The sequence below is a fragment of the Mustelus asterias genome, unplaced genomic scaffold (assembly GCF_964213995.1).
Source record: "Mustelus asterias unplaced genomic scaffold, sMusAst1.hap1.1 HAP1_SCAFFOLD_145, whole genome shotgun sequence".
Lineage (NCBI taxonomy): Eukaryota > Metazoa > Chordata > Chondrichthyes > Carcharhiniformes > Triakidae > Mustelus > Mustelus asterias.
The window spans coordinates 877,626-949,714 of NW_027590170.1; the positions used below are offsets into that span (position 1 = coordinate 877,626).

At 42.9% G+C, this 72,089-nt stretch overlaps 12 non-coding genes across 12 annotated transcripts; all 12 read left to right on the plus strand.

The window, feature by feature from the left end:
• The first annotated feature begins 13,534 nt into the window (after positions 1 to 13,534).
• trnap-ugg (transfer RNA proline (anticodon UGG)) lies at positions 13,535 to 13,624 on the plus strand. Its single transcript is given in 2 exon segments — positions 13,535 to 13,570; positions 13,589 to 13,624. It is a non-coding gene; the product is annotated as a tRNA-Pro (tRNA).
• Positions 13,625 to 32,423: 18,799 nt separating this feature from the next.
• Positions 32,424 to 32,513, plus strand: trnap-agg (transfer RNA proline (anticodon AGG)). Its single transcript is given in 2 exon segments — positions 32,424 to 32,459; positions 32,478 to 32,513. It is a non-coding gene; the product is annotated as a tRNA-Pro (tRNA).
• A 6,664-nt stretch (positions 32,514 to 39,177) lies between these two features.
• trnar-acg (transfer RNA arginine (anticodon ACG)) lies at positions 39,178 to 39,250 on the plus strand. The gene has a single exon. It is a non-coding gene; the product is annotated as a tRNA-Arg (tRNA).
• Positions 39,251 to 54,164: 14,914 nt separating this feature from the next.
• On the plus strand, positions 54,165 to 54,237 carry trnav-aac (transfer RNA valine (anticodon AAC)). The gene has a single exon. It is a non-coding gene; the product is annotated as a tRNA-Val (tRNA).
• A 6,043-nt stretch (positions 54,238 to 60,280) lies between these two features.
• trnav-aac (transfer RNA valine (anticodon AAC)) lies at positions 60,281 to 60,353 on the plus strand. Its single transcript has one exon. It is a non-coding gene; the product is annotated as a tRNA-Val (tRNA).
• Positions 60,354 to 61,740: 1,387 nt separating this feature from the next.
• On the plus strand, positions 61,741 to 61,813 carry trnav-aac (transfer RNA valine (anticodon AAC)). Its single transcript has one exon. It is a non-coding gene; the product is annotated as a tRNA-Val (tRNA).
• Positions 61,814 to 62,962: 1,149 nt separating this feature from the next.
• trnav-aac (transfer RNA valine (anticodon AAC)) lies at positions 62,963 to 63,035 on the plus strand. The gene has a single exon. It is a non-coding gene; the product is annotated as a tRNA-Val (tRNA).
• A 1,389-nt stretch (positions 63,036 to 64,424) lies between these two features.
• On the plus strand, positions 64,425 to 64,497 carry trnav-aac (transfer RNA valine (anticodon AAC)). Its single transcript has one exon. It is a non-coding gene; the product is annotated as a tRNA-Val (tRNA).
• A 2,611-nt stretch (positions 64,498 to 67,108) lies between these two features.
• trnav-aac (transfer RNA valine (anticodon AAC)) lies at positions 67,109 to 67,181 on the plus strand. Its single transcript has one exon. It is a non-coding gene; the product is annotated as a tRNA-Val (tRNA).
• A 1,389-nt stretch (positions 67,182 to 68,570) lies between these two features.
• On the plus strand, positions 68,571 to 68,643 carry trnav-aac (transfer RNA valine (anticodon AAC)). The gene has a single exon. It is a non-coding gene; the product is annotated as a tRNA-Val (tRNA).
• Positions 68,644 to 70,016: 1,373 nt separating this feature from the next.
• Positions 70,017 to 70,089, plus strand: trnav-aac (transfer RNA valine (anticodon AAC)). The gene has a single exon. It is a non-coding gene; the product is annotated as a tRNA-Val (tRNA).
• Positions 70,090 to 71,237: 1,148 nt separating this feature from the next.
• On the plus strand, positions 71,238 to 71,310 carry trnav-aac (transfer RNA valine (anticodon AAC)). The gene has a single exon. It is a non-coding gene; the product is annotated as a tRNA-Val (tRNA).
• The last annotated feature ends 779 nt before the right edge of the window (positions 71,311 to 72,089 follow it).

Sequence of the window (72,089 nt, forward strand, 5' to 3'; positions counted from 1 at the left end):
GGTGACCAGAATTGCACACCATATTCCAAGTGTGGCCTTACCAATGTCTTGTACAACTTTAACAAGACGTCTCAACTCCTGAATTCAATGTTCTGACCGATGAAACCAAGCATGCCGAATGCCTTCTTCACCACTCTGTCCACCTGTGACTCCACTTTCAAGGAGCTATGAACATGTACCTCAAGATCGCTTTGTTTTGTGACTCTCCCCAACGCCCTACAAGTCACAAACAGGGATGTTCTTGGTTGTTTCTGTCCCATGATATATCACTCCTGAAGCGGACTAAGAAGATTGCAGGTATCGCAGGCACCCAAAACAAGTTTATTTTTAAATGTCTATTCGCAAGATACTAATCCTTCCCGCACAGAGTCATCTATGTAATTTATATAAATGCTGAATAATAGGGGACCCAGCACTAATCCCTGTGGTACACCTCGGGACACGGGCTTCCAGCCAAAATGGCAGCCTTCTGTCATCACCCTCTTTCTCCTATCACCCCTGTTAGTTTCCTGGACCCTATGAGCGCGGTATAATACCATATATTCAATTGGACTCAGCTTTTGGTCAGAATCAGTTAAGTTACAAGGAGCATATTTTGCAGGGTAGTGACGAAACCAATCTCAAAAATAGACCGTTCCTATATCTATTTTGATTCATGATGTGGAGTTGCCGGCGTTGAAATGGGGTAGGCATAGTAAGTAGTCTCACAACACCAGGCTAAAGTCAAACAGGTTTATTTGGTAGCACGAGCTTTCGGAGCACTGCCCCTTCATCAGGTGAATGCAGGATTTGCTTCACAGGCAGAGCATATGTAGACGCAAACTCAATTACACGATAATGGTTGGAATGCGAGTCTTAACAGGTAATCAATTCTTTACAGATGCAAAAAATGTGAGTGGAGAGAGGGCTAAGCACAGCTTAAAGAGGTGTGAATTGTAGCCAGCCAGGACAGTGAGTGAGAATCTATTTTGATTCAAAACGTCTCCCTCATTCTGGAATATATTCGTTCTCAATTAGTTCTTGATTTAATGGTGATCATCGACAAAACTGTCTTTCAGTCTCAATCTCAAACACCTCAATGAATTTCCCCTATCGGAACAACAGATCAGTCCAGTTCTGGGCGTTTCCATTCACTGGCATGCAATTTACTACAGGGAAGACTTGCACCACAGTAGTTCTAAGACCCAGGATTAGATAGATTCAGGTATGATTCTGGTCTGTGTCCGTCTGTCCAATTCGATTCTACAGTTTATTCCATTTTCTATGTCGCTCCAGGAAACAGTTGTGAGTCAGTTTGTTTCGAGGTTAATGTGGCTTAATTGCATTGTGTGTTTGAGCGGCTGAGAACGGTGCTGCTCATTGTGGCTGCATTTGTCCCAGATTCCACACAACCCCCAACAGACAGGAGCTCCCACACGCAGTTTTTGTACAGGGGCGAGACTGCTTTGTAGCATTGTGAGGCTGAGAGCGCAGTAATATGTGGCAGTGTCTGTCAGCTGCAAACTTGAGATAGTCAAACTGGTGAATTTAGTCGAGATCTGGAGCTCCACGGAAAAACGTGTTTCAGCAAAATCTGCGTTCTCTTCATAATTATTCGTGTCCTTCAGCAGTACAAACTCGGGCTGTGTCTCTGGATACTGTCGGTACCAAGATAACGTATAGCCGTTCATTGCAGTCACATAGCTACAGTTTAAAGTCACCACTTCTCCTTCTGTCTTTGCATCTGATGAGAGCGACTGAGTGACAGTGTCTGCATGAGCCCCATCTGAAAGAAGAACAGAAAAGTTACGATCGGCAGCTGATCAAATTCTGATTTATCACATGGCTGGGAAACTAGAGAAAGGACGAAATGTCTTTCCTCCATCGTTACCTGTCAGGAATGCCCCCCACACAACCCAGATGCTGAGTAGTCGCATTCTATCTTCCCGCTCTGTAAAAGGGCTGCTCGATATTTGAAGATACCCTTTGTAAACCTCGCCTTCTATAATCTGCTGTCGTGTTTCAGCATGTTCTCAGCTCACTTCCTGTGTCCCCAGATTGACATATCGTGAGGTCGCAGGCAGTTACTAACAACACCCTGACACTGAATGCAATTACTGTCCTTATAAAAGGGAATGGATCCGGATTTACAGTCCCGGGTTGGGAAAGAAACCGTTCCTGAAACGCTGTGATCCAATAGGATGCTATTAATAAAGAGAAGGAATCGATTTAACTTCGCCATTCTTTTCTGATAATGTACATTTAGCGTTGATACAAAGCAAGGCGAGACACACAGAGGCTGCAAATGGATAGGGGAACATGAGCGTTTTTGCAAAAAAATGATCGACAGGAATATACTGAGGAAAATTAAGAGGTTATTCACATTGGCGAGAAAAATAGAGAAAAGTAAAATAATACACTTAAATGGTGAGAGTCAATTATATGTTGGTGTGCAGACATCTCTCACCGTCCTTGTGTACACATGTAACCTACAGGTGGAGACAGCAATCCAGAAGGCAAATACAATTTTGACCTTCATTCCAAAGTAGTTGAGCGACACGAGAATGGTTGAATTGCTGCAATGGAAGAAGACTTTGGTCGGGCCACGTTTGGAGAAAAGAGTTCAGTTTCCGTCAGTGCTCTTAAGGAAAGGTGCATTTACTCAAGGATGTTCAAGAGGTAATGACAGAGCAGTTCTGAGGCGGCACTTAACCCTTTCCTGCTCCTATTCATCAGAGCCCATGACAGGGCTTGAGAAAAGCAGAAAGGGATCTTGAAAGAGGAAGGGAGAGAGTGAGTCGGAGAGGCAGACGGAATAATGGAGAGAGGGGAATGGGAGAGTCAGAAATGGAATGGAAGTTGCAGTGGGAGAGGGGGCAGTGAATGATTACGGAAATAATTGTTGGTTGCGGGAGATAGGGCATTATTGGGAGACACAGGAAGAGGTCAGGGGACTTCCATAGCTGAGTAGCTCACTAGATGTCCAAGCAGAATTTGGACCCTTGATTCCTGTCTGTAGTCAGTGTCATGGTATGAACCCTCTATCTCTTAATTCACAGATAGCAGTGTGAGCACTATGCAAATGGATCCTTCCTGGCTTTTTACCCCATTCTTTTCAATCGTTTCTTCTTGAATTTGGATGAATAGGTCGTGTGTCTCTCTGAATTCCTGCCTGTCTTCAAACGAGTTTTCAATTCAAGTATCACAGGAAGTGGACAGAGAATGAATCAGAGAGCGTTTGACAAAAAAAAGTAAATGTAAGTCTTAACGGTAAATAAAAGACACCTCAGATAGTTTTGTAATGTATTGAAAAACAGTTCAATTTTACTGCAATTTTTGTGATACTAACTTTGAATTGTCATATAATGTGATTATGCAGATTGTAATCGTGCATTATAAATAAAATATACAAGGGGTAGTGGAGTTTTCCCTGGTGTCCAGGTCAATGTTTATCCCAAAATCAACATCACATAAACAGATTCTGTAATCATTGCCACATTGCTGTTTGTGTTACTTTTCCGTGTGTACTTTCTCTGTTATAATAGCGAGTGCACTTACAATAAATTATTGGCTGTAAAATATTTTGAAATGTCAACCGGTATTGCGAAGAGCCGTATAAATCCACAATTTACCTTTAACGTCGAATTACATAGAAAGATTGCTCTCTCGGAGCGATGCGCATCCTGATTCCCATGAAGCCACTCCCCAATCTAGCATGCAAAATGTGTGATGGACACACTGCTCACTTCCTTGGACGAGCGCATCTCCAACAGCAATCATGAAGCAAGACCCAATCCAGGGTAAAAGAAGCCTTGATGTTTGGCACCCCATCCACAGATTTTGCATTCTCTTTCTCCACATCGCATACAGCGTGTATTATCTACATTGCAGCAACTTGCCATGGGTCCTTTGACAACAGATTACAAACCTGGGAACTAGACCACCTGGAACCTGTAATCACCTGGATGATGTAAAACCGAATTGCGCAAGTTCCCCTCAAATTCACAGGAGATCCTTATCTATGAAGAAATTGCAATTCATCTGTCAGTGCCATCTTATTAAAATAAGTGCAAGGGTAATAAAAAAAAGGAAAAAAGCAGTGGGGATGAAAAATAAAACAATTAAATTTAAGGATCTTCAATAAATATAGAAAGAGCAATAGGACAACGAAGGAAAATGGCAGGTAAGAAGAGGAGGACGCAGGGCATTGGTGAGGCCGCAGCTGGAATACTGTGTGCAGTATTGGTCCCCTTACTTGCAGAAGGATATATTGGCCTTGGAGGGAGTGCAGAGAAGGTTCACCAGCTTGATACCAGAGATGAGGGGTGTTGATCATGAGGAGAGACTGAGCAGATTGGGTTTGTACTCATTGGAATTTAGAAGGCTGAGGGGGGATCTTATAGAAACCTATAAGATAATGAAGGGGTTGGATAGAGTAGAGGTGGAGAGATTCTTTCCACTTAGAAAGGAAGCTAGATCTAGAGGACACAGCCTCAAAATAAAGGGGGGGTCAGTTTAGGACAGAGTTGAGGAGGAACTTCTTCTCTCAGAGGGTGGTGAATCTCTGGAATTCTCTGCCCACTGAAGTGGTGGAGGCTACCTCGTTGAATATATTTAAATCACGGATAGATGGATTCCTGATCGGTAAGGGAATTAGGTGTTATAGGGATCAGGCGGGTAAGTGGAACTGATCAACTTCAGATCAGCCATGATCTTATTGAATGGCGGGGCAGGCTCGAGGGGCTAGATGGCCTACTCCTGCTCCTATTTCTTATGTTCTTATGTTTCTTGATTCCATGATGTAGCTTCGATCTACAAGACTGGTGGAGTAGTGGATGAGGTGGAGGGCTGTTGTAGGCTGCAAAGAGACATAGAAAGAACCATAGAACCATAGAAAATTACAGCTCAGAAACAGGCCTTTTGGCCCTTCTTGTCTGTGCCGAACCATTTTATGCCTAGTCCCACTGACCTGCACTTGGACCATATCCCTCCACACCCCTCTCATCCATGAACCCGTCCAAGTTTTTCTTAAATGTTAAAAGCATTTCCCACTTTATCCGACAGCTCATTCCACACTCCCACCACTCTCTGCGTGAAGAAGCCCCCCCTAATATTCCCTTTAAACTTTTCTCCTTTCACCCTGACCCATGCCCTCTGGTTTTTTTCTCCCCTAGCCTCAGCGGAAAAAGCCTGCTCGCATTCACTCTATCTATACCCATCAAAATCTTATACACCTCTATCAAATCTCTCCTCAATCTTCTACGCTCCAGGGAATAAAGTCCCAACCTATTCAATCTCTCTCTGTAACTCAGCTTCTCAAGTCCCGGCAACATCCTTGTGAACCTTCTCTGCACTCTTTCAATCTTATTTACATCCTTCCTGTAACTAGGTGACCAAAACTGTACACAATACTCCAAATTCGGCCTCACCAATGCCTTATACAATCTTACCATAACACTCCAACTTTTATACTCGATACTCCGATTTATAATTGCCAATGTACCAAAGGCAATCTTTACGACCCTATCCACCTGTGACGTCACTTTTAGGGAGTTCTGTACCTGTATTCCCAGATCCCTCTGTTCAACTGCACTCTTCAGAGTCCTACCATTTACCCTGTACGTTCTTCTTTGGTTTGTCCTTCCAAAGTGCAACATAGATAGGATGCAAAGCTGGGCTGAAAAATGGCAAATGGAGTTTAACCCTCATAAATGTGAGGTGATTCATTTTGGTAGGACTAATTTTAATGTGGATTACAGGGTGAAAGGTAGGGTTCTGAAGACTGTGGAGGAACAGAGAGATCTTGGGGTCCATATCCACAGATCTCTAAAAGTTGCCACTCAAGTGGATAGAGCTGTGAAGAAGGCCTATAGTGTGTTAGCTTTTATCAACAGGGGGTTGGAGTTTAAGAGCCGTGGGGTTATGCTGCAACTGTACAGGACCTTGGTGAGACCACATTTGGAATATTGTGTGCAGTTCTGGTCACCTCACGATAAGAAGGATGTGGAAGCGCTGGAAAGAGTGCAGAGGAGATTTACCAGGATGCTGCCTGGTTTGGAGGGTAGGTCTTATGAGGAAAGGTTGAGGGAGCTAGGGCTGTTCTCTCTGGAGCGGAGGAGGCTGAGGGGAGACTTAATAGAGGTTTATAAAATGATGAAGGGACAGATAGAGTGAACGTTCAAAGACTATTTCCTCGGGTGGATGGAGCTATTACAAGGAGGCATAACTATAGGGTTCATGATATCAGAAGTAGGTTCTTTATACAGAGAGTGGTTGGGGTGTGGAATGGAGTGCCTGTAGAGATATTGGAGTCAGACACTTTAGGAACATTTAAGCGGCTATTGGATAGGCACATGGAGCACACCAGGATGATAGGGAGTGGGATAGCTTGATCTTGGTTTCAGATAAAGCTCGGCACAACATCGTGGGCCGAAAGGCCTGTTCTGTGCTGTACTGTTCTATGTTCTATGTACAATAAGAAGAGAGGGGAGGGAATTGATAAATGAAATACAACAGAAAATGGCAAATCGGCTCGCCATACATTCTTAGATTGATTGGTGGAGAAATTCAATTAATCTCCTTCTCCTCTTCTTTCCCCAGAGCCCTCTAAACAAACACCCCTGCAACCATGTACCAGCTCCTCTTTTGAAAGATACTTTTGTAGCTGCTGCCAGCGCCCTTTCACGCAGCGCGTTCTAATTCACAACTCGCTGTCATGCCATTTTTGATTTTTCCAGTCGCCTCAAATCATTGTTTTCAGTTTAAAGGGCCTCCTGCTATTAGAAACGTTTGTTCCTTATTTACACCATCGAAATACATGATGGATTTGAACACTTTTAGTAAATCTCCCTTCAGCTGAGAAAACTGATGGTGGTTCTCTGTGAATTAAAGTTCACAGATAGTTAGAAATGAGAATGACTACTCCTTCATTCTTGGTAGGACTCTGTCATCAGATGAGACCCTAAATCTCAGTTTTTAGATTGCCATCCAAATACTTCAACATATTTTCACACCTAATTAAAAGTTCATTGCACGGACTGAACTGCTCTGCCTGAGAGGTTTTGTTTCTGATTTGAAAACGTTGTTTTATAGAGTGAACATGGATGTTTTTCACACAGAGGGGTTCTGTGTAAACTTTCCAGCATGATGTCAATAAAAAATCGACTTTCGGAAAACAATTGAAATATCATTATAAAAACTGACCCAACAGAATTCACAATGCCTTTCGCTGCTCTCTGGTGCCAAATGTTGTAACCGAACATAAGGATAAATGTCAGTGCGTCGCCAAAAATCAGGGAATCAATGCTGATTTCAGCAATGATAGATTGTAATCTTGCCGCACCCCATCTCCAACTTTGCAACGTGAATTTGTGTGTGCGTTTGTGCGATGATTTTCAGTATTGTTGCATATGGTTGTGTCTGCTTGCATGTCTTTGTGTGTGTGCACGCGCGTGTGTGTGTGTGGACATTTGTTTGTGTACATTTGTGTGTGTGCTTGTACTTGTGTGTGTTTGTGCATGCGCCTTTGTTTTGTGTGTCTTTATGTGCGTGTATTTGTGCGTGCGTTTGTGTGTATGTGTGCATGATGTGTGTCCGTGTTTGTGTATATGCTTGTGTGTATGTTTTATATTTCAGATGATACACAGTAGCTCTTATTCCATTTCCACATTTTTACATCCAACATGTACCACTGTTGCTTTTTTATTTAGTGTTTCTGCCTGCCATCCTATCCTAACTGCGTGCCATCCTATCATTTTGTTCTGTACCCTTTGCAGTGTTTCTACTCCTTGGTACTTCCTTAAAACTGCTCTATGTTTTTTCAGTTCAGGTGAAAGGTCACGTGAACATATTTTTCCAATTCGACAGATAATGGCAGTCATTCTGATTATTTTCAACATCATCTTGTCTCTGCTTTATACAAGCTAGAATTCAAACTTTATAACCTCTCAAATTTAAGATTTGTTCAGGCAGATCACAGACAGCCGACAAATCATCAATTCCACTCCCACTCTGAGCTATGGGGGTATATTTATATAGTTTCTCATTTCGCAATAAGACCCACACACCGAGCTTTAGATTTGCTTCTGTTATTATTTTAGTGCCCAGCAGGTTATTTAGACTGAAATTGGCATCAACCGTGCATGATCTCAGTCTCTCGCTGTGTTTGGGATTGTGTGTGTGATAGTGTTTGTATTTGAGTGTGTAGGTGCATTTGTGTACGTCTCAGTGTTTTACATTGTCTGCATGTCTGTGATTGCAAGTGTGTTTGTGGATGTCTACGCGTTTGCCTGTGTCTGTCTGAAAGTGTATTTCTTCGAATGTGTGTGTGCAAGTTTGCCTGTATTTGCCTGAGATTGTATATCTGTGAATGTGTTTGCGTGTGTGTGCGAGTTTGCCTGGGTCTGTCTGAGAGTGTATGTCTGTGAATGTGTGTGTGCGTGCGCGAGTTCACTTGCAGCTGTTTCTGAGATTGTTATCAATTCTGTGAATAGTTTCGTCGACATTACAATAAATGTAATAGGAATAAGAAAATACAGCAGCACAATCCTCCAGCTTTTCTATGTTTCAACATGATCCTTCAGTAATCTGAGGATTCAGCGATCTCCCAGACAGAGACCATTTACCTCACATCGCCACAAGAGGGAGCGCCCTCACTGTGTTTGTGCGCTCACTGCAGCAGGAGATGAGTGGAATGAAAGGGGATTGTGTTATTGTCAATCTTTTCATGTTTCATAAATATTTTTCGTTAAAAGATAATTGGCCGTCCAGTGATTCTGTTCATCCACATTACTAACTTTCTTACATGGCATCTCAGTGGAACAGAAGAGAAAATGCTGGCACTTTTTTACAGAGCTGCCGAAGACGATTTAACCCCACATGTCAAGGAGAAAAAGCCAGAGATGACAAGATACATTTCCATTGGCAATTTAAACCAAACCTTTTGGAATTCTACTTTACTATTTTTACAATGAGATTGCCAAGATATTTTGCTGCATTTTAGAACTTCTCTCTGAATTTCCTCTGCGTCACTGCATAAATGCACATGTTAGTGCAACAGCTCAGCAGCTGAAGCATGTTTCCACTTTCCTGGTGAATGAATTTAGGGTCGTTGAAATTGGACCCTGCGAAATAAGATTCATTTATGATTTTCACACAGAGGAAATTCACAACGTATGTCGTCCACAACAGAATAAAGCTTCCCGTGATGGTGAAAAGTAAAACAATAGACTTCTTCCTGTTCTTCATTTCTGGATCATTCTGATTCTCTGCACTGCTGTGAGTCCGGAGTCTCTGGCGGGATCTACTGGCCGCCAGGATGTGTCTCACGGTCAGTGCATTAAACAACAAAATCAGAAGGAAAGGCAGAATAGGATTTAATACAAGTGCAAACCAGTCATAACTGCCCATGAGAAGGAAGTGTAGTAGCTTGATTTTATCTTGCAAAACCAAGGCACATTTTCCACTATATAGACTGGCTCATATATAAAGTTCGAATGAATCCTTTTCAAACAGTTCAACAAACAAACCGTTCCTACCACCACATCCGCTGTTTTTTCAGTGCAATAGTTTGTACGCACTTTCTGGCAGCAAATGGCTACATAACGATCAAAGGTGAAAAATAAGGTTAGCCAAACAGAACACTCCATGTTTGCCTAGATTATCACAGAACTCAGAGTACAGGCTGGAGTCAACGACATAAAACTTACCGGAAAATAAATGCCAATAATCCGATTGAATATTACAGCGATGACAACAACAAGGAGATCCGTCACTGCCATGGCAATCAGATAACGAGTAATGCATTTGGAGAGACCACACCTTCCTCGGGACAGAATCACAATCGCCACCACGTTAGCTGAGAGGAAAAAGAAAATTAAAGTTGTAAAGTTATTCAACAAATTCCAAACAAGGACTGGGTGTGACAGACCTATTTGGACATATTTTCCAGTTCACCTTCGTTAGAAGAGACGGCTATTGATTATTTTTCAATGTCAATTGTGTTTCAGAAAGAGCTACAAGGGCAACCTCCAGTTATGTTGCACCTTGAAGGCAAAAGGTTTCCCAAGTCTCTTAACAGGAAAGTGCTGCAGTACAATTTGACATCTAACAACAGGAGCAGATATTAATTATGCTAAATGCTGAATAACTGGACGACGAAATACGCTTAAGGAAAGCATGTGAGGAACAGAGTGAGGAAGAAAGGCAATGTGATTCTGGACAATAATTGCAAATTTAAGGACTGAAAGGCTGAAGATGCCCAGATCGTATACGACATTTGGCATTCAACCTTTGTATCATGTATCCCATAAACGAAATAGTCTGTAAATACGGTTGATATATCAGTTACAGTTGCATTGTTAAACTGTATAATGTGATAAGGATTCAGTTTGGCTTGTTAGAATTCCACGGGAATCTTCTCAGTAGGTAGGATGTATCAAGTTAATGCAATTTAAGGAGCATCAGATGGTTTGCATCAGAAATCCTGCTGGCTTGGAAACAGCAGTTTCCATTCTGCTGAGCAATGATATGAATTGCTCCATGATGAGAAGCGAAAAATGGTATATATTGACTGGAGTTTGATGCGTGAGTGGCGACCTCGTTGAAAGAGAATTCTCAGCAGCCATACAGGGTATATACTGGGATGTCATGTCCGGTGATTGTGGAATCATGCCCAAAGTTTGTATTGCTGTAAATGTATTCTCACAGCAACTATAGATTTCAAAGACATGAGCAGCCTCGCTTTCATAAACGCATGCTGGCAAGAACAGCCACAGAGTATTGAATGTGTCAGAGACTTAATGAGTAAGACTTGAGTTTAAATAAAACATAATTAAATAATGAAATGATAGGCCACCACTGAGCAAATAAGTTTTTAGAAGATACCTGGAAACAATTATGTCATGTTCTTTATTGCCATGTTCAGCACTAACTTCATAAAACAGCGGCACGTCAAGTTAATGATTTCGTAGAATGACTTACCCGGAACCCCAATGGCAGCAATAATTGGATAGTAAATGCCATAAACTACACCAGTTATTCGACCATGCATTCTGTATGAGAAATAATGACGGTTGATCACAGGGACTCTCTGTGACAAGGTCCAATAAATCCACATTTATACTATTGGAAATCTATAGGGAGGCAATTAAATTCTACAACTATTTACAGTTTGTTGAACAAACTGATTGAGCAGTAACTTCCCATGATCATTCAGGGAGGGGTTTAGAATGCTTCGAGACCACAGGGAGCTGCCGATCCGTGCAGTCTAACATAGTTTAGAATTAATTAGTTAATACTTGCGCAAATGTAAGACATGCTTATCATGTGGAATATTCATTATTTGGTATTGCTTAAGAAATATGATAGCCATGAGGCTAAAACCAGCATGGCTCAGTGACATTAGAACAGAAGAGAATCGGAATGGCAATGTAAGTCATATGCTGTCGAATGTACTCCCATAACTGAAGTAAAAGTCACCTGCAACACATAGTTCCTCACAAAAGGTAAGTTATTTCCACACAGTATAAATGATGCTGGCAGTAGCCAAAGGTCATCCACACCAGAGAACCTGCACTCTCACACCATTTTTACGCATTTACCCAGCACGCGAAACATCATAAAATTGTCCAACGCGCATCACGTGGGAGCGTCAACAAAGTTCAGACTGAAAAACATATGGAAATTATCAGATATGTTTTATACAGTCCTAGGCCTCTTGATTATTACAGTCATTTCTTTCCAAATTTATGTTTCGCTGAACCACATTACTATTGTGCTGGTCAGGCCCTCCTTGGACATTGCATGAGGCACTGTTTCTGATGGTTCGCAAGTGAATAAAGGCATAAGATTCCACAGATCTGAATAAAAACAAACTTTACTATACACGATTAGAAAGGTAAAACAATTTACAATATGTGGAAGGTAAAACATTCAATGGCTTTAGGGAGGAATGGTAGATGAGATGTTAGTTTACAAGGGCATGTGACAAAGACTTGTTTGAGAAGTTGCTGATGACAGTGTATTTGAAGGAGAGAGGGAGCTATTCACACCACACGCAATCTCTCTCTCTCATTCTCACACGTACACAAGGTGATTAGGACGGTAAATACATGGGGTTACGGGGATAGGGCCTGGGTGGGATTATTGTCGGTGCAGGCTTGATGGGCCGAATGGCCTCTCTCTGCACTGTAGGGATTCTATAATCACAGAAACTGCTGATATCTAACTGGAGTGCATGGTGATTTGTAACGACAATGAATCTTTATTTTTTATTAATTATAACTCCGCTTTGGAAAGTAATTAAACAATGCCAGCTATCCAGTAGTTACATTGCCACATCGTTAAGTTTTTCATCTGTTAGCTTCACTAATTTGGGCGAAGATGTGCTGAGTGGTTTGTTGTCCATGAAAGGATCACATGTTCCAAATATTACAACCCTCCGTCGACATACTTTTCATGTTCCCTCTTTCTGTCCTTGAGGTGAAGACTCACCATCAGTAGTGGAAGAATCAGCAGAAGAGCGGGAATATCGTCTGGTGACGGACAGTCGATGTTTCCTGATAGTCTGGGGATTGAATTCACTCAACAACTCTGTAAGGAATGAAGGTGGTCGACACAGATGAAATAAAGGACCTGGTTCAATTAATGAAGTACACGAGAACAAAGGGGAGAATGTAGAACAACGTCTTTCGGGCCCATCTATGGATATATCCATCAATTCATTCATTGATCCCGGAAACAAAATGTCATGGCATCCAAATGTCACTGTTTGTTACATTACCCCCATCACCTCTTTATTTTATCGGGCAGACAGTGGCATATTATTAATGGAACTTGACCAGTAATCGAGGTGCCCGGGATAATGCTGTGGCGACATGGGAACAAATCCCATCAGAGGAGGTGGTGGCTTTGAAGGCAATTAGAATGGAATTTGGAACTAACAGTTGTCATGGGAACCTCTCTGATTCACCAGTGAAGGGAATCCTCCATCGTACCCTGAACTCAACTATATTAGTCTCCAGATGGAGGGCAATATGACTAACTCTTCAAAATGTATCCTCTGCCTTATAGTCTGCTTGTATTTCCTGTTAACCATCAACCCATCCATCAAATGTTATGATATGTTGGCGTGATCCTCCAAAGGACTGTTGTTGCTAAGAGGGACAATATAAATTGAATAACTGCCACTTATGTGGCTGCAATATACTTTGACTAAATATGCTTTCGTGGTAATATAATTCTTTCACAATTCTGCAGCGCTCTGCATACGATCAACACCACTGGATTTTCTTTTGGATTATGCTTCAAATTATTTCAATAAGAAGATCCTGAGTCTTCAGCAGTGTTAAGTTTGACATGTGGATTGGAAATAATGGTTGCATCCCTGATGAAAACAGATGACTTGAAGTTTTCGTTTATCAAAGCAACAGTTTAACCCTCATGTTTGGCAACAGATGTATGCAGTTAATACATTTTTGGTATTTTTATTCCTTCACTGTCCTTGCTATTTGGACAGCGACATAATTGCCACTCCTCCAATTTGAGGCAGTTTGGTGGCTTGTTGGTCGAGGGGTATGATTCTCGCTTTGGGTGTTTAACTGTACAAGCTTGCGAGAGGTCCCGGGTTCAAATCCCGGACAAGCCCGTATTTATGGGTGGCACGGGAGCACAGTGGTTAGCACTGCTGCTTCACAGCTCCAGGGACCTGGGTTCGATTCCTGGCTTGGTCACTGTTTGTGTGGAGTTTGCACATTCTCCTCGTGTCTGCATGGGTTTCCTCCGGGTGCTCCGGTTTCCTCCCACAGTCCAAAGATGTGCGGGTTAGGTTGATTGGCTGTGCTAAAAATTGCCCTTAGTGTCCTGAGATGTGTAGGTTAGAGGGATTAGTGGGTAAATATGTCGGGATATGGGGGTAGGGCCTGGGTGGGATTGTGGTCGGTGCAGACTCGATGGACCGAATGGCCTCTTTCTGTACTGTAGGGTTTCTATGATTCTAGTTTTCTGAGTATTGAACATCACTGGCCGTCGAGGAATTAATCAGACGATTTTATTTAAATTGTAGGACGGCTCAGATTTGATCTGATTAGAAACATAGAAACATAGAAAAACTACAGCACAAACAGGCCCTTCGGCCCACAAGTTGTGCCGAACACATCCCTACCTTCTCGACCTACATATAACCCTCCATCCTATTACGCTCCATGTATTCATCCATGAGTCTCTTAAAAGAACCTATTGAGTTCGCCTCCACCACCACTGACGGCAGCCGATTCCACTCGCCCACCACCCTCTGTGTGAAAAACTTAGCCCTAACATCTCCCCTGTACCTACCCCCCAGCACCTTAAACCTGTGTCCTCTCGTAGCAGACATTTCCACCCTGGGAAAAAGCCTCTGAGAGTCCACCCGATGTATGCCTCTCAACATCTCGTACACCTCTATTAGGTCTCCTCTCATCCTTCGTCTTTCCAAGGAGAAAAGACCGAGCTCCCTCAGCCTATCCTCATAAGGCATGCCACTCAATCCAGGCAACATCCTTGTAAATCTCCTATGCACCCTTTCAATCTTTTCCGCATCCTTCCTATAGTGAGGCGACCAGAACTGAGCACAGTACTCCAAGTGGGGTCTGACGAGGGTCTTATATAGCTGCATCTTTATCCCGGGCTCCTAAACTCAATCCCTCAATTGATAAAGGCCAGCACACCATACGCCTTCTTAACCACCTCCTCCACCTGCGGGGCCGATTTCAGAGTCCTATGGACCCGGACCCCAAGGTCCTTCTGATCCTCGACAGTACTAAGAGTCTTTCCCTTTATATTGTACTCCTTCATCCCATTTGACCTACCAAAATGGACCACGACGCATTTATCTGGGTTGAAGTCCATCTGCCACTTGTCCACCCAGTCTTGCATCCTATCTATGTCCCTCTGTAACTTCTGACATCCCTCCAGACTATCCACAACCCCACCAACCTTCGTGTCGGCGGCAAACGTACTAACCCATCCCTCCGCTTCCTCATCCAGGTCATTTATGAAAATGACAAACAGCAAGGGTCCCAGAACAGATCCCTGGGGCACACCACTGGTGACCGACATCCATTTAGAAAAAGACCCATCTATACCCACTCTCTGCCTCCTTTGGGCAAGCCAGTTCTGGATCCACCAGGCAGCAGCCCCTTGGATCCCATGCCCTCTCACTTTTTCTAGAAGCCTTGCATGGGGGACCTTATCGAACGCCTTGCTAAAATCCATATAAACCACATCTACCACCTTCCCTTCGTCAATGCGTTTAGTCACATTTCCGAAGAACTCCAGGCTCGTAAGGCAAGATCTGCCCTTGACAAAGCCATGCTGAGTATTCTTGAGCATACTAAACCTCTCTAAATGCTCATATATCCTGTCCCTCAGGATCTTCTCCATCAGTTTATCAACCACTGAGGTTAGACTCACCGGTTTGTAATTACCTGGGCTGTCCCTATTCTCCTTCTTGAAAATAGGAACCACATCCGCAATCCTCCAATCCTCCGGCACCTCTCCCGTCTCCATCGACGACGCAAAGATCATCGCCAGAGGCTCTGCAATCAGTTCCCTCGCCTCCCACAGTAACCTGGGGTACATACCATCCGGACCCGGTGATTTATCTATCTTGATGCCATTCAAAGATTCCAGCACAACCTCTTTCTTAAAGTTCACATACTCAATCCTTTCAGTCCACCGCACGCCCGCAGTCCATCCACCCAGGTCCTTCTCCTCTGTGAAAACCGAGGCAAAATACTCATTGAGCACCTCTGCGATTTCTACTGGTTCTTTACAGACTTTCCCGCCTTCACCTTTTATAGGCCCTATTCCGTCACGTCTCACCCTTTTACTCTTCGCATATTTATAGAACGCCTTAGGGTTCTCCTTAATCCTACCTGCCAGGCCTTCTCGTGATCCCTTCTGGCTCTCCTAATTTTCTTCTTTAGTCCCTTCCTACAAGCCGTATACTCTTCTAAATCCCTATCTTCGCCAAGCTCTCTGAGCCTTTTGTACGCTTTCCTTTTCTTCTCGACTAGGTCCCGCAGAACTTTCGTGCACCACGGTTCCTTTAACCTACCAACTCCTCCCTGTCTGCTCGGAACGTTGTCCTGTAGAACTCTAGACAGACATTCCTTGAAAAACTCTCTTCAGTACATTTCCCCGAGAATACCTCCTTCCAATTTACTCCTCTAATTTGCTGTCTAATGTCCTCATATTTCCCCTTACTGCATATAAGCACTTTCCTAGCTTGCCTGATCCTCTCTTTTTCCAATGCAAGCCTAAAGGAGATAGAGTTCTGATCGCTATCCCTAAGATGCTCTCCCACTGAGAGATCTGACACCTGTCCAGGTTCATTGGTCAGTATTTGATCAAGTACAGCCTCTCCTCTTGTAGGCTTGTCCACATGCTGTGTCAGGAAACCCTCCTGAACCCTCCTGATTAGAGACTGACAAATAAAAGCTTGGCTTCAAACAATTAATATAATTTTAAAAGGTTAACTTAAGTTATGAGTTTAATAACAAAATGTTGTCTCACATCACTGTCCTGTACAGAGAATAGATTTACAGTAGAAAAACAGATAATAGCTGGACCATATTCATAATTCCATTAAATATTAATTGGAACAAAAACTCAACTCGATTTGATCATTACTTTTCAGTGTTGCAGATTACCTCAATCACTTTTTTCTCATAAAGTTTATCATTTTTGTATATTCTATCCATCAACAAATGTATTTAAAACGCATTTTCGTAGATTGTACGAATCACCAGAGAAAATATGAAAAAAACCAATGTTATTAAAGTTAGATAGTACTTTTACCGATCATATTGGAGTTTCAATATAGTAATCCAGGAAGTCCTAATTCAGGGACCAACTAATGTTACTGCCCATCATGTTAGTGTGGTGTAATTTCAGACAGATTTGAAAAGTCCCAAAACGTTCCTTCGTAAATTCAACATGGAAAATAATCACTGAGAATATGATATATCAGCGCATTTAGAAACGTCGAGAGTTTACAAGTTTATGGATAAATCAAGCAGTCGAAGGTATGATTCATTTCAAATTGTTAAAATTAGATTCGACTTAATTAAATATATATTTAATATATATATGATAATTTGAAATTGGTTTTATAACAACGGCCAGGTGTCTTGTGAGTTTAATTAAACCTAATTGTTTCATGAAGTACAAAGCAAAAAACATTTTCGAATCATTAAACAGTGTTTTATTTTCATACTCTATAAATCAGGTATCAAGAAAATTAACCTCCAGCCTCTGAAGGAGGGCATTTATCTTCACTTGAAGTTAAAGGTTTTTTTAAAACTTTATTTATTCGTCACGAGTAAGGCTTATATTAACACTGCAGTGAAGTTACAGTGATAATTCCCCTAGTCGCCACACTCTGTCGCCTTTTCGGGTCAATGCACTTAACCAACACGCCTTTCAGATTGTGGGATTAAAATCGGAGCACCCGGAGGAAACCCACGCAGACACGGGGGGAACGTGCAAACTTCACACAGACAGTGACCCAAGCCAGGAAACTAACCCGGGTCCCTGGCACCGTGAGGCAGCACTGCTACCCAATGTGCCACCGTGCCGCTTGAAGAAGCTGACCAGGGTTAGTCAGCATGGCTCCGTCAGAAGAATGTCATGCCGATAGTATTTGATTAATTTTTTGAGCAGGTGAACAGGGTAGTGAAGCCGATGGAGTTTACATGGATTTCAGCAAAATCTTTGACAAGACCCCACATGGGAGATTTGTAATGAACGTAAATTCACATGGGATACGGGGTGATTCAATCAAGTGCATTCATATTTGACTCATTTGTCGGAGACAGAGGGCGATGACAGAAGGCTGCTGTAGTGATTGGAAGCCAATGTCCAGTGGCGTATCACAGGGATCTACCTTGGGGTGCGTATGGTTCGTCACTTATATAAATGACATTGATGCCTATGTGGAGGGTACGATTAGTAAATTTGTGGATTAGACAAAGACTGGACAGGTGGTTAGCAGTGAGGCCTTGGGCTAGTTACCCTTGTGCTACAAGAAGATATAGATGGAATGGTCAAATGGGAAGATAAGTGACAGATGAATTTTAACCATGCAAAGTGTGAGATGACACACTTTTGGAAGGAGTAATTTGACAAGAAAGCTTTCAATGAATGGTGGGACACAAGAACGTTTGTCCACAAATCTCTGAAAGCAGAAGGGCATGTTAGTAGGGTGGTGAAAAACGCATATGGGACACTTACCTTTATCAGTCGAGGCATAGAGGACAAAAACAGGGAAGTCATGTTGGAGTTGTATAGAACTTTGGTGAGGCCACAGCTGGAGTGTTGTGTACAGTTGGGTCCCCACATTATCGGAAGGATGTGACTGCACTGGAGTGGGTGCAGAGGAGATTCACCAGGATGCTGCCTGGGATGGAGCATTTAAGTTATGAAGAGAGGTTGCGTCGGCTTGACTTGTTTACATTGGAGCAGAGAAGACTCAGGGGCGACCTGATCGAGTGTACAGGATTATGGGACATGGATAGAGTGGATAGGGAGCAGCTGCTCCCCTTAGTTGAAGGGTCAGTTACGAGGGACAGAGGTTCAAGGTGAGAAGCAGGAGGTTTAAGGGAACGTGAGGAAAAAGATTTTTACCCAGTGGGTGGTGATGGCCTGGAATTTGCTGCATGGGAGTGTAGTAGAAGCAGATTGCCTCACATCCATTAAAAAACATCTGGATGAGCACTTGGCACATCTTGACATTCAGGGCCATGGGCCAAATTCTGACAAATGGGATTAAGGGGGAGGTTAGGTGACCCTAATGTGTCGCTGCGGACTCGATGTGTCGAAGGGCCTCTTCTGTTCTCTATGATTTGCTAATATGAGTGCGAATCAATTCAACATAACAGATCTTTCCCACTGGAGTAATATAATGTCATTTCAGTGAATGCAAAATTCCATCAGTTCGGGAGTATGTTTAAGTGCACCTCAATGAACTTAGAAACGAATGCATCCTTAAACAAACTGTGTTCAGCTCAAGAAAATGTCTCATCTTGGTACAAAGAAATCAATGCGAGTTTGAAATGAATATCGTTTTAATTTCAAATAAATTATTCAATTATTGTGAACATAACTTGATTGTGTGGAGTTTGCACTTTCTCCCCATGTCTGGATGGGTTTCCTCCGGATGCTCCTGTTTCAAATTAACTGGTCTATAATTTCTCAAGTTCTGCATTTCTCCGTTTTAAAATGTGGGCATTTTTCCATTTTCCTTTTATCGTGGGCAACAGTCATTACAAAGGGATCAAATTGCAAAATAACGTGATGATGAGATTTATTGCACAAAGTCTAAACCACAGATGTGCATGGCTGCCCTTGACATAAAGATGTGACTTGAAGGAGTGCGGCGTCAAGGAACCCGAGCAAAACTGCAGTCAGTGGAAATCAGGGGAATATACGTCTCAGGATGGAGGCAGACCGAGCAAAAAAATATAGCTTCAGTTGCTTGATGTCAATCAACTCAGGTTCCAGGACATCACTACAGGAGTTCCTCGGGACCTTCCGTCCATCATAGGGTCAGTAGGAGGGATGTTCTCCAATGATTGTGCAATGTTCAGCATCATTTGCAAATGCAGAGACACTTGAAGCAGTCTATGGCTAAATGAAGCAAGGTAAGAAGTATCACAACACCAGGTTAAAGTCCAACAGGTTTATTTGGTAGCAAAAGCCACCAGCGTTCGGAGCGCTGCACCTTCATCAGGTGAGTGGGATTTCAGTTCACAAACAGGGCATATAAAGACAAACTCAATTTACAAAATAATGGTTGGAATGCGAGTCTTTGCAGATAATCAAATCTTAAAGGTACGGACTATGTGAGTGGAGAGAGGGTTAAGCACAGGAAAAGTTAGCTTAACGTCTGTAGTTGGGAAAATGCTGGAATCCATCATTAAAGAAGAAATAGCAGGCCATCTGGATAAGAATGGTTCGATTAAGCAGACGCAACATGGATTCATGAGGGGAAAGTCGTGCTTGACGAACTTGTTGAATGTTTATGAAGATGTGACTATTGCGGTTGATGGAGGGGGCCCAGTGGATGCGGTGTTTTTGGATTTCCAAAAGGCATTTGATAAGGTGCCTCACAAAAGGTTGCTGAAGAAGATTGGGTCACACAGAGTTGGGGGTAGGGTGTTAGCGTGGATTGGGGATTGGCTATCCGACAGGAAGCAGAGAGTCGGAATAAATGGGTGCTTTTCTGCTTGGCAGATGGTAACTAGTGGCGTGCCGCAGGGATCGGTACTGGAGCCTCAACTATTTATCATTTATATAGACGATCTGGAGGAGGGGACTGAGTGTCGGGTAACAAAGTTTGCAGACGACACAAAGATAAGTGCAAAAGTGAATCGGCTGGAGGGCGTAGAAGGTCCGCAGAGAGATTAGGACAGGCTGAGAGAGGGGGCGAGGATCTGGCAGATGGAGTATAACGTTAACAAATGTGAGGTTATTCATTTTGGAAGAAATAACAGCAAATTGGATTATTATCTAAATGGAAAGAAATTACAACATGCTGCTGTGCAGAGGGACCTGGGGGTCCTTGTGCATGAGACGCAAAAACCCAGTCTGCAGGTGCAACAGGTGATCAAGAAGGCAAATGGGATGTTGGCCTATATCGCAAGGGGGATAGAATATAAAAGCAGATATACTTGCTGCATCTGTACAGGGCATTGGTGACGTCGCAGCTGGAATACTGTGTGCAGTATTGGTCCCTTTATTTGCGGAAGGATATATTGGCCTTGGAGGGAGTGCAGAGAAGGTTCACCAGGTTGATACCAGAGATGAGGGGTTTTGATTATGAGGAGAGACTGACCAGATTGGGTTTGTATTCGTTGGAATTTAGAAGGCTGAGGGGGCATCTTATAGAGACCTATAAGATAATGAAGGGGCTGGATAGGGTAGAGATGGAGAGATTCTTTCCACGTAGAAAGGAAACTGGAACTAGAGGGCACAGCCTCAAAATAAAGGGGGGTCAGTTTAGGACAGAGTTGAGGAGGAACTTCTTCTCTCAGAGGGTGGTGAATCTCTGGAATGGTGAAGTGGTGGAGGCTACCTCGTTGAATACGTTTAAATCACGGATAGATGGACTCCTGGTCGGTAAAGGAATTAGGGGTTATAGGGATCAGGCGGGTAAGTGGAACTGATCCGCTTCAGATCAGCCATGATCTTATTGAATGGCGGGGCAGGCTCGAGGGGCTAGATGGCCTACTCCTGCTCCTATTTCTTATGTTCTTATGTTCTCATGTTAAAGAGATGTGTATTGTCTCCAGCCAGGACAGTTAGTGAGATTTTGCAAACCCAGACAAGTCGTGGGGGTTACAGATAGTGTGACATAAACTCAATATCCCGGTTAAGGCCGTCCTCATGTGTGCGGAACTTGGCTATCAGTCTCTGCTCAGCAACTCTGCATTGTCGTGTGTCGTGAAGGCCACCTTGGAGAACACTTACCGAAGATCAGAGGCCGAATGCCCGTGACTGCTGAAGTGTTCCCCAACAGGAAGAGAACACTCTTGCCTGGTGATTGTCGACCGGTGTTCATTCATCCATTGTAGTAGCGTCTGCATGGTCTCCCCAATGTACCATGCCTTGGGACATCCTTTGCTGCAGCGTATCATGTAGCCAACGTTGGCGGAGTTGCAAGTCTATGTACCGTATACCTGGTGGATGGTGTTCTCACATGAGATGATGGCATCCGTATCGTTGGTCCGGCACGTCTTGCAGAATTTGCTGTGGCAGGGTTGTGTGGTGTCGTAGTCACTGTTCTCCTGAAGGCTGGGTAGTTTGCTGCGGACAATGGTCTGTTTGAGGTTCTGCGGTTGTTTGAAGGCAAGAAGTGGGGGTGTGGGGAATGATGAAGGATGACACCAGATTCCGGAGCAGCGCTCCGAAAGCTAATGGCGTTTGCTACCAAATAAACCTGTTCGACTTTAACCTGGTGTTGTGAGACTTCTCACTGTGTTTACCCAAGTCCAAAGCCGGAATCTCCACATCACAAATGAAGCAAGGCCAGGCTTCGGCTGACAAGTGACAACTAGCAATTCTACCTATTCTGTTGTAGAAAGTGTGGTTGATTGTGAAAAATATACGCAAATCCTCTTTACCTTGAACGCAACATACAACTTGCCTTCTTTACTCCGTCTTCTAAATGCACACTTACTTCCAATGAACTGGGCTTTGTAGTTTTTTGAGGTCTTGGACAGAGCGCAGGCCATACAAATCTGTGATACAACTAGGAAGAATGCTTTCTACAGTGCATCTGTAAAAGTTGGTGAAAGTCGTAGCGGACATGCCAAATATCCGTAGTCTTTTACGAACGTTGAGGCGTTGGTGCTTTCTTAAATACAGCGTAGGCGTGGAAGGAGTGGGACAGGTTGCTGGTGATCTGGACACCTGAAAACATGAAGCTTTCGACAATTTCTGTTTCGTCCCCTTTGATATAAGCAGGGGCATGTCCTTCACTATACTTCCTGAAGTCGATGACTATCTCCTTCGTTTTGTTGACATTGAGGGGGAGATTAGTATCGTCGCACCACTTCATCAGATTCGCTATCTCATCCCTGTACTCTGTCTCGACATTGGTTGAGATCGAGCCCATTTCAGTGGTGTCATCAGCAAATTTGAAAATCGAGATGGAGGAGAATTCGGCCACACAGTCAGAAGCGTATAAGCAGTATACAGCAAGGAGCTGAGGAAGCAACCTCGTGGGACACTGCTGTTGAGGATGATCGTTGTGGTGGTGTTGTTGCCAATCCTTACTGATTGCGGTCTGTGGGTGAGGAAGTTCAGGATTCAGTCACAGACCGAAAAGCCGATCCCCAGGCCACGGAGTTTGGAGAAGAGTTTCCATAGGAATATTGTTATTGAAGGCTGAGATGTCTTCGATAAATTGGAGCCTGATATAGGTGTCGTTGTTATCTATCACTTCCAGGGTTGGGTTCAGGGCCAGGGAGATGGCATCTGCTATGGACCTGTTGCGGCGGTCGGCGAACTGTCGTGGATCCAGGCAATCTGGGAGGCCGGAATTGATTCTTGCAATGACGAACCTTTTAATGTTAATTATAACCAGGGACTTACTGAAGTTGATAAAAAGCACATAACTTCTAATTTTCACTCATGTAATCTGCGTTTCATTATGATGTAAGAGATATATTCGGGTTGCTCATCATTCAAAATTTCATCACATCAGCAAAGACAGTTTCATTCTAATTTGCTGCCATTCAGTGAGTGAGTTTCACACGTTATCAACTTGCCTCGATGAGTGCAGCTCTAACAACGCTCAAGAAGCTGAGCATTATCTAGGCCGCTCCATTGGCAACCATTTCACAAATATTTTGTTCTTCCAGGCTGATGCATGGTGGTAGCCGTGTGTATCACCTGCAAGATGCGCAGCAGGAACTGACCAAGCCTCCTTCGACAAAACCTTCTAAACCCACGCCAACTGCCCTCAGGAACGACAAGGGCAGGAGGAGGACCACCTCCTGGATGTTGCCTCCAAGCCACTCACCATCCTGACTTACAAATATATCGCTGATCCTTCACTTCATCCCTAAGAACATTGTGGGTGGACATGGAGCACCTAGGCTCCATTGGATCGAGAAGGCTCTCCACCATTTTCTCAAGGGCATTGGGATGGGCAATAAATGCTGGCCTCGCAAAACACGCCATATCCCATAGATGTTTCGGACCCTTTACTGGTAATAGCGTTGTGATACAGCGTTGGAAAGTGTATCCACTCTATAAAGCGACTTTGAGTACTGACCAAGTTGGTTTTCCAATAAATATGGAACGTAAAAGTTGATAGAGGTTGATATTTCGCAGTTGATTTATTTTTATTTAGAGACTAAATGCTGAACATTGCTGTCCTGATTCTGAAGACGGAACTTGGGTTGATGTTCATTTCTTTCATGCACAGATCCTCCCCGATATCCTGATGCCACAGTGATGATACTGCCACCACCAATGGAACAGGTCTTACTGGAGGCGACCGTGACCTTAACCTGCGTAATTTCTGATGCTCCTTATGGAGTCAACGTGTCCTGGATTCGAGAAAAGAAGCGTCTGAAATCAGAGGTTGCCGAAACACCTGGAGAGGATCCTTTCAGCGTGGTCAGCAATTTAAACATCTCGACAGTAGCCTGGCAAAGTGGGGCTGAGTTTGATTGTGCGGTGAGCCATCCGGATCTGCCGTTTGATTTAAGCAATTTCATCCAGAAGAAAGAAGGTGCGAGGTGAGATTGGAGCAATAAAATGATGCCTGTGCCTCTCCCCTACGCTGGTGGAAAGAACATTGTTTTTTTTTGTTGTTTTAGTGAATCACAATGATAATTGATAATGCCACGAACCAAAACCTTTGAATGTACAGGGCATAGATTTCAGGGAAAATTGTGCAAGGTAGCGAAAGAGAAAAAGAATACAAGGGTTGAATACTCGTCGAAAAAACTGTGGAGATTGACCACCAGCACAGAGCACTGGGGCGGAACGGCCTGCTTCTCTGCTGTCATTTCTATCCAACTTTCAAGTCCAACTCGCAGTTTTCGGAGAGAATGACGGCACTGGTCCGTACTCCGAGCAGGGTAAGAATGCAAAGGGGACAAGGAAAATATTCTACATTCAGGAGAACAAAGATTCTTCTCACACTTGTCAACCTCTTTCACTACTTCTGGAATTCTCCAGTTTATTGACATTTATTTTGCATTTTCTGCAGATCCAAATCCTCGTGCACCGTCCGTCTCTGTCCTCCTGCCCTCGGCAGAAGAAGTCTCCTCTCCGAGATTCGTCTACCTCAGTTGCTTTGTGAGAGGTTTCTCCCCACGAGAGACCTTTGTCAAGTGGACCGTCAATTGCCAGCCGGTGAATCCTGGGAACTACAGGAACAACCAGGTGATGGGGAAGAAGGGCAATAGCTCCTTCTTCATGTACAGCCTGTTATCCATTGCAGCGGAGGAGTGGGCCAGCGGCGCTTCTTACTCCTGTGTGGTGGGACATGAAGCCATCCCCTTGAAGATCATCAACAGAACAGTTGATAAATCCAGCGGTAAACCTAGTTTTGTGAACATTGCCCTTGCACTGACAGACATCATCAATTCATGTGAATGAGAAACAGTCGGTTACATTTCAGCTCTTAAATAAACAGCAATATTAGGCCTTCCCTCAAACCCAAGTTTATTACACGGGCGTTGGCGTTCAATTCATGCTGCGTAATTTGTCAAAGAAAAAACTGTTTAGTAGGGAAGTACCAGCTTCTTCACTTCTGCCATCAGACTTTTGAATGGACTAACTATGTATTAATCTGGTCTTTCTGGACGTCGTATCTCTGACTGTAACACTACATTCTGGACCCATTCCTTCCCTTCTCCCCTTTGTGCTCTATGAACGGTATGCTTTATCTGTAAAGCGCGCAAGAAACAGTACTTTTCACTGCACACCAATAAATGTGACAATAATATATCAAATCAAATCAAATCGGAAATGTACCTGCACTGGCCCAAGTCTTACACCGAGCGCTCCCAATTCCGACACGCCACAAATGAGAGAAGTATTGGATCTCATTCACTACATGGCTGCACGGAATAATTACCGTAGCTTTCCTCCTGTTGAAATCTGATCGTTTCTCATTGCTACCAAACGCATGTATGAAATTGACATTCCTGTGTCTCTGGTCCGTTCGTTGTCCATCACCCTCCCTTTAGTTGCTCGCAGCCCATTGCCCCATGAGACTGGGAGGAGAGTTGCATTATTTTCCTCACTGTTCACTTGATGTGATTGTATGTTAAGATCCTTCGGAATCATATCTACATCATAGATTTTATTTGAGCTTCTGTTGTAAATACTAATATATTCTTGGCAACAAATCTCTTGTTACTTTGAGCCATATCGAGTACCCCTAGATTTATTTCAGCCCCCTAGTCTGGAATGGCACTTTCTGATTCTAATGATGGATCAATTTCTCTGCCGCATGGTTATGGTTTTCCACCGAATTGTACTTCGACAAAGCAAGTTATGAAGTGCATGTAACTGCATATTGGAACGTTCACTTCCCACTAAGCATTGTCAAGGTTATTTATGATTTCCTTGTATCCATCAAACCCCTGTTCAAGACAGTGGAGCTGGCAACATTGGGTGGAGTATTTCTTCGAGTTGGAAGGACCCTTTTGCAAGCATTTGTCTCTGAGTGCCCTGGAATCAATGTGAAAGGTCATGGACATGAAATATGAGTTTCAATGATCGATCCACAAATGCTTCCAGACTTGCTATTTTTTTTCTCGCATTCTGGCCGACAGATGCAGAATTCTGATGAGCTTTAGATGACAAAATGAAATCAAATTTTCCATTTTGTGAGAATGAAGCATACTATCTAAATGACGAGATATTCCAGAGCTCTGAGGAGCAGAGGAATGTGAGTGTCCGAGTGCATGAATCACTAAAGGCTATTAGGCAGGTACATCAAATAATGAGGTAAACTAATAGATTGTTATCACTTGATGCGAGGGGAATTAAGTACAAAAGTACCACGATAATGTTTCAGCTCTGCAAGGCACGAGTGAGACTATTTTGCTGTACAGTGTATGGTATTAGCAACTTTTTCAAAAAATCTGTAAATGTATTCAGAGAAAGTTTATCATTCTACTCCCTGGAATGGGTGGGCTGTTTTATGAGGAAAGGTGAGATAGGGTAAACTCTATCTGTTGAAATTTAGAAGAGTGAGGGTTGACTTGACTAAATATATATAAGATCCCGAGGGGTCCTGACAGAGTGGATGTAGAGAGGATGTTTCCACTTGTTGCACACATAGGAACTAGGGTCCGTTGTTTAAAAGTAAGTGGTCACCCATTTAGAACGGAGATGAGGTGAAATATTTTCACTCAGAGGTTTACTAAGGAGGTTGAATCTCTTGTGAAGAGGAAGAAGGAGACTTATGTTAAGATGAGACGTGAAGGCTCAGTTAGGGCGCTTGAGAGTTACAAGTTAGCCAGGAAGGACCTAAAGAAAGAGTTAAGAAGAGCCAGGAGGGGACATGAGAAGTCTTTGGCAGGTAGGATCAAGGAAAACCCTAAAGCTTTCTATAGGAGTAAAAGAATGACGAGGGTAAGATTAGGGCCAGTCAAGGACAGGAGTGGGACGTTGTGCGTGGAGTCTGAAGAGATAGGAGAGACACTAAATGAATATGTTTCGTCGGTATTCACACTGGAGAGGGACAGTGTTGTTGAGGGGAGTACTGAGATGCAGGCTGTTGGACTGGATGGTATTGATGTTCATAAGGAGGAGGTGTTAGCAATTCTGGAAAGGGTAAAAATAGATAAGTCCCCTGGGCCGGATGGGATTTATCCTAGGATTCTCTGGGAGGCTCGAGACGACATTGCAGAGCCTTTGGTTTTGATCTTTGTGTCGTCATTGTCTCCAGGAACAGTGCCAGAAGACTGGAGGATAGCAAATGTTGTCCCCTTGTTCAAGAAGGGGAGTAGGGACAACCCTGGTAATTATAGACCGGTGAGCCTTACTTCTGTTGTGGGCAAAGTATTGGAAAGGATTATAAGAGATAGGATTTATAATCACCTAGAAAGGAATAATTTGATTAGGGATAGTCAGCACGGTTTTGTGAAGGGTAGGTCGTGCCTCACAAACCTTATTGAGTTCTTTGAGAAGGTGACCAAAGAGGTGGATGAGGGTAAAGCGGTTGATGTGGTGTACATGGATTTCAGCAAAGCGTTTGATAAGGTTCCCCATGTAAGCTTTTGCAGAAAATACGGACACATGGGATTGAGGGTGATTTAGTGGTTTGGATCAGGAATTGGCTCGCTGTAAGAAAACAAAGGATGGTGTTTGATGGGAAATATTCATCCTGGAGCTCAGTTACTAGTGGTGTACCGCAAGGATCTGTTTTGGGGCCACTGCTGTTTGTCATTTTTATTAATGACTTGGATGAGGGCGTGGAAGGATGGATTAGTAAATTTGCGGATGACACTAAAGTCGGTGGAGTTGTAGACAGTGAGGAGGGAAGTGGCAGGTTACAGAGGGACATAGATAAGCTGCAGAGCTGGGCTGAGAGGTGGCAAATGGAGTTTAATGCGGAAAAGTGTGAGGTGATTCACTTTGGAAGGAGTAACAGGAATACAGAGTACTGGGCTAATGGTAAGATACTTGGTAGTGTGGATGAACAGAGGGATCTGGGTGTCCATGTGCATAGATCCCTGAAAGTTGGCACCCAGGTTGATAGGGTTGTTAAGAAGGCGTACGGTGTGTTAGCTTTTATTGGTAGAGGGATTGAGTTTCGGAGCCAGGAGGTCACGCTGCAACTGTACAAAACTCTGGTGCGGCCGCATTTGGAGTATTACGTACAGTTCTGGTCGCCATATTATAGGAAAGATATGGAAATGTTGGAAAGGGTGCAGAGGAGATTGACCAGGATGTTGCCTGGTATGGTGGGAAGATCGTATGAGGAAAGGCTGAGGGGCTTGAGGTTGTTTTCGTTAGAGAGAAGAAGGTTAAGAGGTGACTTAATAGAGGCATACAAGATGATCAGAGGATTAGATAGGGTGGATAGTGAGAGCCTTTGTCCTCGGATCGTGTTGGCTAGCACGAGGGGACATAGCTTTAAATTGAGGGGTGAGAGATATAGGACAGATGTTAGAGGTAGGTTCTTTACTCAGAGAGTAGTAAGGGCGTGGAATGCCTTGCCTGCAGCAGTGGTGGACTCGTCAACGTTGAGAGCGTTCAAGTGGTTATTGGATAAACATATGGATGATATTGGAATAGTGTAGTTTAGAGGGGCTTTAGATTGGTACCACTGGTCGGCGCAACATCGAGAACCGAAGGGCCTGTACTGCGCTGTAATGTTCTATGTTCTAGAGGCTCGTGAATCTTTGGAACTCTGCCTGAAAAGGCGGTAGAAACAGAGTATTTGAATATTTTTAAGGCAGAGGTGGATAGATTCTTGCTAAGCAAGGGGGTGTTAGGTTTTCTTGATTATGAGGAGTGCAGATTACTATCAGATGAGTCACGATCTTATTAAAATGGCTGAGAACGTTCGAGTGTCTGATCGGGCTCCGCCTGTTCCTTGTCTATATGTTCAACTCTCACTCCACTATTCAGAAGAGTTACGCATTTCCTATGAGTCATATTATTATAATACGTGAACAATGATTTGGTCCATATTAACTGACCATGAATCAAACCGCGGCCGTGGAGATAAACTGGTCGAATCTTGATCACTGGACCACCACTGAGGTTGGAGACAAGCGAATCCCGTGGATACACGAGATTGCAATACCGATTTTGTTTTACAGTGATTCAGTTTTCTTTATAAATTCTTGAATTCGCATATTGTGCACGTGTCGACAAAAAAGCAACATTTGAAGGGTGGTCTATTGTGGCACTGAGAAGTAGATGAATTGTTGGAGTTTAATGAAATTTTCGTTTTCTATCTCATTTTTCAAAACTTAAACAAATTAATAAATAATTTCAGTGGATAATTCACTCCATTCTTTAACTCGGCTCTGAAATTCCTTTGAGTCCCAGCATAAATAAACGGGTTGATGCAGGAACTCAGAAACTGCAGCATATATCCGCTTTCCTCCAAGATAAATGACCATTCACTAATATCAGGAACAGAAAAATAAGGAACCTTTGCAATTCGGACATAGAGTATCGTCACAAAAAATAACGTATATAAGAGATGGCAAAGAGTAAAATAATGGACTTTCTCCGCTTCTCCACCTCTGGGTCACTCTGTTTTTCTCCATTACTCTGTGCCCGGAGTCTCCTGCGGGCCCGATTAGCCGCGACAATGTGTTTGACGGTCAGAGCATTGAACAATAAAATCAGAATAAATGGGATACAGGGCATTGAAATTGTTCGAAACAAATCATAGGCGTCCCATGCGGGGGATGTATAAAATAATTGTTTTATAACACAGAACCAAGGTATGTTGTCAATTATATGCAGAGGTTCAAAGATAAAATACAGGAAGGATGTTTTTAGAGAGCTCAATGTGCAGACGGTCCCTATGACCCACGCTGCTGTCTTCTCCGTGCAGTATTTGATTTTCAGCTTCTGGCAGCAAATGCCCACAAATCGATCAAAGGTGAAAGCAACCGTTAACCAGGCAGAACTGTCAATGGTTGCGTAGATTATCACAACGTGCAGAATGCATATTGGTGTGATTGACAGGAAACTGCCGGGGAAATAAATCCCAGCAGTCCGGCTTAATATCACGCTGGTGATAATGACCAAGAGATCCATCAACGCCATGGACACCACATAGTAAATTATACATCTGGAGAGACCACAGCTCCTTCGGTATAGGATTAAAATGACTGCCAAGTTTGCTGTAAAATAGAGAAGGAAAGGGAACATATGGGTGACAGCACGATAGACAAGATGTTATTTTCTCAACTCCCATCCAAATGATACAAGATTGTGCAAGAAATTGAAACGTTTGCGACTTGATTCTGCTTTGCAAACTGTCCCTTGTTCGGGTTCCCATGCACATAATCATAAGAATTATAAATAAGCTGGGTCAGTGACATGGAACTGCATAATGCAATACAATATAATGAAATTTAAGAAAATATTAAATAACCATAAATGCAACTTCAGGAATAGTCAGCAACTTATTACAGGACACGTTGGATATGTAATTATAAAAATACATTAATTGCCATATTCAACTGGAAAGTTCCCATCTCGTTCAACTTCAAAAGTTGCCCCATCTGGAGAATTATTCTTAAACTATTCACTGTTGGAAATGCCTGCATTAAACCAAAATATAAATCTTCAATCAAAACAGCGGGAGCCAATTGGCGTTTCTCTGAATTTACAAAGGCAATGTTGAAAGGAGCTCCTAACCTGAGAATTAGCCGTAATTGCTGGTGTATAATGTAATACTGGAACTGGCAGATGTAAAGGACGCAATTGAAGAGAGTCTTACTCTCATTGCAGGGGTAAATGAACAAATCTGACCTGAAGTGCATATTTGAAGGTAAATATCAGATTTGGAGCTCGCAAGCAGTACTGGGTCCATTCAATATGTCTTCTGAAATTTCAGAGAGAGGCGTGCAACTGACCGCAGGCATTTCCAAAATCACTTATATTCCATGCAAAATATGCCTCCAGTTACCGTACCTCGGTCAACATAGTCAAAGCAATCAGAAAAGAATGGAGAGAAATTGTGACTTGTGTAATGAGAGTCCAGGATACAGACTGGAGACGAAAATAGTGTTCTTGTGTTTTTTATGGGTGTGTACCAATTACTCACCAAAGAGCCACGATTGCAATCCTCCTATACTGTCAAAAACCCATTGACACCTAAGGTCTGTCAATAAAATATTTCATTATGTTCAGACAGCAATTATTTGTACGACTCAATCCATTGCTCTCAATATCCACAACACGAAGAATATCGAGAATTATATCGTGATAACGTTGTGGTAATTCGCCCACTGGAACAGGGAGAAGATGATACATATTTACATGCGCAGAGAGGTGACAATGTGATAATTCAAGCACAACAATGATACTGATAATACAAAAGTTACATGTTTGCACGGCAATAACTATAACTTCCAATAGCAGCAACAATAATACTGCAGAAATGGATTTATGCTGTGGTATCCAAGTGAAAATTCGTAATGGTTAGTGTGTCAATGTTGTAATCGAACTACATGTACAATATAATAACTTTGAAGTAATCCATCTACAATAACATTGCTAAGAAAAATATAACTACATTTCTAAATTGAGTTTGCAGTGGTAAATAGCAAGGTAGGACGCGTGAGGTGGGACAAAAGTGTGGCACAGGTCAGAGGCAGGGAGAGCCACAGTGAATGAGGCTCCCGCGGGCCTCATACAAAATCTGGCACAGGTCGATAATCAATGATTCATTGTCAGGACAACACATGGTGTTAAAAATCAGCGAAAATTTACTCATAGTGAACCTGACAATACAGTCCCGTCTAAGTGTTTTCCCTCACTGAGGTTACTGATTGTCACTGTTGGGAAGTTTAACATGTTTTTACTCATATTACTATCACATCAAGTCCAATCGCTCCCCGATCCTTTCACACAAACCCACAGATCTCCCAGGTGAACCATGTCATCAGACAGACCACACCTTTCAAAAGTGATCAAGTATCAAAGGCAGACTCAGAGTTGTCACATGTTGAAGTCGCTGGGTTAAAATTATTGACTGTAACATGTGTACTTTATAAACAAAAACCCACAGTTGCAAACAGTCGAGGTAACAATATTGGACGGATATTTTGCTGGAACTTAAAGTCCACAAATGCTGATGCGGTAAGTTATTTAATCAATTTCGGCTTTCACTCGAGGTGTCAGAACTGCTTTGTAGAAAGTTAAACAATTTTTATTTTGCTGGCTACTAACGTGCAGGCTCGTTGGTCTAGGGGTATGATTCTCGCTTAGGGTACCTCGCCCCATTAGCATGCGAGAGGTCCCGGGTTCAAATCCCGGGCGAGCCCCGTTTTGACCGAAATATTGTGTTCGAAAGGAGATATTGTGATTTGTTTCAGGTGCAAACGGCGGGATGGCTTTCTGCTGACTGGCTCCGAAAAAGAGTCACAAAGGCACAGAATCTTACAGCACGGACAGAGCCCACTCGGACACCCACATGGCAGGCGCGGACATCCATCATGTCTGCGCCTGCCACGTGAGAGCTGGACGGGAAGCGTTCGTTCTGATTCTCGCTCCACAGATACTTCCAAAAGTACTGACATAACCCAGTATTTTCTGTTTCTATTTCAGGTTTTGAAAGTCCGCAGTGTGCTGCATTATATTAGACTTTGGGCTGACAAGTGGCAAGTAACAGTCGCGCCACACAAATGCCAGACAATGTCCATCACCAATAAGAGAAAATCTAACCATCGCCTCTTGACAGTCAATAGTTGTTCCATCACTGAATCCCCCACTGTTAACATCCATACGGTTACCATTGACCAGATACTCAATTGGACTCGCCACATAAACACAATGGCTACAAGGGCAGGTCAGAGGCCAGGAATACTGCGGCGAATAACTCACCGCCTGACTCCTCAGAGCCTGTCCACCATCTACAAGGCACAAGTCAGGAGCGTGATGGAATATTCCCACCTCGCCTGGATGGGTGCAGCGCCCACAACACACAAGAAGATTGACATCATCCAGGACAAAGCAGCCCGCTTGATTGGCACCACATCCACAAGCATTCAATCCCACCACAGCCGATGCTCAGTAGCAGCGATATGTATCTAAAAGACACACGGTAGCAATTCACCAAAGATCCTTAGACAGCACCTTCGAAACCCATGACCACTTCCATCCAGAAGGACAAGGGTAGTAGACACATGGGAACACCACCACCTGCAAGTTCTCCTCCAAGTCACTCACCATCCTGACTTGGAATTATATTGCCATTCCTTAGCATGGCCTCATTCTGTGGTGTACTCATTTTCTAATTTAGTGCGTACCTCACCCTGAGGCCGTGAACTGCAAAGTATTTTCTCATTTCTCATTTCTGTCATCTCTCCCTCAATGTCAGCAAAACGGAGATTGTCATTGACTTCAGAAAGCGTCGAGGAGAACATGCCCCTGTCTCCATCAAAGGGGACGAAGTAGAAAGGGTCCAGAGCTTCAGGTTTTTAGGTCTCCAGATCACCAACAACCTGTCCTGGCCTCCCATGCCGACACTATAGTGAAGAAAGCCCATCAACGCCTCTACTTTCTCAGAAGACTTAGGAAATTTGGCATGTCAGCTCCGACTGTCACCAAGGTTTACAGGTGCACCATAGAAAACACTCTTTCTAGTTGTATCACAGCTTGATATGGCTCCTGCTCTGCCCAAGACCGCAATAAACTACAAAGGGTCGTGAATGTAGTCCAATCCATCACTCAAACCAGCCTCCCATCCATTGATTCTGTCGACGCTTCCTGCTGCCTCGGCAAAGCAGCCAGCATTGTTAAGGACCCCACGCACCCCGGACATTCTCTCTTGCATCTTCTTCCTTCGAGAGAAAGATACAGAAGTCTGAGGTCACGTACTAGCCGACTCAAGAACAGCTTCTTCCCTGCAGCCATCATACTTTTGAATGGCCATTACCTTGCATTAAGTTGATCTTTGTCTACACCCTGACAGTGACTGCAATACCACATTCTGCACTCCCGTTTCCTTCTCTATGAACAGTACGCTTTGTCTGTATAGCGCGCAAGTAAAAATGCTTTTCACGGCATACTAATATATGTGACAATAATAAATAAAACCAAATCAAATAGTTTCATTTCTCCTGACTTCCACACTATTCCTGTTGTTACATTTCCTCCCTCCTGAGTTTCAGTCGTTTCAAATTCCCACATTTTTCACCTTTTCCTGTTGTAATGAAAGGCCATGGACGTAAAAGATGAGCTTTGTTTCCCTGTCCACAAATTCTGGCTGAATTCCTAAGTTTCTGCAGCATCTTCCGCCTTCGCTGCAGTTATCTGATCGGATTTGAATGGCCAAGAGAGCATCTTTTCTTTCAATCAGTGGCTGCTTATAGGCTCCTTGGTGTAGGGGTCTGAATCGCATTTTGGTATGCCTTAACCACCGAGATCCCGAGTTGAAATCCGAGACTAGCCCTACTGTTTCTTCTTATCCCTGTTACATCAAAACATCGAAACCAGGAGTAGGTCATTGGAACATCATCTACCACTCATTGTTGTCATGCCTGATAATCAAATTCAATACCCTGATCCGCCATTTAGCCCCAAGAGCTATATTAAACTTCTCTTGAAATCATAGTGTTCGGCCTCAACTACTTTCTGTGGGAGAGAACTCTGCAGATTCACCACTCTCTGGCTGAAGGAAGTCTCATCATCTCAGCCGTTATCCTCAAACTATTATCCCGAGTTCTGGACTCCCCACTAAAGAGAACATTCTTTCTGAATCTACCCTGTTTCATCCGGTCAGAATGTTATAAGGTTCCATTAGAATCATAGAATCCCTGCAGTACAGAACGAGGCCAATTCGGCCCATCAAGTCTGTACTGACCGCAATCCCATCCAGGCCCCACTCCTGTAACTACATGCATTCACCCTGCTAATACCCCTGACACTAGGGCCAATTTAACACGGTCAATCAACATTAGCCGCACATCTTTGGACAATGGGAGGAAACCGGAACACCCGGAGGAAACCCATGCAGATAGGGGGAGAATGTGCAAACTCCACACAGACAGCGACCCGATGCCAGATTTGAACCTCGGACCCTGGCGTTTTGAGGCGGCAGTGCTAACCAATGTACCACCCAAAACATATCTGCCCAGAAATAGCCAGGATTAGTTGGCAAGAAATGCATTTGCCAATGTTGGACACCTAAGTGTTAAAATAAGCCGCATCCCAGAAGTGACTCGAACACATGCTCCCTGGTTTAGGAAGCCAGTGCCTTACGCGTTAGGTTACTGGGACTATCGGTGAGCTACTGCTGCAACTTTAAAAAGCTGTATATCTCCATCCACATAGACAGTGACTAACCCCAGAATCGAAATCAGGTCCCTGGTATTGTGAGCCAGCAGAACTAGCCACTGTGCCGCCCTCTCCCACGAAGATTTGATCAGATTTCATGAGCTGCAGATTTTGTTTTTTCCTTTGCATTGCAGACTTTGGGATTGGTCCACATGGGGTTTCGTTTGAGAACCTGAGCACAAACTGTGAAGAAACTATCAGCACAACACACTCGCTCGAAAATAAAGATATGATCAACAGGGTTGGCTATGTAACTTGACGTTCATTTTATCTCCATTCACCTCTTCAGCTGGCCCCATGATTATGGAACTTTTTGGAACAGCTTGTGATGGAGCCCACGAGGGAACAGGCTATTCTGGACTTAGTGTTATGTAATGAGCCAGACGTGATAAAAGATCTTAAAGTAAGGGAACACTTAGGAAGCAGTGATCATAATATGGTAGAATTCAGTCTGCAATTTGAAAGAAGGAAGGCAGAATCAGATGTGAAGGTTCTACAGTTAAATAAAGGTAATTACAGGCGCATGAGGGAGGAACTGACAAAAATCGACTGGAAGCAGAGCCTAGTGGGAAAGACAGTAGAACAGCAATGGCAGGAGTTTCTGGGAGTAATTGAGGACACAGTGCAGAGGTTCATCCCAAACAAAAGAAAGGTTATCAGAGGGGGGATTAGGCAGCCATGGCTGACAAAGGAAGTCAGGGAATGCATCAAGGCAAAAGAGAGAGCCTATAATGTGGCAAAGAGTAGTGGGAAGTCAGAAGATTGGGAAGGCTATAAAAACAAACAGAGGATAACAAAGAGAGAAATAAGGAAGGAGAGGATCAAATATGAAGGTAGGCTAGCCAGTAACATTAGGAATGATAGTAAAAGTTTCTTTAAATACATTAAAAACAAACGGGAGGCAAAAGTAGACATTGGGCCGCTCCAAAATGACGCTGGTAATCTAGTGATGGGAGACAAGGAAATAGCTGAGGAACTTAATAAGTACTTTGCGTCAGTCTTCACAGTAGAAGACATGAGTAATATCCCAACAATTCAGGAAAGTCAGGGGGCAGAGTTGAATATGGTTGCCATCACAAAGGAGAAAGTGCTAGAGAAACTAAAAGGTCTGAAAATTGATAAATCTCCGGGCCCAGATGGGCTACATCCTAGAGTTCTAAAGGAGATAGCTGAAGAAATAGTGGAGGCGTTAGTTATGATCTTTCAAAAGTCACTGGAGTCAGGGAAAGTCCCAGAGGATTGGAAAATCGCTGTTGTAACCCCACTGTTCAAGAAGGGAACAAGAAAAAAGATGGAAAATTATAGGCCAATTAGCCTAACCTCAGTTGTTGGCAAAATTCTAGAATCCATCGTTAAGGATGAGATTTCTAAATTCTTGGAAGTGCAGGGTCGGATTAAGACAAGTCAGCATGGATTTAGTAAGGGGAGGTCGTGCCTGACAAACCTGTTAGAGTTCTTTGAAGAGATAACAAATAGGTTAGACCAAGGAGAGCCAATGGATGTTATCTATCTTGACTTCCAAAAGGCCTTTGACAAGGTGCCTCACGGGAGACTGCTGAGTAAAATAAGGGCCCATGGTATTCGAGGCAAGGTACTAACATGGATTGACGATTGGCTGTCAGACAGAAGGCAGAGAGTTGGGATAAAAGGTTCTTTCTCAGAATGGCAACCGGTGACAAGTGGTGTCCCGCAGGGTTCAGTGTTGGGGCCACAGCTGTTCTCTTTATATATTAACGATCTAGATGACGGGACTGGGAGCATTCTGGCCAAGTTTGCCGATGATACAAAGATAGGTGGAGGGGCAGGTAGTATTGAGGAGGTGGGGAGGCTGCAGAAAGATTTAGACAGTTTAGGAGAGTGGTCCAAGAAGTGGCTGATGTAATTCAACGTGGGCAAGTGCGAGGTCGTACACTTTGGAAAAAAGAATAGAGGCATGGACTATTTTCTAAACGGTGACAAAATTCATAATGCTAAAGTGCAAAGGGACTTGGGAGTCCTAGTCCAGGATTCTCTAAAGGTAAACTTGCAGGTTGAGTCCGTAATTAGGAAAGCAAATGTAATGTTGTCATTTATCTCAAGAGGCTTGGAATACAAAAGCAGGGATGTACTTCTGAGGCTTTATAAAGCACTGGTTAGGCCCCATTTGGAGTACTGTGAGCAATTTTGGGCCCCACACCTCAGGAAGGACATACTGGCACTGGAGCGGGTCCAGCGGAGATTCACACGGATGATCCCAGGAATGGTAGGCCTGACATACGATGAACGTCTGAGGATCGTGGGATTATATTCATTGGAGTTTAGGAGGTTGAGGGGAGATCTGATAGAAACTTACAAGATAATGAACGGCTTAGATAGGATGGACGTAGGGAAGTTGTTTCCATTAACAGGGGAGACTAGGACGCGGGGGCACAGCCTTAGAATAAAAGGGAGTCACTTTAGAACAGAGATGAGGAGAAATTTCTTCAGCCAGAGAGTGGTGGGTCTGTGGAATTCATTGCCACAGAGGGCTGTGGAGGCCGAGACGTTGAGCGTCTTCAAGACAGAAATTGATAAATTCTTGATTTCTCAGGAATTAAGGGCTATGGGGAGAGAGCGGGTAAATGGAGTTGAAATCAACCATGATTGAATGGTGGAGTGGACTCGATGGGCCGAATGGCCTTACTTCCGCTCCTATGTCTTATGGTCTTATGGTCTTATGGGTTCAGTGAGCTGCCTGGATGTTTCTTTTTGTTCATGTGGGTGTCGCTGGCTAGATCAGCATGCACTGCCCATCAGTATTTAGCCTTGAGAAAGTTGTGGTGAGCTGCCTTCTTGAAACGTTGTAATCCATTTGTACAGGAACACTTACAGTGCTGTTAGGGAGGGAAGTCCACGAATTTGTCCCAATGACAGTGAAGGAACGGCGATATATTTCCAAATCAGAATGCTGAGGGAATTGAGGGTGGTGTTGGCTGTGTGGCGTTGGAGGGGGGAGGGGGGAGAGGGGGCGGGGGGGGGGGTGGCAGGGGAGCTGCCAGGTGGAAGCGGTCTTGGGTTTGGGAGATGCTGTCTAAAGTGCCTTTGGTGGATTCCTGCATCATGCAGACAAGTGGAGAATATTCTATCGCACTCCTGACTTGTGCCACGTCGATCGTGGACTGTTTTGTGGGAGTCGGGAGGTGAGTTACTCCCACAGGATTCCCATCCTCTGCCCTGCTCTTTTAGCCACTGAATAAACTGATAACATGCGTGCTGAGTCAGAATAGGTGTGTCTTCTTTCCTGCTCAGTTTGTCGTGAATTTTCCGCACTTTTGTCTTTTCCTGAATGTATTTTGAGGCTCAAGTAAGGGCCAATGCCATATGATTGTAAGATACTACATTCAGGTAATATTCAATCGTGGATTCACTAGCGGGAGGGGTACGGTTTCGAGTCATGTTGTTGACGCTGGATTGATAAAGCAGAGAAGCAGGCTGAAGCTTTGGGAACCAGGGTTCGAATTCCAACACAGCAGATTAACTCAATTCAAGGCAAAGTAGAATTACTGTAAGTGAGTAGAGAAAATTTTAATTATGTAATATTTCCTCACTAAAACGAATATGTTTTGACCATGTTTCTGCCGATTTTGAAGCCTCGGACCGATATATAAACATTGCTGCACGCTGCTTTGCCGTGGGCTAGTGGCGCAATGGATAACGCGTCTGACTACGGATCAGAAGATTCCAGGTTCGACTCCTGGCTGGCTCGGTGTGATAATTTAACAGTAGTTCACAAACTCCATGTTCGTGTGGGTGAAAAATGTGTGTTGACAAATTTTGGACCAATTCAGAGAAATGTTGACCAAATGCAGTCAGCTTCTGTGATGAAATTTATCTTAGCCAATGATTGTTCAAAAAAATGTTGACTATTCTAAGAAAAAAAATACTGATAAACTTCAATTAAGTTTTTTTTTAAAAAATAGTTTATTTAAATGACGAATTCTCGTTAAAGTATTCGGGGAAAATATGTTAGCAAGTTTAAGCTACTCTTTAAAAAGTTGGAAATTTCTCGAAAAATATGAGGAAACATTACATTTTTCAAAATGGTGAAAACATTTTCTAAAAAGTTGATGAACTCTGATTAAACATGTTTAATTTTAAGAAGCAAAATACACAGAAATGTTTTTTAAAAGTTGACAAATTTCAGTTAAATCAGATGGAGGAATTTCTTTGGAGTAAGTTTAGTTTTGAAAAGTTCAAATTAGCCAGAAGTTTCTGGTTTGTGATGCTGGGATTGTTGTCCATTGGAGCGAAGGAGATTGAGGAGCGATTTAATCGAGGTGGACTAGATTAGGGCAAGTTTAGAGGGGGAGGGGCAAATTTTAAGATATTGGGCAAGGCGGGGGCGAAGAAGATTTGGAAGCAACATTTTTTCCACAGCGAGTGCTCAGGACCTGGAACTCATTGCCTCCGAGAGTTTTGGATGAGGTCAATTTAGGTAATAGAAATTCTGAGGTGGACATGGACTTCCTGAGAAAGAAGATGGGTCTCCAGGAACATTCTTTAGGCAGGTAGATGGATCTCCTCGGTGACATTGAATCTGAAGATCAACCTGTGGAAGCACACCCCTTCCCCGGCCACCGCCCCCACCCACTGTTGAGAACAGTACAGCACAGGAAACAGGCCCTTCGGCCCTCCAAAATGTTTGACAAGAACCCCGCTGATATTAAATGCAAGGGCATCAAAATCAAAAAGGGTATTTTGGAACATTCGTTCTTCGTTGTAGATATTTTCAATTTCATATAACGTGAAAAAGGATATGCAAAATATTCAGACTGTTGAATGGGAACTCCCGACATTGTTACAAGGACAACATTAACCATTTACCTCATTGTCACCACCTCAGAAGCTGTCTTGGCTCAAGGGCCAACATTGCGGTGAATCCTCGTTTCGGTCCCGCTGTGGGGAAAACAACTTCATTGATTCACTGGCCCTGCTCTGACGTAATAAACTGGAGAACAAAGGGTCTGTGAGCTGATTGGATGAATTGGAGAATCAGGGACATGATTGGACGTCACCAGTTGATTCGTTTGGGAATTAACCAATCGCTGGAGAGACCGGAAATACATGTAAATATCTTCACCCAAACAATTACAGATTGAACCCATTCTGTTTAATTCCGCAATAAACTCGCTGCAAACATGTTGGGTATCATTTTGTATTCGTTTCTCACTGTTTCAGCTCTTTTGCCTGGTAAGTCTACAAGGGACATAAACTTCTTCTTGCAAGCGATGTCGACAGTAATTTGGGTCCGCTTTGCTGTAGATGATAATGTGATCCGTGTTCTGATGTTATGAGTTACAATAGAATGATAATAACACCTTAACTTTCAATATTTCTAAATTTCTGCCGGTGTCACTACTGGAGACTCAATATCAAAGGAGCCGGTTACAGCGATGAAGTTTGAATGGGACTCAAAGAACAAAGAACAAAGAAAGTTACAGGCTCTTAGGCCCTCCAAGCCTGCACCGATCATGTTGCCCGACTGAACTAAAACCCGCTATCCTTCCGGGGACCATATCCCTCTATTCCCATCTTACTCATATATTTGTCCGGACGCACCTTAAATGTCACTATCGTATCTGTTTCCACTACCTCCCCCGGCAGCGTGTTCCAGGCACCCAACACACTCGGTGTAAAACACTTACCTCATTAATCTCCTTTAAACCTTGCCCCTCGCACCTTAAACCTATGCCCCTTAGTAATTGACTCTTCCACCCTGGGAAAAACCTTCTGACTATCCACTCTAGCCATGCCCCTCAGAATCTTGTCGACTTGTATCAGGTCGTCCCTCAACCTCCGTCGTTCAAGTGAGAACAAACCAAGTTTCTCCAACCTCTCTTCTTAGCTAATGGGCGGCATGGTAGCACAGTGGTTAGCACTGCTTCTTCACAGCTCCAGGGACCTGGGTTTGATTCCCGGCTTTGGTCACGGTCTGTGGCGTAAGCACATTCTCCTCGTGTCAGCGTGGGTTTCCTCCAGGTGCTCGGATATCCTCCCACAGTCCAAAAATGTGCGGGTTAGGTTTATTAGTCATGCTAAAATTGCCCCTTAGAGTTCTGAGATGCGTAGGTTTGAGGGATTAACGTGTACATGTGGGGGTAGGGTCTGGGTGGGATTGTGGTCAGTGCAGACTCGATGGGCCGAATGGCCTCCTTCTGTACTGCAGGGTTTCTATGATTCTGATGCTCTCCATGCCAGGCAACATCCTGGTAAATCTTTTCTGCACCCTCTCCAAAGCCTCAACATCGTTCTGGTAGTGTGGCGACCAAAATTGAAAATTATATTCCAAGTACGGCCTAACTAACGTGCTATAAAGCTGCAATATGACTCGCCATTTTTTAAACTCAATGCCCCGGTGACCAATAGGTTAACTGCACAGCAGCTGGTGCATATTACATTCAATTGTATCGCCAGGACCGGGAGAAGGTTCCCAGCAAAAAGAACGGAGAAAGCCCCCATCTTCTTGATCTATATCTCTTATTATGGAGATATTTCCAGTGCAAAGGGCGTGGGAACACTATTTTCTGCATATATCGAGAGGTCGAAAAGCGAGGGGAACTTCAGCATGTGTGAGCTGTGGCTGTCGGACAGCGCGGTGTATTACTGTGGACTGAGAGACGCAATGACAGAAACCAGAGGGAGCCTGGTATGAAAAATAAAACATTGCCCCAGAGTGACAAGATGAACGGAGCAGAGAATGGTAATAATATTGGGCTATAAATAGAGCATGATTCACTCTGTGGTGCTTCTATACATTTTCGGTATTGCTCATATTCACAACAGGAGAGGCGATGGCCGAGGGGGTATTATCCTGAGACTATTAATCCAGAAACTCAGCGAATGTTGCGCGGACCCGATTCAATGAAAACAATATCGACAACTAAGAATCTACTGACGACCATGAAGCCATTGTCGATTGTCGGAAAAACCCACTTTGTTCACTCATGTACTTTGGGGAATGAAATCTGCCGTCCTTACCTGGTCTGGCCTACACGTGACTCCAAAGCCAAAACAATGTGGTTGACTCTCAACTACCGATGGACAACTAGTGGTATCCAAGTCCCACACACAGAAAAAATTCACTGGAATCACTGTTAAAACTGTCCTGATAATAAGGCTAATGGACGTATTGAGAAAAAAAAAACAAGGACAGAACTATTTAGCCTCCATTAGCTTCCGGGTCACAGTAAGAAAATAAGGGTTTTTTGTGGAATGTCAATTATTGAGCATGTTCAAAAAAATCAACAGCTTTTGGAAGCCTAATGGCATTAAGCGCTATGCAGATAGCGCGGGAAAGTGGCGTTCAGGCTGGTCAGCCCTGATCTAACTGAATGACGAAGCAGAATCGAAGGACAGAATGGCCTACTGCTGTTCCCATGTTCCTGTACCCCATTTTTCTACATTCTTCCCCAAGTCAATAGCTAAATGTGTAAGTTGTCTCTGTAAGGATGATTATATTAATCCAGCTCACGGTGCGTCTGGTTACTGTCTGTTATCTCACCACCTGGGTGTCACACAGCACCACTGGAGACAGAAGGGAGGGAGCTGAGAACATCCGGAGAAAGGAAGCTGATTATTGAAGGCGGGGATTAGACCGGATAAAATCAAACACACAGCTCCCCTTTTACAGAGCGACAGCGGCAATGCAGCTGCTGTGGGGATCATTCCTGACAGGTAATTATGTGCAAAAGACGTTGCACCATTTCACACGTTTCCCAAGCTTGGTTCCAGACCACAAATTAATCATACGCCCTTCTGACCATTTTCTGTTTTGTTATTTCCATATTTGAGACATGGAGATTCTGTCACCCAGCCGCTCACATCAGATGTTAAGAGAGAAGGCGAGATCGTGACTTTAACATGTAGCAATGAAACCAAGCACGCTGAATGTCTTCTTCACCACTCTGTCCACCTGTGACTCCACTTTCAAGGAGCAGAGAGCGACTATAGGTTGTACTGGTACCGACAACATCCAGACACGCAGCCCGTGTTTATAGTGCGGAAAGATACTGATAGTTATGAAAATAAAGCAGATGTTTTTAAAAGTCGCTTCTTTGTAGCTAATGTCGCTCTGTAGGAGGTAGCTAAATTGATACAAAATTGGCTTGATGACAGAAGCCACAGGGCGGTTGTAGAGGGTTGTTTTTTAAACAGGAGGCCTGTGACCAGCGTTGTGCCTCAGGGATCGGTGCTGGGTCCACTGTTATTTGTCATTTATATTAATGATTTGGGTGAGAAAAAAGGAGGCATGTTTAGGAAGTTTGCAGATGACACGAAGATTGGTGGCATAGTGGACAGTGAAGAAGGTTATCTCGGATTGCAACGGGATCTTGATAAATTGGGCCAGTGGGCTCACGAATGGCAGATGGAGTTTAATTTAGATAAATGCGAGGTTATGCATTTTGGTAGATTGAACCAGGGCAGGACTTACTCAGTTAATGGTAGGTAATTGAGAAGAGTTACAGAGCAAAGAAATCTAGAGGTGCAGGTCCATAGCTCCTTGAATGTAGAGCCACAGGTGGACAGAGTGGTAAAGAAGACATTCAGCATGCTTGGTTTCATCGCTCAGAACATTGAATACAGGGATTGGAACGTCTTGTTGAAGTTGTACAAGACATTGGCAAGGCTACACTTGGAATACTGTGTACAGTTCTGTTCACCCTATTATAGAAAGGATATTATTAAACTAGAAAAAGTGCAGGAAAGATTTACCAGGATGCTACCGAGACTTGATGGTTTGAGTTATAAGAAGAGGCTGGATAGACTGGGACATTTTTCTCTAGCGTGTAGAAGGCTGAGGGGTGACCTTATAGAGGTCTATAAAATAATGAGGGGCATGGATCATCTAGGTAGTCAATATATTTTCCCAAAGGTAGGGGAGTCTAAAACTAGATGGCATAGGTTTAAGGAGAGAGGGGAAAGATGCAAAAGTGTCCAGAGGGCAGATTTTTCACACAGAGGATGGTGAGCGTCTGGAACAAGCTGCCAGAGGTAGTGGTAGAAGCGGGTACAATTTTGTCTTTTAAAAAGCATTTCGACAATTACATGGGTAAGACAGGTACAGAGGGATATGGGTCAAATGTGGGCGATTGGGACTAGCTTTGGATTTTTTTTTAAAAAGGCGGCATGGACAAGTTGGGCCGAAGGGCCTGGATCCATGCTGTTAACCTCTATGACTTCATGACTCTAGGTCTATCTCCAGACCTCGAACAAATTCATGAGTTTAAGTATATTTGATCTGAGCCTGACTGATGCTGCCGTTTATCATTGCGCGTCCAGACTCACAGAGATAGAAAGAAGGCTCACCCTCATTCAGAAACCTGCTTAACACTGGAGATGGCGACTGAGGATTGCTGAGACTCATGGCCAGACGTTCAGTGAGTTTTCAGCCGCTCAAACACAAACAGAGGAAACCAAGTTAACCGCAGATGCAACTGACACCTAACTCTTTCCAGCCGCAATGGAGAAAACAAACTGCAGAATCCAATCTGTCAGGCAGATCCAGCACAGAACCATACTCGACTCATTCTTCCAAAAGACAATCATGCCACTTTTCTGGTCTGGCTCCACCAGTCGGTGGTGAGCTGGATACCAGTGAATGGAAATACCTCAAGCTGCGACACAATTAATGTCCTGGTCATGGGAATGTTTCCATTGCCTGCGACCGCAGTTGGGAATAAAAGCCTTCTTTGTTAATTGGGGATAGTTCTCAAAACATTACAGGCATTGAACCCACCGTCATTGCACTCAACAGCAAATTTCAAAACTATCTGTGTAGAAAACAACTCGCATTCAATTTCAGAGGAGTCCTAAAATCTACAGCTTGCATCACAGTAACAATAATACAAATCAGATGTCTGTTTGGATTGGCAGAAACATATTTTGAAAATATAATGAATACATTGAATCTCCAGAAAGAAGGCCATTTACCACTCAGCACCAACAGAGGAAGCTCATGCATCACGTATTCATGACCACTGCAGCTAATCCACCAAGAAGTCGCATGGCACTGGGGAATGAGGGCTTTCATTATTCTCATCATAAGTCACCAATTCAGAAATCTGCAAACATCCTTATAATTTGCCTTACTTGTTAGGAGACCACTATGTTTGATTTGGACTCTGTTACATTGATCAAATTCCATTGTTAATGATGACCACTCTCTACATAACCAACTGGGCCCTTACCTGTGCCCCAAATTTAAACTTATTTAAATGAAACGGTGGCCTGATGCTCTACAATCACAGTTCAATCTACTAGATGTTTCAAGATAAACCTTTCCCATATCAGATTGTACTTTATATTGTTGACTTCATATATTCCTTGAATTTCTGCTGCCATCTCAGTCATTGCTTCTCCCTTTGTCTATTTGCTTTTATCACTGTGCCTCTCCTTAACTCTCTCACTGACTTGTCATTGTCCTTGCAATTCTGTCGATTCCTCTGCCTATTTTTCTGTGATTCCTATGCGCCTAATTCCATCTCTCCATATGTCAGCTGAACAATATCTATTTCCAACCTCTGCAACAGCAGGGAACACAAGTGACCTTCAATGGGTATTGCTGACTTCATCTGTCCGTTTCGTAGTCACTGTGGCATCCTCATGCTCTCTGCTCACTATGAATTCACTGAATGAGACAAATAGAATCTCAGGCACCAATTTAAAACTTCGCAATGAAAGTCATGCCACCTGGTGGTGGCATCGCTAAATGCATGTTGGTCAAGTTTGTCAAACTCTCTTTCACATCCTGAATTACGTAAATTAATTTCCAGGGGTTCTTCCCCTGCTTTAAAACACGCACTCGGCCAAAAAATCCAAACAGACATTTTTCAACACACCGGCAGCCGGCGGTATCAGTAGTGTAGTTGTTATCACGTTCGCCCCCAACGCAAAAAAGATCCCGGTTTGAAATCAGGCAGAAACATTCATTAAACTTTCTCATGGAGGGTGAGGTATGTCTGTATGATTTCAGTTTCTTGCTGAATATCATCGGAATCTCGATGTTACAGCCACATTATCTTTGCTCTGACCTCGGCCTCAAATGCTTTCTCCAAAATCAGAAATGCTGAATTTTATGACGCAATGTCAGGAAAGAAACGTTCCTATTTTGACACCGTGCACATATTAGCATCTGCTTCAGTTTACACCAGTGTTTAGTTGGTTTAATAGATGCAGACTAACATAGTTAATCACCATCTGAAACATGTCTAATAGTGATGAGTGCTCAGAAAGACAGACACAAGTGATGCTGTAAGTGAACTAAAGGAAATTGCACACATTTCCCGGAGCATTCTTTTTTGAAGATCGTTCTTCATAATAAAGAAATAGAAAAAAAAACACTCAGACAAATGAGAAAATCGAAACTTAGTGCGGATTTGTTGGACTTTCCTATCGATGGACGGAATTTTTTAAGCGCCTGAATGTTAGTTACATATATTAACCGGTGACTCGATTCCTTTTGTTGGTCAGTTATGTTCGACATAAAATGTTGAATAACGACAAATACTGGATATAACTGGTTGAAATTATTCGACGGAAGATGATAATGATGCATTAATGATTGAGCAGGAATCATTGCTCCCATAGACATTTCCCAGACGAACGCTTTTGAATTTTGAAGTTCAAGATGAGTTGAGATATCAGGTGGATAGTAACGGAGTTGTTCTTGTATTAAGTAACATGGGCCCTAAATCTAACCATGAGAACCTGCAGCAAAACAGTGGAGTTGAACATTGTAGTCAGGCGAATTGGAGGCGTGGTGCTGTCTCTTGTTTCTGTAGTGTAGTGGTTATCACATTTGTTGAACACGCGCAAGGTTTCTGGCTCGAAACCGGGCTGAAACATTCATTAAGCTTTCTCATGTCGGGTGGGGGGAATCGATATGATTTCAGTTCGTTGCTGAACATTATCCGAATCTCGATGTTACAGCCATATTATCATTGCTCTGACCTCGGCTTCAAATGTTTTCTGGAAAATAAGAAATGCCGATTTATTTTTGACGCACTGACAGAAAGAAACGTTTCGATTTTGACGCAATGCACATAATAGCACCACGTTCAGTCTACAACAGAATTTAATGGGTTTATAGGTGCAGACTAACATCGTTAATCACCATCTGAATCATGTCCAATAGTAGGGTGTGCTCTAAAGGATAGACACAAGTGATACTGCAAGTGAACTAGAGGAAACGGAGCATATTTCCCAGAAGAATCCTTTTTAAAATCGTTCTTCATAACAAAGAAATAGGAAAGAAGACTCAGACAGATGAGGGAATGAAGACTCAGTCCGGATCTACTGGACATTCCAAAAGATGGCCGGAAATTATGCGCCTGAATATTTCACGCCCATAATAAAAAGCTCAAGTGTAACTCACAGATATCTTTTCAATCCCTTCCATTTAAATGTGGTTGACTTTGTTTGAAAGCAGACTATGGTCAATCAAAAAAATTGCGATCTGTATTACCCGGTGATTCGATTCCCTTTGTTTATCAGTTATGTTTGCAATTGAGTGATATTCAATTTCAGAAATATTCTATTCATAATGAAGACATACAGAACAGTACAGCACAGAACAGGCCCTTCAGCCCACGATGTTGTGCCAAGCTTTATCTGAAACCAAGATCAAGCTATCCCACTCCCTATCATCCTGGTGTGCTCCATGTGCCTATCCAATAACCGCTTGAATGTTCCTAAAGTGTCTGACTCCACTATCACTGCAGGCAGTCCATTCCACACCCCAACCACTCTCTGCGTAAAGAACATACCTCTGATATCCTTCCTATATCTCCCACCATGAACCCTATAGTTATGCCCCCTTGTAATAGCTCCATCCACCCGAGGAAATAGTCTTTGAACGTTCACTCTATCTATCCCCTTCATCATTTTATAAACCTCTATTAAGTCTCCCCTCAGCCTCCTCCGCTCCAGAGAGAACAACCCTAGCTCCCTCAACCTTTCCTCATAAGACCAACCCTCCAAACCAGGCAGCATCCTGGTAAATCTCCTCTGCACTCCTTCCAGCGCCTCCACATCCTTCTTATAGTGAGGTGACCAGAACTGCGCACAATATTCCAAATGTGGTCTCACCAAGGTCCTGTACAGTTGCAGCATAACCCCACGGCTCAGAAACTCCAACCCCCGTTAATAAAAGCTAACACACTATAGGCCTTCTTCACAGCTCTATCCACTTGAGTGGCAACCTTTAGAGATCTGTGGATATGGACCCCAAGATGTCTCTGTTCCTCCACAGTCTTCAGAACCCTACCTTTGACCCTGTAATCCACATTTAAATTAATCCTACCAAAATGAATCACCTCACATTTATCAGGGCCTACCAAAATGAACCACCTCACATTTATCACATTTATATGTGTTAAATAATGCATTGATATTAAATATTGAAACAAATACTGAGTACAATTGTAAAATGAGCTTTGACAAAGTATCATCTGGACTCGAAATGTCAGCTATTTTCTATCCTTACAGGTGCTGCCAGACCTTGTGAGATTTTCCTGCATTTTCTCTTTTGGTTTCCGATTCCAGAATCCGCAGTAATTTGCTTTTATTACGGAGTACAAATGGTTCAGATTATTCGAAGGAAGATGTGAATGATGCATTAATGAATGAGCAGAAATCATTGCTCCCTCAGATATTTGTCAGACGAACCCTTTTAAATTTTAAAGTTCCAGGTAAGTTGAGCAATCAGATGGAAAATTGGGCGGAGAAATGGTAGATGGAATTTAATCCAGATCAATGCGAAGTGATGCATTTTGGAAGAACGAATGTCGGGGGGAGTTATACAATAAACGGCAGAGCCACCAAGAGTATAGAAACACAGAGGGGCCTAGGTGTGCAAGTCCACAAATCCTTGAAGGTGGCAGCACAGGTGGAGAAGGTGGTGAAGAAGGCATATGGTATGCTTATCCTTATAGGACGGGCTATAGATTTTAAAAGCTGGAGTCTGATGTTGCAGCTGTATAGAACGCTGGTTAGGCCACATTTGGAGTACTGCATCCAGTTCTGGTCGCCGCACTATCAGAAGGACGTGGAAGCTTTAGAGAGAGTGCAGAGAAGGTTTACCAGGATGTTGCCTGGTATGGAGGGTCTTAGCTATGAGGAGAGATTGGGTAAACTGGAATTGTTCTCCCTGGAAAGACGGGAATGAGGGGAGACCTAATAGAGGTGTACAAGATTATGAGGGGTATAGATAGGGTGAACAGTGGGAAGATTTTACCCAGGTCGGAGGTGACGATCACGAGGGGTCAAGGGCTCAAGGTGAGAGGGGCGTGATATAACTCAGATATCAGAGGGACGTTTTTTTGCACAGAGAGTGGTGGGAGCCTGGAATGCGCTGCCAAGTAGCGTTGTGGAGGTAAACACGCTGGCATCGTTTAAGACTTACCTGGATAGTCACAGGAGCAGTCTGGGAGTGGAGGGATACAAACGAATGGTCTCGTTGGACCAATGAGCGGCACAGGCTTGGAGGGCCGAAGGTCCTGTTTCCTGTGCTGTACTGTTCTTTGTTCTTTGAAAGTAATGGGTACCTTCCTGAAACAAGTGACATGGGCTCTCAGTCTAACCATTGGAACCTGCAGAAATACAGCGCAGTTGAACATTGCAGGAAGGCCGATTTGCTGTAGTCTGCTGTCAGCAGTTGCTGTAGTGTAGTTGCTATCATGTTCGCCTCACACGCAAGCGGCCCCGGGTTTGAAACTGAGTAGAAACATTCATTAAGCTTTCCCATGCAGGGTGAGGGAAACCTGTGTGATTTCAGTTCGTTCCTGAACATTATCCGAATCTCGACGTGACAGCCATATTATCTTTGTTCAGACCTTGGCCACAAATTCTTTCTGCTAAGTAAGAAATGCTGATAGTTTTTTGATGCACTGGCAGGAAAGAAACGTTTCGATTTTGACACCGTGTATATATTCGCATCACGTTCAGTCTACAACAGAATTTAAGGGGTTTATAGGTGCAGACTAACATCGTTATTCACCATCTGAAACTTTTCTAATCGTAGTATGTGCTCCAGAAGACTGACGCAAATGCTACTGTAAGTGAACTAGAGGAAATGTTGCACATTTCCCAGGAGAATCTCTACTGAAACAGTTCTTCATGACAAAGAAATAGGGAAAAAAACCATTCAGACAGATGAGGAAATCGAGCCTCAATGCGGATCTAGTGGACTTTCCAATAGATGGCCGGAACTGATGCGCCTGAAAGTTTCACGCCCATAATAAAAAAGGCTCCACTGTCACTAACAGACAATTCTTCAAAGTCTTCCATTTAAATGTGGTTGACTTTGTTTAAAAGCTGGCCATAGTCAATCTCAAAATTGTGATCTGTATTACCCGGTGACTCGATTCATTCTGTTGCTCAGTTATGTTTGCAATTCATTGACGTTCACTTTCAGAGATATCCAATTCATAATGAAGACATATGTGTTAAATAATGCCTTGATACTAAATAGTGAAACAAATACTGAGTACAATTGCACAATGAGCTTTGACAAAGTGTCGTCTGGACTCGAAACGCCAGCTCTTTTCTCTCCTTACAGATGCTGCCAGATCTTGTGAGATTTTCCAGCATTTTATCTTTTGGTTTCAGATTCCAGCATCTGCGGTAACTGGCTTTTATTACTGAGTACAATTGGTTGAGATTATTCGAAGGAGGATGAAAATGATGCATTAATGAATGGGCAGAAATCATTGCTCCCTCAGATATTTGCCAGACGAACGCTTCTAAGTTTTGAAGTTCAAGATAAGTTGAGCAATCAGGTTGAAAGTCGCGGTTATCTTCCCGACACAAGTCACATGGGGGTAGGGGGGGGGGGGGTGGCGGAGGAGAGGGGGTTCTCAGTCTAACCATTTGAACGTGCAGCAATACAGCACAGTTGAACATTGCAAACAGGCCGATTTGCTCTAATGTCACTCAAGCTGTTTCTGTAGTGTAGTGGTTCTGACGTTCGCCTGACACGCGAAAAGTCCCCAGTTCAAAACCACGCAGAAACGTTCGTTAAGCTTCTTCATGTCGTGTAAGGGAAAATTGCTTAATTTCAGTTCGTTGCTCATCACCATGCGAGCCTCGATGTTAAAGGCGCGTTATCCTTGCTCTGACATCACCCTCAAATGCTTGCTGTAAAATAAGGAACAGGCCGATTTGCTGTCGTCACTTATCAGCTGTTTCTGTAGTGTAGTGGTGATCACGTTCACTTCACACGCGAGAAGTCCCCGGTCCGAAACCGAGCAGAAAAATTCATTCATCTTTCTCATGTAGGGGGAGAGAAATCTGTATCATTTCAGTTCATTGCTGAACATTATCCGAATCTCGATGTTACAGCCATATTATCTTTGCCCTAAAGCTGGGCCTCAAATGTTTTCTATAAAATAAGAAATGCTGATTCATTTTTTGACACACTGACAGGAAAGAAACGTTTCGATTGTGACACATATTCGCATCTCGTTCAGTCTACAACAGAATTTAATGGGTTTATAGGTGCAGACTAACATGGTTAATCACCATCTGAAACATATCTTATAGTAATGTGTGCTCCAGAAGACTGACACAAGTGATCTACATGAAAGACACTCATTTCCCACAAGATTCTTTTTTGAAATCGTTCTTCACAACAAAGAAATAGGGAGAAAAAAAAACTCAAACAGATGAGGGAATCGAGACTCAGTGCGGTTCTCCTGGACTTTCCTATTAATGGCCAGAATTTATGCGTCTGAATGTTTCACGCCCATTATAAAAAAGGCTCAAGTGTCACGAACAGATAATTCTTGAATCTCTTCCATTCAAATGAAGTTGACTCTGTGTGAAAGCTGACTATGTTCAATCGCAAAATTGCGATCGGTATTACCCGGTGACTCGATTCCTTCTGTTGGTCAGTTATGTTTGCAATTCAATGATATTCAATTTCAGAGATATTCAATTCATAATGACGTGTTAAATAATGCATTGATGCTAAATATTGAAACAAATACTGAGTACAATTGTAAAATGAGCCTTGACAAAGTGTCATCTGGACTTGAAACGACAGCCCTTTTCACTCCTTACATTTGCTGTCAGAGCTTCTGAGATTTTCCAGCATTTTCTCTTTTGGTTTCCTATTCCAGCATCCGCAGTAATTTGCTTTTATTACTGAGTACAGTTGGTTGAGATTATTCGAAGAAAGATGAGAATGATGCATTAATGAATGGGCAGAAATCATTGCTCCCTTAGATATTTGCGGGACGAACGCTTTTAAATTTTGATGTTTGAGATAAGTTGAGCAATCAGATTGAAAGTAACGGTTATCTTCCTGAATTCAGTGACATGGGCTCTCAGTCTCACCATCGGAACCTGCAACAAGACAGCGGAGTTGAACATTGCAGATAGGCAGCTTTGCTCTAACGTGTTTTAGGCTGTTTCTGTAGTGTAGTGGTTAACACATTCGCTAAACACGCAAATAGTCCCCGCTTCGAAACCAAGTAGAAGCATTCATTAAGCTTTCGCATGTCGTGTAAGGAAAAATTGCTTGATTTCAGTTAATTGCTCAACATTATCCGAAACCCGATGTTAATGGCATGTTATCATTGCTCTGGCATCACTCTCAAGTGTTTTCTGTGAAATAAGAAACGATTTTTTTTTGACGCACTGACAGGAAAGTTCGATTTTGACACCGAACACATATTCGCATCTCGTTCAGACTACAACAGAATTTAATGGGCTTATAGATGCAGATTAATATGGTTAATCACCATCTGAAATATCTGATAGTAGTGTGTGTTCAAAAAGTGATACTGTAAGTGAATTGGAGGAAATGGCGCACATTTCACAGAAGAATCTTTTTTAAAATGGTTTTTCGTCACTAAGAAACAGGAAAAGACACTCAGGCAGATGAGGAAATCGAGACTCACTGCGGATCGACTGGACTTTCCTGTAAAGGGCCGGGATTTATGCGCCTGAATGTTTCACGCCCGTAATAAAAAAGGCTCAAGTGTCACGAACAGATAGTTCTTGATTCTCCTCCATTTAAATGTCGTTGACTTTGTTTAAAATTTGACGATAGTCAATCTCAAATTTGCGATCTGTATTAGCCGGTGATTCGATTCGTTCTGTTGGTCAGTTATGTTTGCAATTCAGTGATGTTCAATTTCAGAGATATTCAATTCATAATGAAGACATATGTGTTAAATAACGCATTGATATTAAATATTGAAACAAATACTGTGTACAATTGTACAATAAGCTTTGATAAAGTGTCATCTGGACTTGAAACGTCCGCCCTTTTCACTCCTTACAGGTGCTGCCAGACATTGGGAGATTTTGCAGCATTTTCTCTTTTCTCATCCGCAGTAATTTGCTTTTATTAATGAGTACAATTGATTGAGATTGTTCGAAGAAAGATGGAAATGACGCATTAACGAATGGGCAGAAATCATTGCTCCCTTAGATATTTGCCAGAAGAAGGATTTTGAATTTTGATGTTCGGGATAAGTCGCAGAATCAGATTGAAAGTGACGGTTATCTTCCTGAATTCAGTGACATGGGCTCTCAGTCTCACCATCGGAACCTGCAGCATCACAGCGTAGTTGAACATTGCAGACAGGCAGATTTGCTCCAGTGCGATTACAGCTGTTTCTGTAGTGTAGTGGTTATCACATTCGCCTAACACGCGTAAGGTTCCTGGTCCGAAACCAGGTAGAAACACTCATTCAGCTTCCTCATGCCGCGTAAGAGAAAATTGATTGATTTTAGTTTGTTCCGAATCAGTTTCCGAGCCTCGATTTTAACGGCATGTTATCATTGCTCTGACGTCACCCTCAAATGCTTTCTGTGAAATAAGAAACGCTTTTTTTTGACGCACTGACAGGAAAGTTCGATTTTGACACCGAACACTTATTCACATCTCGTTCAGTCTACAACAGAATTTAATGGGCTTATAGGTGTAGACTAATATGGTTAATCGCCATCTGAAATATCTGACAGTAGTGTGTGCTCAAAAAGACAGATACAAGTCATACTGTAAGTGAACTCGAGGAAATGGCGCACATTTCACAGAAGAATCTTTTTAAAATCGTTTTCATCACTGAGAAATAGGAAAAGCCACTCAGACAGATGAGGGAATCAAGACTCAGCGCGGATCTACTGGACTTTCCGATAAACGTCCAGAAGTTAAGCGCATGAACGTTTCACGCCCGTAATAAAAAAGGCTCAACTGTCACGAACAGATCATTCTTGATTCTCCTCCATTTAAATGCAGTTGACTTTGTTTAAAAGCTGACCAGAGTCAATCTCAAATTTGCGATCTGTATTACCCGGTGATTCGCTTCGTCCTGTTGGTCAGTTATGTTTGCAATTCAGTGATGTTCAATTTCAGAGATATTCAATTCATAATGAAGACATATGTTTTAAATAATGCATCGATATTAAATAATGAAACAAATACTGTGTACAATTGTACAATGAGCTTTGATAAAGTGCCATCTGGATTCGAAACATCCGCCCTTTTCACTCCTTACAGGTGCTGCCAGACATTGGGAGATTTTGCTGCATTTTCTCTTTTGTCATCCGCAGTAATTTGCTTTTATTACTGAGTACAATTGATTGAGATGATTCGAAGAAAAATGAAAATGATGCATGAACGAATGGGCAGAAATCATTGCTCCCTTAGATATTTGCCAGATGAACGATTTTGAACTTTGATGTTCGGGATAAGTCGCAGAATCAGATTGAAAGTAACGGTTATCTTCCTGAATTCAGTGACAATGGGCTCTCAGTCTCACCATCGGAACCTGCAGCATCACAGCGTAGTTGAACATTGCAGACAGGCAGATTTGCTCCACTGCTATTCAAGCAGTTTCTGGAGTGTAGTGGTTATCACGTTCGCCTAACACGCGAAAAGTCCGTGGTTCGAAACCAGGCAGAAACATGCATTAAGCTTCCTCATGTCGTGGAAGGGAAAATTGCTTGTTTTCAGTTCGTTGCTCATCATTATCCGAGCCTCGATGTGAAAGGCATGTTATCATTAAGCTGTTTCTGTGGTGTCGTGGTTATCACATTCGCCTAACACGTGGAAAGTCACCGGTTCGAAACCAGGCAGAAACATAGGGTAGCGCAGTGGCACAGCAGTTAAGACTGCTGCCTCAAGGCGCCAGGGTCCCAGGTTCGATTCCCTGTTTGGATCACTGTCTGAGAGGAGTCTGCATCTTCTCCCCGTGTCTGCATGGGTTTCCTCCGGGTGCGCCGGTCTCCTCCCACAGTCTGAAAGACATGCTGGCATCACCCTCAAATGCTTTGTGTGAAATAAGAAACGTTTTTTTTGACGCACTGACAGGAAATTTCGATTTTGACACCGAGCACTTATTCGCAACTCGTTCAGTCTACAGCAGAATTTAATGGGTTTATAGGTGCAGACTAATATGGTTAATCAGCATCTGAAATATCTGACAGTAGTGTGTGCTCAAAAAGACAGATACAAGTCATACTGCAAGTGAACTAGAGGAAATGACGCACATTTCACACAAGATCTATTTTTAAATCGTTTTTCATCACTGCGAAACAGGAAAAGCCACTCCAAGACAGATGAGGGAATCGAGGCTCAGTGCGGATCTACTGGACTTTCCGGGAAAGGTCAGGAAGTTATGCGCCTAAATGTTTCAGGCCCATAATTAAAAAGGCTCAAGTGTCACGAACAGATAATTCTTGATTTTTCTCCATTTAAATGCAGTTGACTCTGTTTAAAAGCTGACGACAGTCAATCTCAAATTTGCGATCTGTATTTCCCGGTGATTCGATTCGTTCTGTTGGGCAGTTTTGTTTGCAATTCAGTGATGTTCAATTTCAGAGATATTCAATTCATAATGAAGACATATATGTTAAATAACGCATTGATATTAAATATTGAAACAAATACTGTGTACAATTGTACAATAAGCTTTGATAAAGTGTCATCTGGACTCGAAACGTCCGCCCTTTTCACTCCTTACAGGTGCTGCCAGACATTGGGAGATTTTGCAGCATTTTCTCTTTTCTCATCCGCAGTAATTTGCTTTTATTACTCAGTACAATTGATTGAGATGATTCGAAGAAAGATGAAGATGATGCATTAACGAATGAGCAGAAATCATTGCTCCCTTAGATATTTGCCAGAAGAACGGTTTTGAATTTTGATGTTCGGGATAAGTCGGACAATCAGATTGAAAGTAACGGTTATCTTCCTGAATTCAGTGACATGGGCTCTCAGTCTCACCATCGGAACCTGCAGCATCACAGCGTAGTTGAACATTGCAGACAGGCAGATTTGCTCCAGTGCAATGACAGCTGTTTCTGTAGTGTAGTGGTTACCACATTCACCTAACACGCGAAAGGTCTCTGGTTCGAAACCAGGCAGAAACGTTCATTGAGCTTCCTCATGTCGCGTAAGGGAAAATTGATTGATTTTTGTTTGTTCCGAATCATAAAACGAGCCTCGATGTTCACGGCATGTTATCATTGCTCTGACGTCACCCTCAAATGCTTTCTGTGAAATAAGAAACGCTTTTTTTTGACGCACTGACAGGAAAATTCGATTTTGACACCGAACACTTATTCGCATCTCGTTCAGTCTACAACAGAATTTAATGGGTTTATAGGTGCAGACTAATATGGTTAATCGCCATCTGAAATATCTGACAGTAGTGTGTGCTCAAAAAGACAGATACAAGTCATACTGTAAGTGAACTCGAGGAAATGGCGCACATTTCACAGAAGAATCTTTTTAAAATCGTTTTCATCACTGAGAAATAAGACCATAAGACCATAAGACATAGGAGCGGACGTAAGGTCATTCGGCCCATCGAGTCCACTCCACCATTCAATCATGGTTGATTTCAACTCCATTTACCCGCTCTCTCCCCATAGCCCTTAATTCCTCGAGAAATCAAGAATTTATCAATTTCTGTCTTGAAGACGCTCAACGTCTCGGCCTCCACAGCCCTCTGTGGCAATGAATTCCACAGACCCACCACTCTCTGGCTGAAGAAATTTCTCCTCATCTCTGTTCTAAAGTGACTCCCTTTTATTCTAAGGCTGTGCCCCCGCGTCCTAGTCTCCCCTGTTAATGGAAACAACTTCCCTACGTCCATCCTATCTAAGCCGTTCATTATCTTGTAAGTTTCTATCAGATCTCCCCTCAACCTCCTAAACTCCAATGAATATAATCCCACGATCCTCAGACGTTCATCGTATGTCAGGCCTACCATTCCTGGGATCATCCGTGTGAATCTCCGCTGGACCCGCTCCAGTGCCAGTATGTCCTTCCTGAGGTGTGGGGCCCAAAATTGCTCACAGTACTCCAAATGGGGCCTAACCAGTGCTTTATAAAGCCTCAGAAGTACATCCCTGCTTTTGTATTCCAAGCCTCTTGAGATAAATGACAACATTACATTTGCTTTCTTAATTACGGACTCAACCTGCAAGTTTACCTTTAGAGAATCCTGGACTAGGACTCCCAAGTCCCTTTGCACTTTAGCATTATGAATTTTGTCACCGTTTAGAAAATAGTCCATGCCTCTATTCTTTTTTCCAAAGTGTACGACCTCGCACTTGCCCACGTTGAATTTCATCAGCCACTTCTTGGACCACTCTCCTAAACTGTCTAAATCTTTCTGCAGCCTCCCCACCTCCTCAATACTACCTGCCCCTCCACCTATCTTTGTATCATCGGCAAACTTGGCCAGAATGCTCCCAGTCCCGTCATCTAGATCGTTAATATATAAAGAGAACAGCTGTGGCCCCAACACTGAACCCTGCGGGACACCACTTGTCACCGGTTGCCATTCTGAGAAAGAACCTTTTATCCCAACTCTCTGCCTTCTGTCTGACAGCCAATCGTCAATCCATGTTAGTACCTTGCCTCGAATACCATGGGCCCTTATTTTACTCAGCAGTCTCCCGTGAGGCACCTTGTCAAAGGCCTTTTGGAAGTCAAGATAGATAACATCCATTGGCTCTCCTTGGTCTAACCTATTTGTTATCTCTTCAAAGAACTCTAACAGGTTTGTCAGGCACGACCTCCCCTTACTAAATCCATGCTGACTTGTCTTAATCCGACCCTGCACTTCCAAGAATTTAGAAATCTCATCCTTAACGATGGATTCTAGAATTTTGCCAACAACTGAGGTTAGGCTAATTGGCCTATAATTTTCCATCTTTTTTCTTGTTCCCTTCTTGAACAGTGGGGTTACAACAGCGATTTTCCAATCCTCTGGGACTTTCCCTGACTCCAGTGACTTTTGAAAGATCATAACTAACGCCTCCACTATTTCTTCAGCTATCTCCTTTAGAACTCTAGGATGTAGCCCATCTGGGCCCGGAGATTTATCAATTTTCAGACCTTTTAGTTTCTCTAGCACTTTCTCCTTTGTGATGGCAACCATATTCAACTCTGCCCCCTGACTTTCCTGAATTGTTGGGATATTACTCATGTCTTCTACTGTGAAGACTGACGCAAAGTACTTATTAAGTTCCTCAGCTATTTCCTTGTCTCCCATCACTAGATTACCAGCGTCATTTTGGAGCGGCCCAATGTCTACTTTTGCCTCCCGTTTGTTTTTAATGTATTTAAAGAAACTTTTACTATCATTCCTAATGTTACTGGCTAGCCTACCTTCATATTTGATCCTCTCCTTCCTTATTTCTCTCTTTGTTATCCTCTGTTTGTTTTTATAGCCTTCCCAATCTTCTGACTTCCCACTACTCTTTGCCACATTATAGGCTCTCTCTTTTGCCTTGATGCATTCCCTGACTTCCTTTGTCAGCCATGGCTGCCTAATCCCCCCTCTGATAACCTTTCTTTTGTTTGGGATGAACCTCTGCACTGTGTCCTCAATTACTCCCAGAAACTCCTGCCATTGCTGTTCTACTGTCTTTCCCATTAGGCTCTGCTTCCAGTCGATTTTTGTCAGTTCCTCCCTCATGCGCCTGTAATTACCTTTATTTAACTGTAGGAATAGGAAAAGCCACTCAGACAGATGAGGGAATCGAGACTCAGTGCGGATCTACTGGACTTTCCTGTAATCGACCGGAATTTATGCGCCTGAATGTTTCACGCCCGTAATAAAAAAGGCTCAACTGTCACGAACAGATCATTCTTGATTCTCCTCCATTTAAATGCAGTTGACTTTGTTGAAAAGCTGACCAGAGTCAATCTCAAATTTGTGATCTGTATTACCCGGTGATTCGCTTCGTTCTGTTGGTCAGTTATGTTTGCAATTCAGTGATGTTCAGTTTCAGAGATATTCAATTCATAATGAAGACATATGTGTTAAATAAGGCATGGATATTAAATATTGAAAGAAATACTGTGTACAATTGTACAATGAGCTTTGATAAAGTGCCATCTGGATTCGAAACGTCCGCCCTTTTCACTCCTTACAGGTGCTGCCAGACATTGGGAGATTTTGCAGCATTTTCTCTTTTGTCATCCGCAGTAATTTGCTTTTATTACTGAGTACAAATGATTGAGATGATTCGAAGAAAAATGAAAATGATGCATTAACGAATGGGCAGAAATCATTGCTCCCTTAGATATTTGCCAGAAGAACGGTTTTGAATTTTGATGTTCGGGATCAGTCGTACAATCAGATTGAAAGTGACGGTTATCTTCCTGAATTCAGTCACATGGGCTCTCAGTCTCACCATCGGAACCTGCAGCAACACAGCGTAGTTGAACATTGCAGACAGGCAGATTTGCTCCACTGCTCTTCCAGCTGTTTCTGTAGTGTAGTGGTTATCACGTTCGCCTAACACGCGAAAAGTCCCTGGTTCGAAACCAGGCAGAAACATTCATTAAGCTTCCTCATGTCGTGGAAGGGAAAATTGCTTGTTTTCAGTTCGTTGCTCATCATTCTCCGAGCCTCGATGTGAAAGGCATGTTATCATTAAGCTGTTTCTGTGGTGTCGTGGTTATCACATTCGCCTAACACGTGGAAAATCATCGGTTCGAAACCAGGCAGAAACATAGGGTAGCACAGTGGCACAGCAGTTAAGACTGCTGCCTCAAGGCGCCAGGGTCCCAGGTTCGATTCCCTGTTTGGATCACTGTCTGCGCGGAGTCTGCATCTTCTCCCCGTGTCTGCATGGGTTTCCTCCGGGTGCGCCGGTCTCCTCCCACAGTCTGAAAGACATGCTGGCATCACCCTCAAATGCTTTGTGTGAAATAAGAAACGTTTTTTTTGACGCACTGACAGGAAATTTCGATTTTGACACCAGCACTTATTCGCATCTCGTTCAGTCTACAGCAGAATTTAATGGGTTTATAGGTGCAGACTAATATGGTTAATCAGCATCTGAAATAACTGACAGTAGTGTGTGCTCAAAAAGACAGATACAAGTCATACTGCAAGTGAACTAGAGGAAATGACGCACATTTCACACAAGATCTATTTTTAAATCGTTTTTCATCACTGAGAAACAGGAAAAGCCACTCAGACAGATGAGAGAATCGAGGCTCAGTGCGGATCTACTGGACTTTCCGGGAAAGGTCCGGAAGTTATGCGCCTAAATGTTTCAGGCCCATAATTAAAAGGTCAAGTGTCACGAACAGATCATTCTTGATTTTTCTCCATTTAAATGCAGTTGACTTTGTTTAAAAGCTGACGATAGTCAATCTCAAATTTGCGATCTGTATTTCCCGGTGATTCGATTCGTTCTGTTGGGCAGTTTTGTTTGCAATTCAGTGATGTTCAATTTCAGAGATATTCAATTCATAATGAAGACATATATGTTAAATAACGCATTGATATTAAATAGTGAAACAAATACTGTGTACAATTGTACAATAAGCTTTGATAAAGTGTCATCTGGACTCGAAACATCCGCCCTTTTCACTCCTTACAGGTGCTGCCAGACATTGGGAGATTTTGCAGCATTTTCTCTTTTCTCATCCGCAGTAATTTGCTTTTATTACTGAGTACAAATGATTGAGATGATTCGAAGAAAGATGAAGATGATGCATTAACGAATGAGCAGAAATCATTGCTCCCTTAGATATTTGCCAGAAGAACGGTTTTGAATTTGATGTTCGGGATAAGTCGTACAATCAGATTGAAAGTAACGGTTATCTTCCTGAATTCAGTCACATGGGCTCTCAGTCTCACCACCGGAACCTGCAGCATCGCAGCGTAGTTGAACATTGCAGACAGGCAGATTTGCTCCAGTGCAATGACAGCTGTGTCTGTAGTGTAGTGGTTATCACATTCGCCTAACCCGCGAAAGGTCCCTGGTTCGAAACCAGGCAGAAACGCTCATTGAGCTTCCTCATGTCGCGTAAGGGAAAATTGATTGTTTTTTGTTTGTTCCTCATCATTCTCCGAGCCTCGATGTTCACGGCATGTTATCATTGCTCTGACGTCACCCTCAATTGCTTTCTGTGAAATAAGAAACGCTTTTTTTTGACGCACTGACAGGAAAGTTCGATTTTGACACCGAACACTTATTCGCATCTCGTTCAGTCTACAGCAGAATTTAATGGGTTTACAGGTGCAGACTAATATGGTTAATCGCCATCTGAAATATCTGACAGTAGTGTGTGCTCAAAAAGACAGATACAAGTCATACTGTAAGTGAACTCGAGGAAATGGCGCACATTTCACAGAAGAATCTTTTAAAAATCGTTTTCATCACTGAGAAATAGGAAAAGCCACTCAGACAGATGAGGGAATCGAGACTCAGTGCGGATCTACTGGACTTTCCTGTAATCGGCCGGAATTTATGCGCCTGAATGTTTCACGCCCGTAATAAAAAAGGCTCAACTGTCACGAACAGATCATTCTTGATTCTCCTCCATTTAAATGCAGTTGACTTTGTTGAAAAGCTGACGATAGTCAATCTCAAATTTGCGATCTGTATTTCCCGGTGATTCGCTTCGTCCTGTTGGTAAGTTATGTTTGCAATTCAGTGATGTTCAGTTTCAGAGATATTCAATTCATAATGAAGACATATGTGTTAAATAAGGCATGGATATTAAATATTGAAAGAAATACTGTGTACAATTGTACAATGAGCTTTGATAAAGTGCCATCTGGATTCGAAACATCCGCCCTTTTCACTCCTTACAGGTGCTGCCAGACATTGGGAGATTTTGCAGCATTTTCTCTTTTGTCATCCGTAGTAATTTGCTTTTATTACTGAGTACAATTGATTGAGATGATTCGAAGAAAAATGAAAATGATGCATTAACGAATGGGCAGAAATCATTGCTCCCTTAGATATTTGCCAGAAGAACGGTTTTGAATTTTGATGTTCGGGATAAGTCGCACAATCAGATTGAAAGTGACGGTTATCTTCCTGAATTCAGTGACAATGGGCTCTCAGTCGAACCATCGGAACCTGCAGCAACACAGCGTAGTTGAACATTGCAGACAGGCAGATTTGCTCCACTGCTATTCCAGCTGTTTCTGTAGTGTAGTGGTTATCACGTTCGCCTAACACGCGAAAAGTCCCTGGTTCGAAACCAGGCAGAAACATTCACTAAGCTTCCTCATGTCGTGGAAGGGAAAATTGCTTATTTTCAGTTCGTTGCTCATCATTATCCGATCCTCGATGTGAAAGGCATGTTATCATTAAGCTGTTTCTGTGGTGTCGTGGTTATCACATTCGCCTAACACGTGGAAAGTCACCGGTTCGAAACCAGGCAGAAACATAGGGTAGCGCAGTGGCACAGCAGTTAAGACTGCTGCCTCAAGGCGCCAGGGTCCCAGGTTCGATTCCCTGTTTGGATCACTGTCTGAGAGGAGTCTGCATCTTCTCTCCGTGTCTGCATGGGTTTCCTCCGGGTGCGCCGGTCTCCTCCCACAGTCTGAAAGACATGCTGGCATCACCCTCAAATGCTTTCTGTGAAATAAGAAACGCTTTTTTTGACGCACTGACAGGAAATTTCGATTTTGACACCAGCACTTATTCGCATCTCGTTCAGTCTACAGCAGAATTTAATGGGTTTATAGGTGCAGACTAATATGGTTAATCAGCATCTGAAATAACTGACAGTAGTGTGTGCTCAAAAAGACAGATACAAGTCATACTGCAAGTGAACTAGAGGAAATGACGCACATTTCACACAAGATCTATTTTTAAATCGTTTTTCATCACTGAGAAACAGGAAAAGCCACTCAGACAGATGAGAGAATCGAGGCTCAGTGCGTATCTACTGGACTTTCCGGTAAAGGTCCGGAAGTTATGCGCCTAAATGTTTCAGGCCCATAATTAAAAGGCTCAAGTGTCACGAACAGATAATTCTTGATTTTTCTCCATTTAAATGCAGTTGACTTTGTTGAAAAGCTGACGATAGTCAATCTCAAATTTGCGATCTGTATTTCCCGGTGATTCGATTCGTTCTGTTGGGCAGTTTTGTTTGCAATTCAGTGATGTTCAATTTCAGAGATATTCAATTCATAATGAAGACATATGTGTTAAATAAGGCATGGATATTAAATATTGAAAGAAATACTGTGTACAATTGTACAATGAGCTTTGATAAAGTGCCATCTGGATTCGAAACATCCGCCCTTTTCAGTCCTTACAGGTGCTGCCAGACATTGGGAGATTTTGCAGCATTTTCTCTTTTGTCATCCGCAGTAATTTGCTTTTATTACTGAGTACAATTGATTGAGATGATTCGAAGAAAAATGAAAATGATGCATTAACGAATGGGCAGAAATCATTGCTCCCTTAGATATTTGCCAGAAGAACGGTTTTGAGTTTTGATGTTCGGGATAAGTCGTACAATCAGATTGAAAGTGACGGTTATCTTCCTGAATTCAGTGACATGGGCTCTCAGTCTCACCATCGGAACCTGCAGCATCACAGCGTAGTTGAACATTGCAGACAGGCAGATTTGCTCCAGTGCAATGGTAGCTGTTTCTGTAGTGTAGTGGTTATCACATTCGCCTAACACGCGAAAGGTCCCTGGTTCGAAACCAGGCAGAAACACTCATTGAGCTTCCTCATGTCGCGTATGGGAAAATTGATTGATTTTTGTTTGTTCCTAATAATTATACGAGCCTCGATGTTAACGGCATGTTATCATTGCTCTGACATCACCCTCAAATGCTTTCTGTGAAATAAGAAACGCTTTTTTTTGACGCACTGACAGGAAAATTCGATTTTGACACCGAACACTTATTCGCATCTCGTTCAGTCTACAACAGAATTTAATGGGTTTATAGGTGCAGACTAATATGGTTAATCGCCATCTGAAATATCTGACAGTAGTGTGTGCTCAAAAAGACAGATACAAGTCATACTGTAAGTGAACTCGAGGAAATGGCGCACATTTCACAGAAGAATCTTTTTAAAATCGTTTTCATCACTGAGAAATAGGAAAAGCCACTCAGACAGATGAGGGAATCAAGACTCAGCGCGGATCTACTGGACTTTCCTGTAATCGGCCGGAATTTATGCGCCTGAATGTTTCACGCCCGTAATAAAAAAGGCTCAACTGTCACGAACAGATAATTCTTGATTCTCCTCCATTTAAATGCAGTTGACTTTGTTTAAAAGCTGACGATAGTCAATCTCAAATTTGCGATCTGTATTTCCCGGTGATTCGATTCGTTCTGTTGGGCAGTTTTGTTTGCAATTCAGTGATGTTCAATTTCAGAGATATTCAATTCATAATGAAGACATATATGTTAAATAACGCATTGATATTAAATATTGAAAGAAATACTGAGTACAATTGTACAATAAGCTTTGATAAAGTGTCATCTGGACTCGAAACATCCGCCCTTTTCACTCCTTACAGGTGCTGCCAGACATTGGGAGATTTTGCAGCATTTTCTCTTTTCTCATCCGCAGTAATTTGCTTTTATTACTGAGTACAAATGATTGAGATGATTCGAAGAAAGATGAAGATGATGCATTAACGAATGAGCAGAAATCATTGCTCCCTTAGATATTTGCCAGAAGAAGGATTTTGAATTTTGATGTTCGGGATAAGTCGTACAATCAGATTGAAAGTGACGGTTATCTTCCTGAATTCAGTCACATGGGCTCTCAGTCTCACCATCGGAACCTGCAGCATCACAGCGTAGTTGAACATTGCAGACAGGCAGATTTGCTCCACTGCTCTTCCAGCTGTTTCTGTAGTGTAGTGGTTATCACGTTCGCCTAACTACGCGAAAGGTCCCTGGTTCGAAACCAGGCAGAAACATTCATTAAGCTTCCTCATGTCGTGGAAGTGAAAATTGCTTGTTTTCAGTTCGTTGCTCATCATTATCCGAGCCTCGATGTGAAAGGCATGTTATCATTAAGCTGTTTCTGTGGTGTCGTGGTTATCACATTCGCCTAACACGTGGAAAGTCACCGGTTCGAAACCAGGCAGAAACATAGGGTAGCACAGTGGCACATCAGTTAAGACTGCTGCCTCAAGGCGCCAGGGTCCCAGGTTCGATTCCCAGTTTGGATCACTGTCTGCGCGGAGTCTGCATCTTCTCCCCCTGTCTGCATGGGTTTCCTCCGGGTGCGCCGGTCTCCTCCCACAGTCTGAAAGACATGCTGGCATCACCCTCAAATGCTTTGTGTGAAATAAGAAACGTTTTTTTTGACGCACTGACAGGAAATTTCGATTTTGACACCAGCACTTATTCGCATCTCGTTCAGTCTACAGCAGAATTTAATGGGTTTATAGGTGCAGACTAATATGGTTAATCAGCATCTGAAATATCTGACAGTAGTGTGTGCTCAAAAAGACAGATACAAGTCATACTGCAAGTGAACTAGAGGAAATGACGCACATTTCACACAAGATCTATTTTTAAATCGTTTTTCATCACTGAGAAACAGGAAAAGCCACTCAGACAGATGAGAGAATCGAGGCTCAGTGCGGATCGACTGGACTTTCCGGTAAAGGTCCGGAAGTTATGCGCCTAAATGTTTCAGGCCCATAATTAAAAGGCTCAAGTGTCACGAACAGATAATTCTTGATTTTTCTCCATTTAAATGCAGTTGACTTTGTTTAAAAGCTGACGATAGTCAATCTCAAATTTGCGATCTGTATTTCCCGGTGATTCGATTCGTTCTGTTGGGCAGTTTTGTTTGCAATTCAGTGATGTTCAATTTCAGAGATATTCAATTCATAATGAAGACATATATGTTAAATAACGCATTGATATTAAATATTGAAAGAAATACTGAGTACAATTGTACAATAAGCTTTGATAAAGTGTCATCTGGACTCGAAACATCCGCCCTTTTCACTCCTTACAGGTGCTGCCAGACATTGGGAGATTTTGCAGCATTTTCTCTTTTCTCATCCGCAGTAATTTGCTTTTATTACTGAGTACAAATGATTGAGATGATTCGAAGAAAGATGAAGATGATGCATTAACGAATGAGCAGAAATCATTGCTCCCTTAGATATTTGCCAGAAGAAGGATTTTGAATTTTGATGTTCGGGATAAGTCGTACAATCAGATTGAAAGTGACGGTTATCTTCCTGAATTCAGTCACATGGGCTCTCAGTCTCACCATCGGAACCTGCAGCAACACAGCGTAGTTGAACATTGCAGACAGGCAGATTTGCTCCACTGCTCTTCCAGCTGTTTCTGTAGTGTAGTGGTTATCACGTTCGCCTAACACGCGAAAAGTCCCTGGTTCGAAACCAGGCAGAAACATTCATTAAGCTTCCTCATGTCGTGGAAGGGAAAATTGCTTGTTTTCAGTTCGTTGCTCATCATTATCCGAGCCTCGATGTGAAAGGCATGTTATCATTAAGCTGTTTCTGTGGTGTCGTGGTTATCACATTCGCCTAACACGTGGAAAGTCACCGGTTCGAAACCAGGCAGAAACATAGGGTAGCACAGTGGCACAGCAGTTAAGACTGCTGCCTCAAGGCGCCAGGGTCCCAGGTTCGATTCCCAGTTTGGATCACTGTCTGAGAGGAGTCTGCATCTTCTCCCCGTGTCTGCATGGGTTGCCTCCGGGTGCGCCGATCTCCTCCCACTGTCTGAAAGACATGCTGGCATCACCCTCAAATGCTTTGTGTGAAATAAGAAACGTTTTTTTTGACGCACTGACAGGAAATTTCGATTTTGACACCAGCACTTATTCGCATCTCGTTCAGTCTACAGCAGAATTTAATGGGTTTATAGGTGCAGACTAATATGGTTAATCAGCATCTGAAATATCTGACAGTAGTGTGTGCTCAAAAAGACAGATACAAGTCATACTGCAAGTGAACTAGAGGAAATGACGCACATTTCACACGAGATCTATTTTTAAATCGTTTTTCATCACTGAGAAACAGGAAAAGCCACTCAGACAGATGAGGGAATCGAGGCTCAGTGCGGATCTACTGGACTTTCCGGTAAAGGTCCGGAAGTTATGCGCCTAAATGTTTCAGGCCCATAATTAAAAGGCTCAAGCGTCACGAACAGATCATTCTTGATTTTTCTCCATTTAAATGCAGTTGACTTTGTTTAAAAGCTGACGATAGTCAATCTCAAATTTGCGATCTGTATTTCCCGGTGATTCGATTCGTTCTGTTGGGCAGTTTTGTTTGCAATTCAGTGATGTTCAATTTCAGAGATATTCAATTCATAATGAAGACATATATGTTAAATAACGCATTGATATTAAATATTGAAAGAAATACTGAGTACAATTGTACAATGAGCTTTGATAAAGTGTCATCTGGACTCGAAACATCCGCCCTTTTCACTCCTTACAGGTGCTGCCAGACATTGGGAGATTTTGCAGCATTTTCTCTTTTCTCATCCGCAGTAATTTGCTTTTATTACTGAGTACAAATGATTGAGATGATTCGAAGAAAGATGAAGATGATGCATTAACGAATGAGCAGAAATCATTGCTCCCTTAGATATTTGCCAGAAGAAGGATTTTGAATTTTGATGTTCGGGATAAGTCGTACAATCAGATTGAAAGTGACGGTTATCTTCCTGAATTCAGTCACATGGGCTCTCAGTCTCACCATCGGAACCTGCAGCATCACAGCGTAGTTGAACATTGCAGACAGGCAGATTTGCTCCACTGCTATTCCAGCTGTTTCTGTAGTGTAGTGGTTATCACGTTTGCCTAACACGCGAAAGGTCCCTGGTTCGAAACCAGGCAGAAACATTCATTAAGCTTCCTCATGTCGTGGAAGGGAAAATTGCTTGTTTTCAGTTCGTTGCTCATCATTATCCGAGCCTCGATGTGAAAGGCATGTTATCATTAAGCTGTTTCTGTGGTGTCGTGGTTATCACATTCGCCTAACACGTGGAAAGTCACCGGTTCGAAACCAGGCAGAAACATAGGGTAGCACAGTGGCACATCAGTTAAGACTGCTGCCTCAAGGCGCCAGGGTCCCAGGTTCGATTCCCAGTATAGATCACTGTCTGCGCGGAGTCTGCATCTTCTCCCCGTGTCTGCATGGGTTTCCTCCGGGTGCGCCGGTCTCCTCCCACAGTCTGAAAGACATGCTGGCATCACCCTCAAATGCTTTGTGTGAAATAAGAAACGTTTTTTTTGACGCACTGACAGGAAATTTCGATTTTGACACCAGCACTTATTCGCATCTCGTTCAGTCTACAGCAGAATTTAATGGGTTTATAGGTGCAGACTAATATGGTTAATCAGCATCTGAAATATCTGACAGTAGTGTGTGCTCAAAAAGACAGATACAAGTCATACTGCAAGTGAACTAGAGGAAATGACGCACATTTCACACAAGATCTATTTTTAAATCGTTTTTCATCACTGAGAAACAGGAAAAGCCACTCAGACAGATGAGAGAATCGAGGCTCAGTGCGGATCGACTGGACTTTCCGGTAAAGGTCCGGAAGTTATGCGCCTAAATGTTTCAGGCCCATAATTAAAAGGCTCAAGTGTCACGAACAGATAATTCTTGATTTTTCTCCATTTAAATGCAGTTGACTTTGTTTAAAAGCTGACGATAGTCAATCTCAAATTTGCGATCTGTATTTCCCGGTGATTCGATTCGTTCTGTTGGGCAGTTTTGTTTGCAATTCAGTGATGTTCAATTCATAATGAAGACATATATGTTAAATAACGCATTGATATTATATATTGAAACAAATACTGTGTACAATTGTACAATAAGCTTTGATAAAGTGTTATCTGGACTCTAAACGTCCGCCCTTTTCGCTCCTTACAGGTGCTGCCAGACATTGGGAGATTTTGCAGCATTTTCTCTTTTCTCATCCGCAGTAATTTGCTTTTATTACTGAGTACAATTGATTGAGATGATTCGAAGAAAGATGAAGATGATGCATTAACGAATGAGCAGAAATCATTGCTCCCTTAGATATTTGCCAGAAGAACGGTTTTGAATTTTGATGTTCGGGATAAGTCGTACAATCAGATTGAAAGTAACGGTTATCTTCCTGAATTCAGTGACATGGGCTCTCAGTCTCACCATCGGAACCTGCAGCATCACAGCGTAGTTGAACATTGCAGACAGGCAGATTTGCTCCTGTGCAATGACAGCTGTTTCTGTAGTGTAGTGGTTATCACATTCGCCTAACACGCGGAAGGTCCCTGGTTCGAAACCAGGCAGAAATGTTCATTGAGCTTCCTCATGTCGCGTAAGGGAAAATTGATTGATTTTTGTTTGTTCCTCATCATTATACGAGCCTCGATGTTAACGGCATGTTATCATTGCTCTGACGTCACCCTCAATTGCTTTCTGTGAAATAAGAAACGCTTTTTTTTGACGCACTGACAGGAAAGTTCGATTTTGACACCAGCACTTATTCGCATCTCGTTCAGTCTACAGCAGAATTTAATGGGTTTATAGGTGCAGACTAATATGGTTAATCGCCATCTGAAATATCTGACAGTAGTGTGTGCTCAAAAAGACAGATACAAGTCATACTGTAAGTGAACTCGAGGAAATGGCGCACATTTCACAGAAGAATCTTTTAAAAATCGTTTTCATCACTGAGAAATAGGAAAAGCCACTCAGACAGATGAGGGAATCGAGACTCAGTGCGGATCTCCTGGACTTTCCTGTAATCGGCCGGAATTTATGCGCCTGAATGTTTCACGCCCGTAATAAAAAAGGCTCAACTGTCACGAACAGATCATTCTTGATTCTCCTCCATTTAAATGCAGTTGACTTTGTTGAAAAGCTGACCACAGTCAATCTCAAATTTGCGATCTGTATTTCCCGGTGATTCGCTTCGTCCTGTTGGTCAGTTATGTTTGCAATTCAGTGATGTTCAGTTTCAGAGATATTCAATTCATAATGAAGACATATGTGTTAAATAAGGCATGGATATTAAATATTGAAAGAAATACTGTGTACAATTGTACAATGAGCTTTGATAAAGTGCCATCTGGATTCGAAACATCCGCCCTTTTCACTCCTTACAGGTGCTGCCAGACATTGGGAGATTTTGCAGCATTTTCTCTTTTGTCATCCGTAGTAATTTGCTTTTATTACTGAGTACAATTGATTGAGATGATTCGAAGAAAAATGAAAATGATGCATTAACGAATGGGCAGAAATCATTGCTCCCTTAGATATTTGCCAGAAGAACGGTTTTGAATTTTGATGTTCGGGATAAGTCGCACAATCAGATTGAAAGTGACGGTTATCTTCCTGAATTCAGTGACAATGGGCTCTCAGTCTAACCATCGGAACCTGCAGCAACACAGCGTAGTTGAACATTGCAGACAGGCAGATTTGCTCCACTGCTATTCAGATTGTTTCTGTAGTGTAGTGGTTATCACGTTCGCCTAACACGCGAAAGGTCCCTGGTTCGAAACGAGGCAGAAACATTCATTAAGCTTCCTCATGTCGTGGAAGGGAAAATTGCTGGTTTTCATTTCGTTGCTCATCATTATCCGAGCCTCGATGTGAAAGGCATCTTATCATTAAGCTGTTTCTGTGGTGTCGTGGTTATCACATTCGCCTAACACGTAGAAAGTCACCGGTTCGAAACCAGGCAGAAACATAGGGTAGCACAGTGGCACAGCAGTTAAGACTGCTGCCTCAAGGTCCCAGGTTCGATTCCCAGTTTGGATCACTGTCTGCGCGGAGTCTGCATCTTCTCCCCGTGTCTGCATGGGTTTCCTCTGGGTGCGCCGGTCTCCTCCCACAGTCTGAAAGACATGCTGGCATCACCCTCAAATGCTTTCTGTGAAATAAGAAACGTTTTTTTTGACGCACTGACAGGAAATTTCGATTTTGACACCAGCACTTATTCGCATCTCGTTCAGTCTACAGCAGAATTTAATGGGTTTATAGGTGCAGACTAATATGGTTAATCAGCATCTGAAATATCTGACAGTAGTGTGTGCTCAAAAAGACAGATACAAGTCATACTGCAAGTGAACTAGAGGAAATGACGCACATTTCACACAAGATCTATTTTTAAATCGTTTTTCATCACTGAGAAACAGGAAAAGCCACTCAGACAGATGAGGGAATCGAGGCTCAGTGCGGCTCTACTGGACTTTCCGGTAAAGGTCCGGAAGTTATGCGCCTAAATGTTTCAGGCCCATAATTAAAAGGCTCAAGTGTCACGAACAGATAATTCTTGATTTTTCTCCATTTA